We start from the raw sequence: 69452 nt of genomic DNA, 5'->3' as shown, positions 1-69452 counted from the left end.
GCTCAGTGGGTTAACAAACCAACATAGTGTCCTTGAGGATCACGTCTGATCCCTGGCCTCGCTCAGTGGATCAAGGATCTGGCTAGCCCAGGAACTTCCATATGCCACAGCCAAAAAGGATAAATAATAAAACCCTAGGATTTTACTATATCATTTTTCCTATATGAGAAGATAAAATATTTTATGCTCTACAAAAATCATCTTTTTTGTTTTATGCATTCTTGAGCAAACTAAAGGAAAATGACCTGACACCTCATAGAGACAGAAAATTTGTTAGGAGTACTGTTCTTTTCACTCATCCCATTCTGAAGTAAGTCTAGCTGGATCATCCATTGTTAGAAGTGGGATATATGTCTTTTAAAGTATAGTATTAGAGAAGCATCGATCCTTCCTTTAGGTGATTGGGAAATGGGTTCCACCAGCCACATGCCATGGCCAAACCCTGAGTTCTAGCTCTTTTCTGCAAACGCAAAATTATTTAGTTGGAAGGGCACCAGCTTCTCCTATAGCTTGACCTTGAGGCTGAAAAATAAGCCTTATCACTGAGACCATGCAAGGGGACAGAATACTGGCATTGTCACAAAATGACATCACCACATCTCTGGATGAGCAAGGACTGGGGCCAGATCTCGAAGCTGTATACATGTGACCTAGCTGCCACTGCAGTATCTGTTCTGATTGTATGTCACTCTGCTACAAAACTTAGTAGCTGAAAACAATAACTATTCATTTATCTCAGGAATCTATGCTGTGGGTAGAACTGGATAGAGATAAAGTCTTTGCTTTCCGATGTCTGGAATGTCATTTGGAATGACTTGAATAGCTCATACTAGAATAGCTGGAGGTTGGCTGGGCATCTCTTTTTCAGGGCATCTGCCTTTAAACTTTTCAGGTGTTCTCTTCAGCAAGATGGCCTCAGAGTAGTTCATGAGCAAGTGTTCCAAAAGCCCAAGGCTGATGCTGCTAGCTTCTCATGTTCTAGCCTTGGAAATTCCATAGCATCATTCCTGTTGTCTCCTATGGGAAAGCAAATCACTAAAGCCACTGGGATTCAGGAGGAAGATTGTCAATGGATTCACAGCCATGTTTAATCCATGACAGCTCGCTATCATCATTTATTCTCTCTCTTTCTTTATTTCTTTTTTTTTTTTTCTAGCAGCTGCACATGCAGTATATGGAAATTCTCAGGCTAGGAGACAAATCAGAGCGGCAACTAGAGCCTATACTGCCACAACATCTGCAACTTATGCCACAGCTTGCAGCAACACTGGACCCTTAACTCACTGAGCGAGGACAAAGATCGAACACACATCCTCACAGAAACTACATTGGGTTAACTTGCTGAGCCATAATGGGAATGCCATAATTTATTCTCTTAACTTCTCAACTCTATATACTTTTCATAGGAATATGAAAAAGCAACCGGGAGGGAACTGATTTGGACAAGTTAGCCCTTAATTCTAATTTCTCAATTCTCATCCAAAGGGTGTTTTCCATGATTTATACCTTACGATGTCAGTGATCCATGCCATTTTAACTAAAAATGACTGTAAGCCCAAACCCAGATATTGCACAGGGACATGGTTATATATATTTAGGGTAATATAAATATATGTTTTTTTCTATGTATACAAAAAGAAAAGTGTAGCAACACTTGAAGCCTCCAGTAAACCAGGGGCCAATCCATCTAAATATCATCCAAGAAAAATGTCAAAGGATAGGAATTCACCTGGACCTTCCTCAGGGCAGGAGACTCCTGATGCTGAGCTACATGCAACATAATGTGCACTAATTAAAATTGCTTTGATCTCCATTAAAAAAATCTGTTAGCATTATTTTAATATCCATTATTTTTAGAGGTGTAATTGCTCTGCATAAAATGAAATCAAAGATAACATAATGGTGGACTTGTCTGAATACGACATCATGTAGCTCTACTTTTTTTTTTTTCTTTTAGGGTCACACCCGGAGCATATGGAGATTCCCAAGCTAGGGGTCAAATCAGAGCTGTTGCTTCTGGCCTACACCACAGCCACAGTAACGCCAGATCAAAGTCACATCTGCTATCTACACCGCATGTCACAGCTATGCCAGATCCTTAACCCACTGAGCAAAGCCAGGATCAAACCTGTATCCTCATGGATGCTAGTCAGATTCATTTCCACTGAGCCATGGCAGGAATTCCATGCGGCTCTATTTTTCAGAGACACCCACACAAAAATTCTAGAGTGTCTATTTTATAGAGCAATGTTCCTCGCTCTTTTTCTGAATCAAGTTGAAAGTTTGTAAGGCAGTTTGAGCTGCAACTGTGGATGAGGAAACAGGTTGCTGAGGCCTAACAGATATGTAAGTTTTCTTTCCTCTATGATGTAGTGACTCAGAGTGTGGATGCTTGGGTCAGATAACCCCTCTGAGTATCCATTTATTCTACTAACTAGATCATCTCTCTACTGCACCTATGAAATGGGAACCAATAATATTATTGATCTTATAGCAGGTCTGTGAACATTAAATGGAATGATGTATTAGTCATAAGAGGTCACCTGTGGTATGAATTCATTTATATGAAATATCCAGAAAAGATAATAAATGGAAATAGATGGATTGGTGATTCCAAGGGGATGGGGCGAGAAGGGAATGGAAGATGCTTCTTTAATGGGTATGAAGTTTTATTTTGGGGGTGACGAAAGTGTTTTGCAACCAGATAGATGTGCTAATTATACAATGTGGTGAACCAATGAAATAACACTGTATTGTTCACTTGAAAATAATTAATTTCATGTTGTATGAAGTTCAACTCAATAAAAAATCTTGTTCTAAATTTAAATACACACACACATGGGGAGTTTCTAATGTCACTCCAGGCTGCCACCTATAATTACCTTTAAATACACATTGAGACTTCTTTTCTTTTTTCTATCCTTCCCTCCCTCCTTTCTTCTTTGTCCCTCTCTCTGTCTCAGCTTCTCTCTTTTTTAGTATTAGATTTAAGGGGGCATGAAAATGCAACTTTAAATCCAATATCACTAGAATTCTGTGAATTATATGTGGGGATCTGGATATAATGTTTATATTAATAAGCCAAAAGGAAGGCATGCACTTTAATTCTGTGTGTGTGTCTGTGTCTGTGTAATCACTCATAAACTTTAGTGTGAATGATTATTAAAGTTTGGGAGTATAATGTCATGCATTAGTTTATATAAATTTCATAATGAATCAATGAAGTAGATAAAGCATGTATGAATGTTACCATTTTATAGGAAAAAAACTTCAGCTTCTTCCTCATTAGAACACTTGAATATTTCTCTGAGCAGTGTCTATGTCATTGGATCATATTCCTTGGTTTCCGCAATTACATTTATTCTCTGTGTTGTGCCTTATCCCAAGGTTTTTGAGTTTTTAGACAACATACCCATTTTTAAGATTGTTTTATTTATAAAGGAAAGTATATTTTATCACAGCGAGAGCTGAGTCACCTACTGAACAGCTCTTAAGAGGAACTGAAGCTCTGATTACTTTCAGTCTCAAGAGAACAAAAAAGATGCAAATCATCCAACCTGTGGACAACTGAGATTCACATCTACAAGGTGTTACTGCTTGTGTCCCCAAAAGAAAAAGAAGCAACAGTAATAATTCTACTCTCAATGATAAGTCCTTTAAGAATCTTGAAAACCCGGTCTTCTCTGGATATTCTGCTTACTCGATTTGCTTAATTGTGAGTATGTTGAGGAAATAGTGATAGATGTTTCTTTAAATTTTTTTTTCAGTCTTTTTAGGGCTGAACCTGCAGAATATGGAAGTTGCCAGTCTAGGAGTTGAATTGGAGCTGTAGCAGCTGGCCTATGCAACAGCCATAGCAAAGTGTGATCAGAATACCATCTGCTACCTACACCACAGCTCACAGCAACACTGTATCCTTAACCCACTGAGCAAGGCGAGGGATTGAACCTGCATCCTCATGGATACTAGTAAGGCTTGTTACTGTTGAACCATGACAGGAGCTCCTGGTTTCTTTAAAATTTTGACATTTCCTGCTATCCCCACACTAAAAGCAGCTGTTACCAGCCATATGACTTCAGTCCTATTCCCAAATAGCCAGATAACAATTTCCTAACTTGTGTTTATCTTTCAAAAGCTTTCTTTCTCCTTTTGTGGAAAAAGGACACTGTTTATAATATCCATGTTCAATAGTTTTCATCTGTGTGTGTATGTTCATGGTATTTCATAGTCAGTTAAAGTCATTTGCACATGTGGGGAAAATTCGAGATATTTCATGGAAAAGGAATGTTGCAGAACTGCAACGTATTTGGCAAGGAAATGTACAAGGAAGATCATTTCTTCCCTAGCTTATTAATAGCAGTTTCTTATATGTGGAATCTAAAAAGGATACAAATGCACTTATTTGCAGAACAGAAGCAGACTTACAGATTTGGAAAAATTTAGGGTTATCAAAAGGGACAGATTGGTGGGAGTGGCCTGGGGGTTTGAGATTAGCACTTGCACTCTGTTTTAAATGGAATGACTGGCCAAAGGGGAGCAGCTATATAGCACAGAGAACTCTACCCAATATTCTGTAATAAACCATGCAGGAAAAGAATTTGAAAGAGAATAGATATGTGTACATGTATAAGTTAATCACTTTTTTGTACCACAGAAATTATCACACCATTGTAAATCAACTATACATCAATAAATTTACAAAAATATAAAATTACAAAAATATAGTTTCTGGAAATCTTGTAGATCTACATTTATATAATAGTTCCAATATAATATTTAAAGAATTATTTTCTGCTTTCCTTGAGCTCATTATTGCATGCCATCTGATACAAAGCCTGAGCATTATCTGGACACAGATAATGATTTCCATGGCTTAAGACTGCTTTTACTGCCATAGCTCCTACTTCTCCCCAATTCAACTCCAGTGTGCCCGAATAAAGTAGTCTACAAATAAATATGTATTATTTAAAACTAGACTACCTAAGCTATATAGTTGTGGGTTTTTCATTGTTAAACTGGTTGTTGTTGATAGAGTTTTTTTTTAGTTTTTTTTATGATTGTTGTTTAAGTTTGTGTGTGTGTGTGTGTGTGTTTGAAGTTTTTACTTCTTTTTGTCTTATAAACAGGTTTCATAATAATCATTTAGTTTAGGAGTTCCTGTTGTGGCTCAGCGGTAATGAAACCAACTAGTATCCATGAGGCTGCAGGTTCTACCCCTGGCCTCACTCAATGGGTTAAGGATCAGGCATTGCCCTGAACTGTGATGTAGGTTGCAGATGTGGCTTGGACCCAGCGTTGCTGTGGCATGGTGTAGATGGCAATTGCAGCTCCAATTTGCCCCCTATCCTGGGAAAATTTATATAGGTATGACCGTAAAAAGCAAAATAAATAAATAAATAAATCATTCAGTTTATATTACTTCAAGGTATAAGTATGTTTATATACTTAGAAATGTATGTATTTATGTATGTAGTTCATAGATAATGTAGTCAGTTATATATTTGTCTGTATATAATATTCTGTAATAGCTTTTACAATAACATAAATGATAAATGAAATATAATATTTCCACATAATATTTTATAATAATTTCAGTTATAAATATGATGAAAACATAGTCATATTTGGAGAGCGAATCTCCTTGAGAACATATAGTGAAATAATTCCATTTTGGTTTACCGCATAGTGAGACCATTTTTGGCAAATGATTGATTCTTTTGATAGGTATTTGCCTAGAATCCCTTTTTTATTATCATAATAAATGCTTTAACTTTGTGACTTCTCTTGCCAATAGTCTACTTGCTTTGTCCTTGATCCTTTAGGATAGCATGTTTAATGTTCTTTTGGAGTCATAAGCCAAAAACAAATTACTGTGAAAGAATTTCATATTTTTTAAAACAAATACCAAGTCCTGAATTTAGTGACAGAATGATTCTGTGTTATAGTCGCAATTCTAACAACAGGAGAGAAAATCATACCTTGATCCTTGGTAACACTTTTCTCTATTTATATTTTTCTCCTGTCATTCAATAGATAAAACTGCTGCTAGAACACTTACTGCTAATTCATTGGACTCACATATGTGGCTTTTATGTGTCCTGGTGTTGAGACATGTCATCAATATCATGCATATCAATATCATGTATCAAATCATTGTTACATCTTCCATGGGAAAATTAATGCTGGTTACACTGACATAGGAACTCCATTTTTCCTCTTTCTCTAAATGATAAATAGATAACTTACATAAACTCTGTGGTCTTCATTATTTTTATGATTTATTATGGATAGATGGAACGTATAACAGCTCAAAGGAAGAGCTATATTGGAACTCAACCATCATAATTCTAATATACTCCAAGAATGTGATGTTCCCTTTATACTAAGCAGGCTTGCAGAAGAAAAAGTTTGCCAATACAAAACATGTACATGTCCCTTCACCGGCAAAGTTTTTTTCATTAATTGAGTTTATTTCTGAATTATAAAACCCTGATTCTGTATTTTACATTCTGGGTTTATTGACAGAAAAAAAAAATGTTCACTATTTCCAACAATTGTTCCCAGAGGGAGTTAGACTTGGATTGATATTGCTTCCCAATTCCATTGATCTAAAGGGGGTATAGACAGGATCTAACTTAATATCTTGGTCTGTGGGTGATGCACCTCTGTACTAATAGAATGACTTTGGGTTTTGATTTACAAGATCCTGAGGATTGCATCCCAAGCTCACCCAAGTCCTGATTTCTGTAGTCCTCAAGTTCCATAAGAACACAACAAATATCCTTCCTGAGATGTTTAATGTCTAACATGGCACCTTGCATAAGAGGCATGTTTATTCTTTGAAGACACCAATTGTTGCAAACTTATTACAGTAGCAAGAGGAAACACTCTATATGAGTACCTACCATCTCTTTCTAGTCATCCTCTCCTTTACTTTTCTTCTAGTACTTACCAACATGTAAGCTCCCTGACATTATGACATTTTTCTTGTTCACTGCCTCACCTCTAGCAAATACAACATTTCTTGGTGTAGGTAGTAAGTAATACATATTTATTCAATGTTCAAAAGTATACATGAATGGATTAATTTATTGATATTGCACCACAAATATTGTTGAATTAGTATTATATCATGTAAAAAAATGAAACTTAGTGGCAGCCTACATACTGAAAGCAGGACATATGTGACCAATATAGACACTTTAAAGGCACACTGTTCTTCTTTACAGTGAATTTTGGGGTTTATTGTTTTAATGCTAATACAATCCAGAGATGAGAAGGTACATACAAAAATATGAAAGGAAGGAATTTTCAGGAGAAATTGCTCTGCGTTTGTTTGATTGGTTTAATACTAATAGTAAGTCAAAATTTGCTTTAGGGCTGAAGAACAGGTGCTCTGAAACTTAAGAAAAAGTTAACATAAAACAAGACACAGAGACAATTATCTTAATTAAAGGTGGGAATCAGGGACTGAAGGTCTCAGGGACCAAGAGTACTGCCTCAAGAAACCACACTGCTCTTTAGGATTATTTCAAGTGAGGAGGAGGTTGTAGGTGCAGGATATAGTTTTTTTATTATTATTATTTTAAAAGTTCTTTTATTACTTTAAAAGTCACATAGCTGGTAGATGGCTAAGCTTTTATTCTGACCTTTAGGCATTTAACAGTCATCAGCATTTGAGGAAGCTTGGCATCAGCTATCTATGCATAGCATCTAGAGAATCATCATTGTGCTTCCACAAATGGTATACCTATCTGCAGCAACCTGGTGTGTGTGCCTAGGTTTGCACCTTGGTTCTCCTTGCTGATGCATATCCGGCTAATGACCCCTCAGAAACCCCTTGGGACAATGAGGCAGATCTTCCTCTTACTCTTAAGAGGACATATCATGTGTGTAAACGGTGTGCCTATCTACACAGATCAAGCATGCTTGGACAACGCATTACGTCCTCATTCAGCTGACCACTTGAATAACTTATGCCTTTTGGTCTTTGTTCTTAAGCTTAAATTGTTTACCCACACTGTGACTGTTTTTTCGAGCAGGAATATGGGGTAAAGTAAAGCAGGACAAGATGGAAATTTTAGTATAGAAAATAGAAGCAAAGAGGCTAAGAAAATATTGTAGAAACATGTCTCCCGATATCCTGACTTACCTTTCCCAGAAGGCACAGCCACGGCATGATTGTCCAAGTGGGGAAACTGAGCATAAGGTGAGGTCAAAAAAAGAAAAAAAAAGTTCTGTTGTTTGAGATTTGTAAAGGAAGGGAGCTGAATATTATAAAAGATAATGTCATGAGTTACCTGTGTGTTAAAACACAGGAGGAGGTTAGCCAGAGAGGAAATCATTTCCATCACAGCGGGCCATAGATTGTAACCCATGTAAACAGACCCCTTGTACATGTAAGACTGAGTCAGGGGTTTGGCAGACAGCATTAGAATATCAGTTCTACCTATTAACAGTTTCATGATAGAAGAGAATCCCCTAATCACTTCAATGGTGTGGAAACTGAGAAGAAATGGATAAAATAATCTCTCATTCCAAAAATTTGAGTGACTATGATTATAAATGACATTATGGTACACTTCTGATGTTAATTTCTTTTTTCATCTAACTATGGGGTAAACCTGAATGTCCCCAGCTATTATTGACACCAGATTATGGTGATCATATACATATTTTTTTATCTTGTTATGCAGCTAAAGAGGTATCCAAAACCTGAATGCATGGCTGGCTGGAATCATACAGGTGTGAAGGAATTCCTTCTGGTAGGTTTAACTGAAAATCCTAATTGAAGATCCCTCTCTTTTTGCTTTTTACCCTTATTTATTTTATCACTCTGGTAGGTAATGGGGCATGATTATGTTGATCTGGCTAAATGCCCAACTTCATACACCCATGTACTTCTTCCTAAGCAACCTGTCTTTTTGTGATATCTGCTACACTACTGTCTTTGCTCCTAAAATGTTGGTCAATTTCCTTACAAAACACAAGTCCAGCACATTTTCTGGCTGTGTCCTACAGAGTTTCTTTTTTGCAGTATACATCACCACGGAAGTCATCTTCCTGTCTGTGATGGCTTATGACTGCTATGTAGCAATAGCTAGCACTTTGTTGTATTCAGTTATTATGACCCAAAAGGTTTGTATTCAGATGGTTCTGCATCTTACTTGGGAGGGCTCATTAACTCCCTGACACACACAATAGGTTTGCTCAAACTAGATTTCTGTGGTCCTAACACTGTGAATCATTATTATCTGTGACATTTCCTCTTCTGAGGCTTTCCTGTTCAGATGCCCATAACAATGAACTGCTGCTTTTGCTATTCTCTGGGATCATTGCAATGTTCACTTTATTATCATCATGGTCTCTTACATCTGCATCATCATTGCCATCCAGAGAATCCACTCAGCTGAGGGGAGGCTCAAGGCCTTCTCCACGTGTGCCTCCCATCTGACCACTGTGACTTTACTCTATGGGTCTATAACCTTCAGTTACATCCAGCCAAGCTCTCAGTATTCCCTGGAAAAGTTGAAGTCTCTGCTGTGTTTTATACTTTGGTGATCCCCATGCTCAACACTGATTTATGGTCTGAGAAATAAGGATGTGAAAGAGGCAGCGAAATGGTCTATATGGCGGAAGAGAACTTTAGCTTGACCCAGTCTTCTCTATGGCTTTGCAAACCTAACATTAACCTGAAAATAGACTTTCTGTAAACCTGTATCACAGATATGACCACAGAGTTTGACATGAAGATGGAAAATCACTCCATTTCACCCTTCATTGTTTTGTGACTTAATAGTTTCATTCTCAAAAGAGCTGATAAATACTTTTTCCTAAAAAAATCCCATGATAAACTCTGAAAGTGCTCACCATGGATTTTAAAGGATCTGACATTGACTCAAATCAAAAGAATAGCCCAGTAAAAGCATGTATCAACTGCAACATTATGTCAGAGAGAAATGGAAATGTTTCCTTAGCATGGTTTTTATCGATATACCATAATTTTTTGTTCTAAAAATCCAATCACTCAAGGAAAAAATCTATTATTCAATTATTTATTTATTTATCTATTTATTTTTGTCTTTTGACTTTTTAGAGCTGCACACATAGCAAATGGATGTTCCCAGGCTAGGGGTCTGATGGGAGCTACAGCTGCCAACCTATGCCACAGCAATGCTGGATCCTAGCTGCGTCTGCAACCTACACCACAGCTCAAAGCAATGCTGGATCCTCAACCCACTGAGAGAGGCAAGGGATCAAACCTGCAACCTGAAGGTTCCTAGTGGATTCGTTTCTGCTGCCATAATGTGAACTCCTATTATGTATTTAAATGGCATATTTTAATAATATCTTAGAAGAATGGCTATAGAAAATATATTTCTCATTAGTTATAGTTTGTTCATTCAATAATTATTTTTTTAGAGCTGCTTATGCATCATGTGGAAGTTCTCAGGCTATAGGGATTAAATCAGAGCTATAGCTGCTTGGCCTATGCCACAGCCACAGCATGCAGGATGGGACCCACCTCGGAACTTATGCTGCAGCCCTAGGCAACACCAGATCTGTAACCCATTGAGTGGGGCCAAGGATGGAACCTACATCCTCTTGGATACTAGTTGGATTCATCACTGCTGAGCCACATCTGGAACTCCTCAACACATTTTTATTGAGTATTTTATTGTACCAGTTACCTTGTTTTCCAAACCTAAATAGATTTAGGGTATGGGCAAAAGCTGTTAAGAGGATCAGGCAACAGAGGAATAGTAAAGAGGAAGGACAATTAAAATATAGGAAAATAAATGAATTTCACTCTAGCATGGAATTTTAAAGCAAAAATTGTCAAAAATAAATCTCTGAAGTTACTTAATGCCACTGTATAAAAGCCTTTTAATGTCAGTATAATATATTTTAGACTCTATCAATGGTTATAAATGCAACTATAAATGAAATGTAAATATACACTTCCACAATGTCACTGTTATTAACATTTTGGAAAATCAAAGAACATATTAAGAAAAAGTTACTCCAAGATTCAAGGGATAGTTCATGAAAATTATCCACAGACTTGAGAAATGATTAGGGTTAGGATTCTTTTTCTGTTTTCTTTCTTGTTTTTAGATTTGTCTTTTTTTTTTTTTTAGAAAAAAATAGTTATATGATTGGGAGTTTTGAGCCTGTGTCATTAGTCAGATAATTAGAAAAGAGAAAAAATAGATGTTATATATTCCCGTCATTAGAATTGCTAAAGGAAATTTCTAGGAATTGTATATAACCAAGAACAGTGAAAAGAGAGGAGAGGTTTCCTAGAATGTTCGGAAGCTAACAGAAAGCTGAGAACTGAATAAAGAGAGAAGAATTGAAGTAAGAGATGTTGCCAGAGAGGAAAAGGGGTCCAGAATATGACTGGTATATGCATGGGGTTTGAATACGAGTGAAGAAAAATGCACAGGAGGGAGTCAGACAAAAGAGAGACAGGATCCAACTCACGTCTTAACAAGCTCACTCTGGCTGAAGTATTGATGATAGACCAGAAAATGGCAAGAGTGGTAGGCAGAGCCCAACAGGAGGTTGCACAACAAGCCAGGAATTGATGGCATGTTAGGCCAGAGATGTTTCTCATGTTAGGGAAACATGAGAAAATCAAACACAGGATTTATTTTGATGTTCATACTGGCAAGAGGGTGAGGGAAAGAGAGGAGTCAAAGATGATGCCAAAATTATTTCAACAGGGAGTGAACAAAACATGGTAACACATTCAGAGACCTCTGATATATGTATTATCTTCAAGCACACAGTTTCCAAGGTTGAACTCAGATGAGAGCAAAAAAAGTCCCAAAACATATAAAAAGAGAGTGTGACTAATTCTATAACAGCAAACATGATACTTAAACTCCTTAACTCAATTTCTTTACTTGTAGAGAGATAATAAACATACCACTTCAAAGTTTCATAGCTAGATAGTAGACAAATGAGATAGATAATGATAGCTAACTAGCTAGCTCTATGTATATAAATTTAGATACAGAGTAGATGTAAATACAGTGTTTACTAATTTTAGCATCTGTTAAGAGAGAAATTCTATAAGAAAGGAAAAGTATATAAAGGTGCATGATTCTGTCAAGTTCCAGGATCTCAAACTTTAAATAACATGAGTCAAAATTCTGCAAAGCAAAACTATGTGATATAGCACATTGACTAGAGCTTACAGAGTATTATGAATATGCCACCGAATATTAGCTCTCAAAATTTGAGAAAGTATGAATACCTAGTATATCATTATTATGGTTAAATACACATGTGTATACATTTATTTTTCATTTACAAAACTATGTATGTTTTAAAAAGAAAGGGTTTACATGAGTGGGGGCTTTTGTACCTGTGACACTAGCTAGATAAATTAAGAGGAAAAAAATAGATTTTAAGTTCTGTATGTCATTAGAATTTTCTGTCTATATATAAATGAGATGAGAGAGAGACTGACAGTGATAAAGCAAGTGTAGCAATTCCAGTTGGTATATATAGGTAATTGGTACAATTGAGCGATTGTTTACTATATTTGCCAATTTGTATTATCCTTCAGACTCTTCTGTAAGGCTGACATGTTTCAAAATAAAAAAAGTTGTGAAAACATAGGGAAAGCTGATTATCAGATGAGAGACCACCTTTACTTCTGGATGGATGGATGTGATTCAAACAACATTTGTACAAAAGTCACAAGAAAAATAAGATAATTTGGAATTTGAACAGGTGTAACCTTAGACATGTGAGCTGATTTTTGTCTTACTGATTCAGGGCACACTTGAAAATTCAAATAAATATAAATTAAAAATAAAAAAGAGTCATCAAAATCATAAAATGTAGACAAGGGATGTTAGGAAATAAATAGACACCCTTATATTTTGTTTCTCTTCTTAATTTTAGTATAGTAATGAAATGTTTGAACCTACAGGACCATCAGGCTAAAACACACAATATTAGCAAGGGGTTAGCATACTGAAAAAACAAGACAACCACAAGCCAAAACCAAACATTGTATTCACAAAAAATGAAAAAAAAAATCTCAAGCAGATAATAACCAGAGACCATCCAACCAAAAAAAGAAAGGGAGAGTGGAGAACCATAGCATCAACTGGAACACAATATTCAAAATGACAATAAATCATCACCTATCAATTATCACCTTAAATGTCAATGGACTGAATACTCTGATCAAAAGACACAGAGGGGCTGAGTGGATAAAATGCCAAAAACTTTCAATATGCTGCCTACAAGATACTCACCTTAGGACAAAGGTTACATATAGATTGAAAGTGAAGGGGTGGGGAAAAATTTTGGCAGTAGACATGACAAGAAAAGCAGGAGTTGCAATACTCATATCAGACAAAATGACTTTAAAACAAAAGACATGAAGAAAGAAAGAAGGACACTACTTAATGATTAAGGGTCCACTCAAGGAGAGGATGTACTATCATCAACATATTGCCCCAAATACAGGACACCCATATACATACAACAAATATTACAGACATAAAGGGAGATTGATGGAATACAATCATAGCAGGAGACCTTAATACACCACTCACACCAATGGACAGATCCTCTAGATAGAAAACCCATAAAGCAACAGAGATCCTAAAGGAAACAATAGAAACGTTAGACTTAATTGATATCTTCAGGACACCACATCCAAAAAAAGCAGAATACACATTCTTCTCAAATGCTCATGGAACATTCTCAAGAATCGACCACATATTGGGACACAAAGCTATGCTCAACAAATTTAGGAGCATAGAAATTATTTCAAGTATGTTTGCTGACCACAACCCCATGAAACTAGAAATCAACCATGGGAAAAGAAATGAGGAAAAACCTACTACATGGAGACTAAACAACATGCTAATAAAAATCCAATGGGTCAATGAGGAAATCAAGAAGGAAATTTAAAAATACCTTGAAACAAATGATAATGAAGACACAACCTCTCACAATCTATGGGATGCTGTGAAAGCAGTGCTCAGAGGGAAATTTATAGCAATACAGTACTTTCTCAAAGAAGAAGAAAGATCCCAAGTTGACATCATAACCCTCCACCTAAATGAATTAGAAAAAGAAGAACAAAAAAGACCTAAAGTCAGAAGAAGGAAGGAAATTATAAAGATCAAAGAGGAAATCAATAAAATAGAGACTCAAAAAACAATAGAGAAAATTAATAAAACCAAGAGCTGGTTCTTTGAAAAGGTGAACAAAATTGACAACCCCCTGGCCACTCTCACTAAAAAGAGGAGAGAATGAACTCAAATAACCAAAATTATAAATGAAAAAGGAGAAATCACAACGGATACAGCAGAGAAATACAAAAAACCATAAGAGAATACATGAACAACTATACGGCAACAAGTTTGACAATCTGGAAAGAAATGGACAATTTTCTAGAATCTTACAGCCTGACAAAACAGAATCGAAAAGAAACAGACCCAAACTGAACAACCAATCACTAGAAATGAAATAGAAGAGGTTATAAAAACACCCTTACAAATAAAGTCCAGGACCAGATGGCTTCACAGGTGAATTCTATCAAACATATAAAGAGGAATTGGTGCCCATTCTCCTTAAACTCTTTCAAAAGTTTGAAGAAGAAGGAATACTCCCAAAGACATTCTATGATGCCACCATCATCCTAATTCCAAAACCAAAGATACTACCAAAAAGAAAACTATCGGCCAATATCTTCGATTAACATAGATGCAAAAATTCTCAACAAATCTTAGCCAACCAAATCCAACAACATATCAAAAAAATCATACACCATGACCAGGTAGGGTTCATCCCAGGAAGGATGGTTCAACATACAGAAATCAATCAATGTCATACACCACATTAACAAAAGAAAAGTCAAAAATCATATGATCATCTCAATAGATGCAGAAAAAGCATTTGACAACGTCCAACATCCATTCATGATCAAGTCCCTCACCAAAGTGGGTGTAGGGGAACTTTCCTGAACAGAATCAAAGCCATTTATGACAAACCCACACCAGATATAATACTCAATGTGGAAACCTGAAAGCCTTCTCACTCAAATCTGGAACAAGACAGGGATGCCCACTCTCACCACTGCTGTTCAACATAGTTTTGGAAGTCCTAGCCACAGCAATTAGACAAACAAAAGAAATAAAAGCATCCATATAGGAAGAGAAGAGATAAAACTGTCACTGTATGCAGATGACATGATTCAGCAAGCATTGCTGGGAAACATGGACAGCTGCATGCAAAGCAATGAAACTAGAACACGCCCTCACACCATGCACACAAATAAACTCAAAATGGCTGAAAGACTTAAATATAAGATAGGACACCGTCAAACTCTTAGAAGATAACATAGGCAAAATTCTCTGACATCAACATCATGAATATTTTCTCAGGTCAGTCTCCCAAAGCAATAGAAATTAGAGCAAAAATAAACCCATGGGACCTCATCAAACTGAAAAGCTTTTACACAGCAAAGGAAACCCAAAAGGAAAACAAAAAGACAACTTTCAGAATGGGAGAAAATAGTTTCAAATGACGCAACCAACAAGGGCTTAATCTCTAGAATATATAAACAACTTACACAAATCAACAGCAAAAAAACCAATCAAACAATGGGAAAAAGGGCAAAAGACCTGAATAGACATTTCCCAAAGAAGATATACAGATGGCCAGAAAACACATGAGAAAATGCTCAACATCACTGATCATAAGAGAAATGCAAATCAAAACTACCATGAGAGACCACCTCACACCAGTCAGAATAGCCATCATTAAGAAGTCTACAAATAACAAGTGCTGAAGGGGTTGTGGAGAAAAGACAATCTTCCTGCACTTTTGGTGGGAATGTAAACTGGTACAGCCACTCTGGAGAACAGTTTGGGGATACCTTAGAGATCTATACATAGAACTTCCATATGACCCTACAATCTCACTCTTGGTCATCTCTCTGGACAAAACTCTACTTAAAAGAGACACGTGCACCCGCATGTTCATTGCAGCCCTATTCACAATAGCCAGGACATGGAAACAACCCAAATGTCCATTGACAGGTGATTGAATTCCGAAGATGTGGTATATATACACAATGGAATACTACTCAGCCATAAAAAAGAATGACATAATGCCATTTGCAGCAACATGGTTGGAACTAGAGACTCGTATACTGAGTGAAATGAGTCAGGAAGACAAAGACAAATACCATATGATATCACTTATAACTGGAATCTAATATCCAGCACAAATGAACATCTCCTCAGAAAAGAAAATCATGGACTTGGAGAATAGACTTGTGGCTGCCTGATGGGAGGTGGAGGGAGTGGGAGGGATCGGAGCTTGGGGTTATCAGAAACAACTTAGAATAGATTTACAAGGAGATCCTGCTGAGTAGCATTGAGATCTATATCTAGATAGTCATATTGCAACAGAACAAAGGGTTGGGAAAAAAATGTATACATTGAAGAGTAACTTGACCCCCATGCTGTACAGCGGGAAAAGATAAATTTAAATAAATAAATAAATAAATAAATAAATATTTCTTACTCAAGTTATAAATTGATACGTCAGATTATCCAAATAGCTTTAGGCTAAAATCTAAAAAGTCACAAAAATTCACTTCGCAGATCTAACAAGACTTGTTTAATAAATTGTTGAGTTATTTCAAAAAGTTATTTTCTTGTATTTCCTGACATTTTTGATATTAAAGAGTAAGTAAGTGTTTAAAATAGGAGTTTTTCCATTCAGTACAGTAAAAAAAAGAAAAAGCATCCACTTGTTGGAATCTGATTTTCAAAAATATTTAAAGTGACAGTCATATAAACAGTATACAAAGATATGACAAAGTGTTTCTCCTGCAGAGTAATGAAATAAATACAGAACAAGATAACCTTTGTTTTATTAGGTTTTTAAAATATGGTGCTTAAAAAATTGTAAATGATCACTATATGCAAGTTCTGATTAAACTGATGGTCAGGGAGTATGCTCATGGAAATTAAAATTTGCTAAACTGCTCTAGAATGCCTCACACTAAATAACCTCAAAACATTACTTTTAGTTACTTACTAAAGCAATGAAATCCATGTGTATTCTGCATTACTTCAAAAAAATCATGAATAGTGTGAAAGTTGAACAGAGGAGGAAATAGTTGAATAAATATGGGTGTCTGAATATGGTAGATTACCATCAAGCTATTTATATTAAGGATATGTGACAAATACTAGCTGAATGACCTGTATAATCCCAATACCACACAAGATATTTTATATTTATTATCTTGTTTCATCTTCACAAACACATGAGGCAGGTATTACTACTGTCACTTTGCAGACAAGGACACTGAGGATCGAATAGATTAAGAAATGTTCACATGGCCATAAATCTAGTAAATTTCTGAACACAAATTCAGAATTACTTTTCCAAAATATAAATGTTTACTATCACATAATCTTCAACTGAAAACTTACAATGACAAAAACTAGAAAAATTAAAAGCATTAAAATATTAAATATTTGCTATATAGTCTGAAGTGGAAAATATAATCACAATGTATAAAATACATTGTCCATATCCTGGTTTCCAAATACCATCCTCTCATAAAAGATAGCAGAGCTCCTTGGAGCAGTGGTTTTTCCAGAGCTGAGTCTGGGAAAGATAAACCTGGAGCATATTGTGCTACCAGGATCTAGGAAGTAAAAACAGAACAAACAAAAAAAGGCAAGAGCTTGTCCTAAAGCAAAGCACACAGAAACAAATTCAATGATGGTTCCATTAGCAAAGCTAGAATGACTTGAGCAAGAAAATTAGTGGTACTGGTATTGGCTAACGACACCAAAAAACAAAATAATGATCAATGACTGTATATTGGTATAAATAAGAAAGAACTTATCTTTATAGAATAATTTCAATTAAAACATGGTAAAAGAATAAAGAAAATGGCAATTTACTGTGAAAACATCACCATAGAAATTGGTAGAGGCAATATATTGATGGATGCCAAAAATATAAATGAAATATTTACATAGTCTAAGTTTTCTTCCATGTATGTAATTTATATGTATGTATATTATATCTATATCTGTCTATCTATATCTATCTATCTATCTATCTATCTATCTATTATCTATCCATCTATCTAGGTGACAAGGCAAAACATCATAACCTGACAGTAAAGAAGTCTGGCAGACACTACATGAACTAAATGATCAAGTTTAAAATCACTAGTAGTTTCACTAATGAACATCATGTATACTCTTATTGTATGAAAAAGCATACATATCACAGTGTTGGTACTTTTTCCCATAATGAATAACTTCAAGTTAATTATGAAAAGACACCAGGCAACTTAATTTGAGAGACATTATGCAAAGTACTTGACCAAAAATCTTGAAAAATATCACAGTCTTGAAAGAAAAGGAAAGAAAATGGGACAGCCACAAATTGCAGAAAACTAAAGAGACAGGACCTTAATCGCAGCTTGATATTCTCAATTGGATCCTGGAACAACAACAACAAAAAGGACATTGTGGGAATAACTGGTGAAACAATAAAATCTGTAATTTAGTTAATATTAATGCATCAATGTAAACTAAATTTTGTTAAAAATTGTGCTTTAACCATGTAACATGTTAGCATCTATGTTGCTGGGTAGAGTGCGTATGGAAACTTTAAGTCTGAAAATATCTAAATAAAAAGTTAAGTGTAGATGATTAAAAACTACAACTCAAAATACATTTATAAGATATATGAATTGAGTTGAGCAAGCACTTATTACATGTCCATTGAGCCTATAACATGATCAACCATAGCCCCTCTACCAGTTATGTATTGGTAACTACAATACCTACTAACACAACAAATATAAGCATATTGGGAAAACAGACAAATTTTGAGTCTTGAAAGAGGCAATCAACTCAAAGTAATGTACATATAGAGACACTTATTCTCATCTTTGCAATCTCACACAAAGCACAGTATCTATCATTTAATAGCTGCTTAATAAAGGTATGTTAAGAATAAGTCAGATCAGGAGTTCCCGTCATGGCGCAGTGGTTAAAGAATCTGACTAGGAACCACGAGGTTGTGGGTTTGATCCCTGGCCTTGCTCAGTGGATTAAGGATCTGGCATTTCCATGAGTTGTGGTGTAGGTCGCAGACACAGCTCAGATCCCTCGTTGCTGTAGATGTGGCGTAAGCCAGCGTCTACAGCTCTGACTGGACCCCTAGCCTGGGAAACTCCATATGCCATGGGTGAGGCCCTAGAAAAGGAAAGAAGACAAAAAAAAAAAAAAAGAAGAAGTAAGATCAGAGTTTCCTGGTGGCCTTGCATTAGGGATCCAGCTTTTTCACTGCTGTGGCTAAGGTCACTGCTGTGGTATGGGTGGATCCTTGCCCTGGGAAATTCCACATACCACAAGTGTAGCCAAAAAACAAAGTAAGATAATGGATCGCAATTTGAAGTTGCAGGTATACAATCCAATTCTTTCAAAGTTTTGTTTTTTCAAGACATAGTATAGTGGAAAAAATGTAACCATTTTTTTGATATAATATGTGAATATGTTGATCACTAGTTAAGTGATATGGGCCTTCTGTGATAGATTTCATTCCCCTTTTTAAATATCTATTGTGAGATATATCTTTTTTTCTTCAATGAAGAATCTGTCTTCCTTCATCATTGTAATACAAAATCCTTTCTAAAAATGAGTAAAATAGGAGAATATAGCATCAGTAAAAAATTGACTTAATTAGACAAGTCTGTGAGATACATATAACTGAGCATTTGGAAATAGTCCATGGATATGAGGCATTTTGAAAATTTTACTTTTGTGAATCAATCTAAGACCTACCAACCCAGAATCTTTACAGGTGTGTGGCCTAGGGAGCGGCTTTTTTAAAAAAAGATTAATAATGTAATTAAAGTTTTTGAAGTACTGACAGATCAGCTGAGCACGAAACTGAGAACATGGACTTTAATTGTACTTAAGATTTTTTATTTTCCTAGATGGTGTACTTATCCTCAACCAATTATTTTGTGTATGGAACATTATACACAGTCAATTAAAAAATAACTGAATACCTGAATTAAAAATAAGTGTGTGTAATATATATATGTATGTGTGTGTGTGTGTATATATATATATATATATATATATATGTGATTTATTGACATAGGTGGAAACATAATTTCAGTGTATATTAACACCTTTAAATCAGATAGAAAAGCTCACTTCTCTTTGCTGGGAGAGTTTATCTTGGCTGTCAGGCAGGGGCAGTAGTTATCTGATATCTTCTAATACCATATATCTCACTTATATTTCATAATGTTTTAGAAGAGGTGTTATATATGGATGTGTGTTGGCATATAACATATAAATATCAAAATAAATAGAAAAATTTAAACTATGGTAATTGCAGTTTTTAGTATATCTATGGACACTGACATTGAAAAACACAAAAGTAAGAAGTATTTATTTCCAGGCATTTCCATTGGAGATGTCTCCCAGGCAAAATAAAAATAAACCTTTGGGTACAATTAAAATACAAATCAAGAGATCAAAAATGCTAATTAACCAATTCCTTTGTGATATGTGTTTATATGTTTAAAAAGAGATCCTGGTATAAAAAGACTGTACTTAACTCTAGCTTTCAGAAGACAATCCTTTGGCATGGGACAGTTTTAGAAATATATTATGAAAAAAATTAATCCTGAATACAAATCTAAATTTGAGCTTAAAAAAAGAAGGCACATAAAACAATTGCTTTGTCAATTTGGCTCTTATTTGTATTCTATCAATGGAAGGTAATATACATATTATCAAGAAATGTTATCAAAACCACCAACATTTTTTCATCAACTTCCTAATATTATTAGGTGTCCATTACATAGGAGATAGAGCTCGGTGTTAATAGCAGCAGCGATAACATCAGATTCAAGCTATTCTATTGAGAATCCATGGGATTCAAAATTGTTGAGGCAAACACAGCTATATGCCAAAAATACATGGTGAATTTTGCAAATATTGCACAATGTTTTCTTTTCTTGTTGCCTGACCATAAACCTGAAAATAGCTGGCAGAGAGCTGAAGGGGAAGGGAGTTTCCTCCTGAGGACTAAATCCCAGGTAAGTCTTATTTGTCATCTTCTTCATTATTGTGTGTGTGTGTGTGCATGTGTGTTTCTCACACTGAGAATTTTTTCCTTTCACAAAGGCCTGTATCTTCCAGTAAGCTTTAAGAAAAGTACCTTTAATGACAAGCAAGAGAAAAATGCTGCCATTGACTAAATACTAATTAAAGGAAAGAAGGGACAAATAGGAATACCTTGAATTTGAGATACTAAGTTATTAAATATACTTAACATTCCATCAAGTCACTTAACATTACATCAAGTCCTTTTGGGCTACTCCAGCAGAGTGCTAAATATCTGAAACAAACTTGCATTAACTTCATGCTAGTTTCAGTTCCGGATATTTATCACACACTTATGTCAATATAATGAAGCAAATTGTTCTCTAATTCTAGAGTAATCACCTTATATTTTTTTTTTTGTTTTAAATATACAAGTCATATTTATTGCACTGTTTGTATGCTTTTTATTATTGACTTGAAAAGTTCCATATTGGAATGAATTAGTTATCCCCTGAGGACGTAGGTAACCACATGCTTCATGTTGGAAACAAATGTGGTTTCTAAGTGCACATAGAAAACTATTTGGCTCTGGTATAGATAATTCCTCATTTGGTCATATCTCACCAATTGAAAGAAAGAATATGTGAAAAAAAAGTATAGAGAATTTTGCATTAACATAAAATAAGCATGCTGCTGCTTTCTTCCTTTTTATATGTTTTTATAAACTTTATAACTTTATAGCATGTGTTCATATAACATAAATGTGTATATCTATTTACAAAATTTAACAAAATTTATTGATTCCAAGAACTATTAAAATGTGTCCATTGAAGATCTTATTAAACTCTTAAAGCAATCTGTTAAAGTAGCTGTTAAAAGCTGAAATTTTAATTCTGTGGCACAAAGATATTCTTAAATTCAGAAATTACAGATCATGCTTTCCTAAATAACCCTTATATTTTCTAAGAATACGGTATAATTTATTCCAGGAGGCAAATTTCAAAGTCAACTAGGGTGGAGGCTGGTATACCTTAGAAGGAATCTCTTCAAAATCATTCCCAATAGATGCCTTTTTGAGTGCAACCAATTCCACACAACTGTGAAATTTGAAAAATTTTAATTCGTGTGTCAGATCTTTAAAGAGTAAAAATTATATATAAATTCTCAATTAACTTGAAATGTTAATATTCATATCCCATCGGTCACTCTCCCCTTGTGGGAGGCTGAGTCTGTGTTGATTATCAAGCCTTCAGACTTGCATCCTTCTCTAACTTCCATTACTTATTTGGCAGGTAAGTCAGAGCCTCAGTTGATAGAAATGACGGGGAACAATTTCACGGAGGTGACTTTCTTCATCCTCTCTGGATTTGCAAATCGCCCTGAGCTGCAAATCAGACTTTTTTGATGTTTCTTTTTATTTATCTATTCACTGTTTTGGGGAACCTTGGACTGATTGTATTAATTAAAATTGACTCTCAGCTTCACACACCCATGTATTTTTTCCTTAGCAATTTAGCATTCATTGACGTATTTTATTCCTCTACTGTAACACCCAAGGCACTGGTGAATTTCCTGTCAAAACAGAAAACCATCTCCTTCATTGGCTGCTTTGTCCAAATGTACTTTTTTGTGGGCTTGGTGTGTAGTGAGTGTTTTCTTCTGGGATCAATGGCCTATGACTGCTATGTTGCAATCCCTTACTGTATTCAGTAGTTATCACAGAAAGTATGTAACTGGCTGGGAGCAATGCCATATACAGTAGGCTTCACCAATTCTCTGATATCCATCTGTGTGATCAGCAGTTTGGCATTCTGCGATATTAGCATCAATCACTTTTTCTGTGACACCACAGCTCTTTTGGCCTTGTCCTGTGTGGATATATTCAGCACAGAAAGGGTGATCTTTGTTTTGGCTGGGTTCACCATTCTTAGTTCTCTCTTCATCATTATCACCACTTACATTGTCATCATCTCAGCCATCCTGAAGATCAGGTCTGCAGCAGGCAGACAGGCCTTTTCCACCTGTTCATCCCACCTTATGGGTGTGACCATCTTCTATGGGTCCCTGATTTTCACGTATTTGCAGCCTGATAACACATCATCCTTGACCCAGGCACAGATGGCATCTGTATTCTATACCATTGTCATTCCAATGCTGAATCCACTCATCTATAGTTTGAGGAACAAAGATGTAAAAAGTGCTCTCCTGAGAGTCATGCAAAGAAAACACTTTGCATGACAAATCTCTTCATGTTGCAATTAAAGGAAATCTGGCTGGTTTCAAGCATTCCATTTGCTCCAACATTTAGTAAAACACTAGAATATCTCCAAAAAGCCTAACACGAAATAACTAACAACAGAGTCTTAAAATGTGAGAGACAAATTATTATTTAATGTGTATACCAAATCATCATCTTAAGAGTTCATTTCAGTACAGTATTCAGACACACCCATGCACAAATAAGAAAGCAACTGACTGGTAATTGAATCTTTCACTGAACTTTCTTGAGTGAGCATGCTGTCCTAGTAATACATGTTAGACAATTATTTAATTGACTTTTCCTATTGTTTGATATTGTTTCCTCAACCATCAGCAGATTGAGAGGAGTGATAAACTAGTAGATGAAGAGATGTTGACTCTCAAATACCATTAACAAGAAATTATTGCTGAAAGTCAGAGAGCAAAAGAAAGTGCAGCATTACCAAAAGCAAATATAAGTCCAGCGTTGAACAGGTTGAGTTGTTGAAGTTATTTCAGTGGTGACCAATGATAACAAAAGACATTTCACCCTAAGAGTTATAATTTTGATCATTTATTTCTGAAACATGATTTTGATTACACAGAAAAGAGATGCACTCATGGAGTTCGGTCTCCATCAAAAAGAGCAGTTTAATTTCTTCATCACCTTGCTATGCCTCCCTAAGTTCAAAGACTTGAGAAACTTTTAAATGTGTGTGTCTCTGTGTCTGTTTGTGTAGATAAATGAAGTACTCGCAGTAGCATAATTCCTGAGGCATTTCAGAGGTATCTGTAGAGATTCTCATTTTTCTGAAAGAAGCAAAAAAACTTCACGAAGTCTCTGGTATTAAAAGGAGAACCTGAGTTTCCCTTTTATTTTTCCTTGAAAAGAGACTTAAATTAAATCTCATTTAATGAACTCTCCCAGGCAAGGTTACAAAATGAACTGTGGAAAAATAGTAACCCTCTGTACTGCTTTACTGAGGGTGAATCATTGAGTAGTAACAAAAGGAGTTGGGCCACAGCATTTAAAATATGTTTTGAAAGGAATTTGATTAGGTGCTTTTAAAAGAATATGCGTGATTATGATATTTATCTCTCTCTAACAGGTTTGTAAGCTCTCTGGCAGGAGAGTTTGCTTTGTTGTATTTTTGTTCTTTACTGCACATTGCGAATGTATCACATATACAATGTGTAATTAAATATTTCTTTGCTTCTTATTTGCTTGTGGAAGCACAGTGATGAGGTCAAAGATTCTACCTTAGTGATGTTGATTTCTTTCTTTGGTATTTGGAGACTTGTATGCATTTTGGCATTCAAAAACACATTAGTTGGGAGTTCCCTTCATGGCTCATTGTTAACAAATCTGACTTGGATCCATGAGGATGTGGGTTTGATCGCTGGCCTTGCTCAATGGGTTAAGGATCCTCTGTTGCTGTGGCTGTGGTGTAGGCTGGTGGCTACAGTTCCAATTTGTCCCCTAAACTTGGAACTTGCATATACCCTGGATGCGGACCTAAAAAAGCCAAAAAAAACAAAACAAAACAAACAAAGAAAACAGTAGTTTAAATGAAACTTCTATTTCTAGGATTCTTGCAAAATCCTCTCTTATTTATATATTAAAATGGCATAGTAATTAGATTTATTTTCAAATGATTTTTCCTTATGGTTAAGATATGAAAATGAGTATATATATAGATTTATACATTGTCATATATGATTTCAAATCCTTGGAATCAACTGGTTAAGACTCTAATATATCTTACATCACAAACAAACCACCTATGAAAACAATCAGCCTTCAGTCTTGGGAGTAAGTAGCTAAATATAATTCATGTGAAAGGATATGTGTATGCACACATACATATTTGGTTTCAACTTTTTAATTTTCTTCTCTGATCTACAAGTTTCTGATCCCTGCAAACTCATTTTTAAAGTAATATACTACATTATCAACCATTGTAAGTGACAACTTGAAACATACCCTGCATTATTCTAGGGATGTATTGAGGTTACTGTCTTATCCGTCATTTCCTTTGTTAAGTCCTCATGAATATTTTTCCTTCTAAGCACAGAGTTTAATTCAGATTGGTTGCTCTCAAGATTATTCCTCATCATCATGGAGAACTATTAAACTGATTATATTTCCTTTCTTTTTCTTTTGGTCTTTTCAGAGTTCGCACCTGTGGCATATGGAAGTTCCCAAGCTAGAGGTCTAATAGGAGCTGTAGCTACTGGCCTATACCACAGCCACAGCAATGCCAGATCTGAGCCATGTCTGCAACTACACCCACAGCTCATGGCAATGCCAGATCGTTAACCCACTGAGCAAGGCTAGGGATTGAACCCGCAACCTCAAGATTCCTAGTCAGATTCATTTCCACTGTGACATGACAAGAACTCCCCTTTCTTTCCTTTTATCCCAAGGATTTTCATTCATGCATTGCTCATTTTTTTTTATAATTGTCTGAAATATAATGACTATTGAACTTTATTTATATTTAACTTAGGTCTAATTATATGTATGATATTTATTTTCACTTGTGTTGACTATGTATACTTCTATAGATAATTGCAAGATTTTATAATTTTTAGTATCAATAAAATTATGTATCTAATTATTTTTATGTTTTAATGTTTCTTGTCTCAAAAAGCAAAAACATGCCATACTTTTCTCACTAATCATAAGTAGAAAAATAACTTATTTGTCCAATGTTATGACTAAATATCCATGTATATTTTTCAATATTCTCCTCATATTTATGCCTGTATAACTTCCATCATTCTCTCTTCTAGATGCTCTTTCTATACCTTCCCTCTAGAACCTGTAATACACATCTGTCTGGAATGGCCATTTATATCTTTGTATTTTCTCCAGTCTTTCCTTCTGCCAGACTCTCTCCAGACTCTTGCACTTGACCAGGCCAGATGATCAATTCATTAATGTTTGGAACAATGTCCCCAAAGTGATCATGTGGTCATAATGTGTAAAATGACCCAGATATTTTCTTTTTCTTTATGCTAAAAAAAGACACTCAGTTTAAAATGTTTGATTCATCGGTCTTCAAGATAAAAATGCTGAGTGTTTTTTCAGTTTGTTTAAACTGTGGTGCCCTTGAAATGTACCTGTTAACATTTGTGTTCCTTAAGTTTGTGTTCTATTTCACCAATTTAAGACATCTTTTCTATCAAAATAAAGACAAAATAAAAATTATGTTTCTTTTCTTTCCTTTTTTTTTTTTTTTTTTTTTGGTCATGCCCATGGCATGCAGTAGTTCCCAGGTCAGGGATCCAGGGATCAAATTCAAGCTCCCAGCAGCAATGCTAGTTTCTGCAATGACAATGCTGAATCCTTAACCAGCTGTACCATAGAACCCCTTAATTTCTTTTACTTCAAGAAGGATTGTAGAAATTCCTGAATAACCAAATTACTCAACGAAAGTAAAATGAAATTGACTTTTTTTGGTCTTTTTGCATTTTCTAGGGCCACTCCCATGTCATATGGAGGCTCCCAGGCTCAGGGTCTAATAGGAGGTGTAACTGAGGGCCTACGCCAGAGCCACAGCAATGCCAGATCCAAGCCGTGTTTGCGACCTACACCACAGCTTAGAGCAATGTTGGATCCTTAACCCACTGAGCAAGGCAAGGGATTGAACCCACAATTTCATGGTTCATAGTTAGATTTGTTAACCACTGAGCCGCGACGGGAACTCCAAAATTGACTTTTTAATAGCATGCAGTCAGACTCACTCTTTTGACCATACACAATGTTTAGAGGTCAGTTCAGAAATGAATTCAAAATAGTATCTGAATTGTACTGTAAAGTTAAGATTTTACATAGGATATTTGCATTTCAAAATATGGAAAAGAGGCATGGGCTGAGAATCTAAAAATAACTAAAGAAAATAAATAAGAAAGAAAAACACAATTTAGAAAAAATATAGAAATATTGGTGTTACAAAACATGAATATATTAGAGAAAAATATAACTAATTTTATATTTATTCCATATGAGAAATTCTTCTAAAAAGACAAAAAAATATCAGTGTGCGTCAAAATACAATCGCTGGTATATTACATTTTTCACACAATTTTTACCAAAATAAAGTGATGCAAAACATTGGGATAGAGTAACTAATTTTATAGAATGTTGTTTTTACTCTTCCATTTGCCTGATTCTCATCTCCTCCAGATAGTTTTTGTATTTTCTACTTAACTTCTTTCAATGTGACCGTATCACTGACACCACTAATGAAATTTCCCTGAGGAAAAAAAAAAAAATTAATGTTATGGCCATGCACACAGCACATTGAAGTTTGAATAGGAGCCACAGATACACCAACACTGGATCCTTTAACCATTGCACTGCGCCAGGAATCCAATCTGCACTTCTGTAATGACCAGAGCCACTGCACCCTGCACTTGGTATCTTAAGGCAATCCACCACAGTAGGAACTCCAAAATTTGTTTTTTAAAAGAAGAGGTCCAATCATCCCCATGCATCCTCGGCTCTTTGTTTTTCTCCAAAACTCTTATCACCATAGACAAGCAAATACTCCGTTATTGTTTCCCCTGCCACAACTCCCACAACTTAAAAAAACACTGTTACTGCCTAGTACTCTCTGCCCCTTAGGTTGCATGGCCCATCCACTGCATGGGGCCTCTGCACTGATGTTCCCCTGTCTCGATGACTCCCTTCCCAGGTACCTGCATGACTAACTCTTCCTTTGTCCACATCTTTGCTCAAATTCCAGCTTTGTATTTAAGCTTCCCTTGACCATACTATTTCTGATTGCTCTCTCATGCCCCTACCCCAGAACTTCCTTCCTCCAAGATATCTCACATTTTATTTTTGGTAGCACTTTTCTTCTTATAACATGTTATATGACTATTTTTTTTGTATTTTTCTTGTTTCACCCAGCTGTGAACTTATAATCTATGATGTTAAAATTGATCAGGTCAGACATACATATCAACATTTGACTTTTTCTTTCGCAGCATCTGTGAGTCAATTATACTAGTGGATTAATCTATAAATTTAAATCCAAAATTAATTGAATTTCAATTAATTAATCCATGAATTAATTGATAAATTGATTAATCCATAAATTTCACTGTTACCAAATTTAACTTAAAGGAGTCACATTTTCTGACTGCATTGAAGTACAATATAAAATTGATATTTAAAGAATAAAAATATATCTTTCAGATTGAACTTAAATTTTTTAAAATCTTGAATTATTCTTACAACAGGAAATTTAAAAATTTAATTTTAGATTATCTATTCAATATGCCACAATAAGAATAATTAATATCACTACATATATATAAAATTTAAAACAACCCTCAGATGAATAATGTATATATTAAATTCCTATATTAATCAAACAGGTAACAAAAAGTAAATAAAAAACGGATATTACTGTGCTAGAGAAAAAAACAATGAATTCAACCTAAAGGGGAAAAGAATTGTTATGCCAAACTTTGCCTCTTCAGCTTAAGGATTATCTTGAGCTGGTTATTTTTAAGAAAGAGCAGACATAGGAGATGTTCTCAAAACTGAGTAGAAGTTACCTTTTTTTAAGAGATATTTACATTTAAAATAGAAGTCTTCAGGAGTTCTCATCATGGCATAGAGGAAACGAATCCGACTAAGAACCATGAGGTTGCAGGTTTGATCCCTGGCCTTGCTCAGTGGGTTAAGGGTCTGGCATTGCCATGAGCTGTGGTGTAGGTTCCAGACTCAACTGGGATCCTGAGTTGCTGTGGCTGTGGTGTAGCCTGGCAGCTGTAGCTCTGATTCAACCCCTAGTCTGGGAACCTCCATATGCTGGGGGTATGGCCCTATAAAGCAAAAAAAAAATTAAAAAAAAGGAAATCATTTTTAAAAGACCTCTCTCTCTGTATCAATAAGAAGATAACTAAATATCTAGAAACTCTTTTCAGTGAAGAGGCTTGGAATTGAGCCAGCATTAACAAACATACCATTGTTTACTATTTTGTCCTTCCTCCCATCCCACCCCCCAATCCTCTTTGTCTTTAGCTTTATATGGTATCTAAGGTGATGGCTTGGGACATTTAAAGGAGCCACTCAGTATTCCTGGGTGTTACCCATGTAAACAGTGGTATAAATGTTATTAAATTTATGCTTCTTTTTCTCCTATTAATCTTTCCTGCATTGGAGTGGGTGGATCTCAGTCAAAAACCAAGAAGAATAGAAGGAAAATTATTTGTTGTTCTCCATAATCCTAGTGAAGTAGGGGAAGAATGATAAAATGTAGATAAAAATTAATGGATTAGAAGACCAAAAAAATAGCATTTAGCCAAAAAAGAAGATGTTTTTCATGAGTTAAAGAAGAAAGTAACTAGAATAAGTCAAGAAAGAAAGAAAAACATATATATGTATATATATATGCATAGTTATATATATAAATACATATACATATATAGATACACATAGTTAGGGTATAACAGCATGTAATAATTAAATTAAAAGATATTTAACATCTCTGATCACATTTTGGTTTCCTCCATGACACAGTAAATGGTATAAGTATAGCTTAAAATCAGATTTCCTTCATGGTTCAGTGGGTTAAAGATCTGGGGTTTTCACTGTGTAGCTTGAGAGTTTCAATCCCTGGACCAGGACATTTGCATGCTATGTTCATTAGAAACAAATGCAAAGAACAACATGAAAACAATTCAAAACTGTTGAAACATTTTGATACATTTTTCTCAATTATTTTTATTCATAAATTTTATTTGTATGCCTCTAGATTTTTGTAATTTTTTGTACTGTATATTCAGTATCCATCCTCAATTCATATCTAATATTTCATAATATACTCTGAGCAATGTTATATTAGCCTTTCATAGAACCCATAATTGGTAGATTTTTTGTTACTTCATGACAATTAAATTCATGGTTGTGTATATTAAAAGGGACTCTTACAGAAAAGTCCCCTCATACTCCAGAATTTCAGGAGATAACATGTTGGTGTGGATTAAGAAGCACAGGGAAAAAAAATGAATGCACTAAAACTTAAAAAGAACTACTCTCATAGAAAAAAAAATATATATTACAGAAATGCGCTATTTAAATAGTCTTCATGTCTTATTTATGAACAAAATTTGAGGTTGACCTATGGCTTAAAAGACAATATAGGAAGACTAGTGTTTTTGCACCAATTTTGACTCCTGGTAAGTATTATTTTCAAAATTAAAAGATTTTCCTTAGGATCAAATACAACTGGGACATTATCAGAAGAAAATATATACAGACACTATATTGACATTACCCTAATTAATGCCAGGGCTTGTGGAACTAGAAATACAGAGTTTAGGTAATCAGGGTATGAAAGCAATACACATATTTTAGAAATATATTTTGGAAGAAATTTGATTTGAATGGTCAAATCAGCAAATCATAACTTTTGCATACTTCTTGGACTCCTTTGTCAGTGTGCTTTGCATGAGCAGATTGGATTTCTGTGATTCCAATGTAATCCATCACTTTTTCTGTGACTTATCCCCAATCTTAGCCTTGTCCTGCACTGACACCCAAATAACAGAAATAGTCATATTCATTTTAGCTGGATCCACACTAGTGGTGTCTCTTACCACGATAGTAGTGTCCTATGTGTCTATCCTGTCTACTATCCTGAAAATTACTTCCACGTCAGGACAGCAAAAAGCCTTCTCTACCTGTGCCTCCCACCTCCTGGGTGTCACCATCTTTTATGGCACTATGATATTTACTTATTTAAAGCCAAGTAAGTCCTACTCCTTGGGAAGGGATCAAGTGGCTTCTGTTTTTTATGCTATTGTCATCCCCATGCTGAATCCACTCATTTACAGTCTTAGAAACAAAGAAGTAAAAAATGCTTTCATTAGAGTCATGCAGAAAACAGTGGGCTCCAGGCAATTGAAATGACAGTGATGCTCAATTTCTGATTTTATCTTTTTTTTTCTTTGTCTTCCTATGGTGTATTTCCTTGGTCTCTTTCCAGAAACAAATGGGTATATATTTTACTTTTTTTTTTTTTTTTTTTTTTTTTTTTTTTTTTTTTACCATTGAACCATCCTTACCTTAGCCAAATATAATTTTTCATTTCTGGGAATATGACTTTAGAAATCCATGTAGGGGGTAAAACTCAGGAGTAGAGAATTTGAGTGCACAAATGCACTGTGTAGTTAGAAACTGTGAAATGTATTAAATCTTTGGTTTAAATTTACATGTTTTTAAGGGCAATGGCCTCATAAAATGAAAAATATGATTGTCATTTTTTAAACTATAGCGTACAAATTCCCATGTATCCTCCGAATTCATAGAATTGTATTATAGAAAAGAGCTTTGTTTGCGGAATAATGATAATAGTTTTAGATGCCTTTTAATTTATTTTATGGAGACATGATAGAACTGAGTGATTATGAAAACTTGCTTTGGAACAAATCATTCCAGGACTTAGATTCTAGATCTGCTACACTTTTACCTGTATAACCCCTAAAAAATCACCATAACATTAAACCGCAAGTTTTCTCAACTGTGGAAGAGATATAATAATTTCAGATCCATAAATTTATTGTAAATATTAGATCAGACAATGACTGTAAGGCATTTAGGGTAGTACTAATCAATGCTGGTCATTATCATTAGAATACTCACATTCCTGCATTATGCACCTTGTACTTTTCTTAAAGAATATTCACTTGTGTTATATAAATTACTTTTGGTTGATTTAAAGGATAAGCACACAAATAGCTAAGGAAAAACTCAGCCCTTCACACTTTGGATTTAGAATGTTATATATTAACATTAGAGAGAATTTGGAAAATAGTGAAAAAATTAAGGTAATAGAAGTGCCCTAACAATTATTAACAGCTTTGTATGTGGCCAAGATAGATAGTTATATGTATATGGGTACATAATGTATACCTGAGCCTTATTTCTGTCCTTTCTTATGTATTTCTTTGCAACTTTCTGTGTACAGTTAACATGTTTACCCTTCAATTATTCCTTTGTCATTGAAACCTAAGGTGAATGTCTTCTTGTCACATGGGCAAAATCAAGCTTCTAATTTTGTAATGCTTTAGACCTGAAATGTTTGTAAATTCGTCACATTAAAAATTTGCATGCAGTGCTCTATCTTTGGTGACTACCTTATCTTTCTGTTATGTGTCAACAAGCTTCCTTAAATTGCTTCTTTGTTGAACTTCTATAATTCAAAAATAATTCAAATTAAATTTGAATTCAAAAATTCAGAAATATTTCCTTTCTCTTGATTTCTAAAGGTTTGTCATGCTCATTACAGAAATTCTTGAGTTAAATACTATATGCATTTATTTTAAATTTTTTAACAGAGACAACTTGTAAAGCTGTGAATTTATATTTTATTCAGATTTTGTGGTAAATTGTAAACCTTAGTCACTTAGAGTGCTATATTTACCTTTATTTAATTTTTTTCTATATAGCCTTGATTTGCAGTTTTAGCTTTCTCTGTTATTTGAAGGGATATTTAAGAACATAGTTTCCCTTTTTCCTACTATTTAATTTTTTCCTGTTTAAACTCTTGAAATTAGATTGTTTTTATTCAAGCAATAATGATTACATCATTTTTATTTTTTGACATTTTATTGCTTTCTTTATAAAGCTACGTTTGATTATTTTTCTCTAAATATTTTTAAATGTTTAGGAGTTACCATAGTGGTGCAGCAGAAATTAATCTGATTAGGATCCATTAGGTTGCAGGTTGGTTCCCTGGCCTCTCTCAGTGGGTTAAGGATCTGGCTGTTGCCTTGAGCTGTGTTTTAAGTTGTGGATGTGTTTTGGATCCTGCGTTGCTGTGACTGTGGCAGAGGCCAGCAGCTGTAACTCCGATTTGACTCCTAGGCTGGGAACCTCAATATGCAGCAGGTGCCACCCTACAAAGAAAAAAAAAATTAACTGTTTAAAATAAAGTGCAGTAGTTCCCTTCCTGGCACAGTGGAAATGAATCTATCTAAGAACCATGAGATTGGGGGTTCGATTCCTGGCCTCGTTCAGTGGGTTAAAGATCCAGCGCTGCCCTGAGCTGTCTGTCATGTAGGTCACAGATGCGGCTCAGATCTGGTGTTGCTGTGGCTGTGGTGTAGGCCCATGGCTACAGCTCCCACTTTACCCCTAGCCTGGGAACCTCCATATACCCCAGTGCAGCCCCAAAAAGACAAAAAAATAAAATAAAATAAAATAAAATAGTACAAAAGTGAAATTCTTTTAGAGTTAAATTTTTAAACATTTTTCTCTAATTCAAGACTGTCAATTAATATATTCAAATCTTTTAAAAGTGCATGATTTTTTTCTTCTTAGTGAATTTAAAAATTCCCTTATCATATATGAACACCATTTAAAATGTTTGACTTATTTTTGCTTTGATATCCATGTTGTTAAACTATACATTTACAGCTATTGCTATTTGTTTTTGTTTGCAGTTGTTTAATAATATGTTTTTGTGCCTCCTCTCTCATTTTGTCATGTTATATATTGGTAGGCTCTTTTCATTTTTCTTGACTTTTTTATAAACTGTGTTTCACCTTGCTTTCAGTTATTTCTATTTCTATAATTAGGAAAACACAGGGCTTGAAAATAATCTTAGCAATGCCTCTAAACCTAACTCCATTCTTACCTCATTTTTTTCTGCCTAAATATGTTAAATACCTTTCCAAACACTCAGTCACATAAGCCAAATACATTAAAGTAACCTGATGTTCATCCTCTTTTTATTTATCTAAATATTTTTTGGATTAGGGGAATCCATGAATTTGTCCTTCTATGCCAAATACCTAAAAATAAGTTTCCTCCTTTTTATTAATCATCATTGCTGCTTTCTCTATTCCCATCCCCACATTCTCCAATCCTAAAAAAATAAGTAGATTTCTGATTCTGCCTTTGCAGCCTGCCTAGTTTCCCTTTACTACACCTCAACTTTTATCCTAAAACAAAGGCTGTGGTCATAATTCTTTTCTTAGTGCCACCAATTTCATCTTCTTTTAATAAGAAGCACAAATTCCTTGGACTACTTATGCTTACCTTTAGATTTTACCTCTACTTAAATTGCCACTTCATTCCTCCATCCCATGCTTTTGATTTCCTATGTAGTAAATGATTTATTTTCTTCAGTTTACCAGCATGTAAATGCCTTTCTCCCTGCTCTTGTGAATACCTTCCATGAGGTTTGAATTGTTTCTCTCTGATGCAGTGATCATCTCAAAATCCAAGAGCAAAATTTCTATCCCCTAAAGATTTTCTTCATAACTTCCTTGAAAAAAATGGATGTTTTCCTTCATTGTTGTATCGTTGCTCACTGCATTGTACAAACAGATTATACATATTCATATTCACATATAACTCCTCTTCTGGACTGTATGTTCCTGTAAGGAAAAGACCTTATCACAGTCAAGTTCATCATTCCAAGATTACTGGGAAAGTGATTATCACACAATAGGTGATACATAATAGGTGCTCAATACTTCCTTGTTTAATAAATTGATGGTTAGTTATATCAAAAGATTGTTTTCTTACATGAATCTACTGGCATTTTTTATATGAGAGAGTAAATACCTGTTTTCAAATAATTCAAACATCTGGAGTTTTTCTAATTAGTCCAGATAAAAACAAACAAAGAACAGAGCCACATATTGGAGTCGGATTTTCAGTAGTATTTATTTATTAATATACATATATTTTGCCTTTTTAGGGCAGGACTCGTGGGATATGGAGGTTCCCAGGCTGGGGGTCAAATCAGAGCTGTAGTTACTGGCTTACATCACAGCCACAGCAACAAGGGATCCAAGCTGAATCTGTGACATATACCACAGGTCCTGGCAATGCTGAATGCTTAATCCACTGAGCAAGGCCAGGGATTGAACCTGCGGCCTTCATGGATGCTAGTTGGGTTTGTTAACCACTGAGCCATTACTGGAACTCCTTCACCAATATTTAAACTTATGGTCTTAAAAACAATAAACAAAGATATGAAGAAGTGTCCTTCATGCATAGTAATGAAGTAAACCTCTAACAAGGTAATCTTTGATTAGTTGAGCTCTATTAAATATGGAGCTTGGTCAGATGTAAATGGTCAGTGCAGGCACAGTTATATCAAAATTGATGTGCAAGGACAGAGCTCATGGAAATTAAAATTTGTTAGACTGTTTTAGAACGCCTCACACAAATAACATAGCAAAATGTACAGTTTAAGCCCCCAAATATGACACCTAGTTATTTATCTAAAGGAAACAAACTGGATGTATGGATATAATGGATTACTATAAATCCATTTGTATTTACAATATTGGGCATATATTGACTGAATAAGTATTAATATCATGCAAGTTATTTTATGTGTATTGTTAAATTCACCTTTGCAAACCCTTGACGTACGTATTACTAGCATCATTTTGCAAAGACATTGCAAATCAAATAATTAAGAAATCTTGGTTCAAATTCTAACCTTTTTTTTTTAAGCCTGTCTTGACCATATCCTTCTTTTTTTCCCTTTGGTTGTACCTGCAGTATAAGGAAGTTCCTGGGCCAGGGATCAAACCCACACCACAGCAGTGACCCAAGTCACTGCAGTGACAACTTCAGATCCTTAAACGAGCTGCACCACAAGAAAATTCCAAGCATGTTATTTCTGATGTCTTTTTCATGCTCCTAACCTTGAACCCTTCTTCTAAGCTGTTTTATCTTTTATTTTTTTATAGGATTTTAACCTTCTAACGTGTTCTAGTACTATTTTTTTTTCTGCTTTTCCCCATTTAGAGTTTACACTCTATAATACTACAATTACTAAGGCCAGATTTGAAAATCAACATTTGACTCTTTCTCAGGATCTATATGTTGTTTACACTAGTTGGTCATAATTAATCCATAAATTTCTATAAGTTTGCAACATTTAACTTAAAGAGGTCACATTTTCTGACTGCAGTGCAATACATTTTAAATTGCTCTTTAAAGTATGATATATATAGGGGTTCCCATCATGGTTCAGTGAAAATGAATCTGACTAGGAAGCATGAGGTTGCAGGTTTCATCCCTGGCCTCATTCAGTGGATTAAGGATCTAGCATTGCCGTGAGCTGTGGTGTGAGTCACAGACACAGCTCCGATCTGGCATTGCTGTGGCTCTGGCATAGGCTGGCGGCTACAGCTCTGATTAGACCCCTATCCTGGGAACCTCCACATGCCATGGGTGCAGCCATAGAAAAGACATAAAGACAACAAAAAAGAGAATAATATATACATAAAATATCAAGATAATATATGTATCTATAAGCTTAAAATTTAAAAAGTTTAAAGAAAAATTGAATTATTCTTAGACAATACAATTTAAATGCTCTTTAAAGTATAATATATACATAAACTATTAATATATATCTTTAAGCTTAAAAATTAAAAAGTTTTTTAAAAATCTTGAGTTGGTCAATAATAAATTTAAAAATTTAGCTTTAGATTATCTATTTAATAGGCCACAATAATAAAAATATCACTACATATAAGTTAAAATTGAGGTAAAACATAAATGAAGAAGGCAAGTACTAAATCCCGGTATTATTATACAGGTAAAAAAAATACATAAAATAAGCAGGTACTACTTGGTGCTCAGAGAAAAAACAATGAATTCAATTTTAAGTGGAGCGGCATTTGCTATGCCAAAATATACCTCTTCTTCATAAAGATTATCTTGATCTGGTTACATTTAATAAGCAGTAGACATACAAAAGCTCTGAAAACTGAGTACAAGTTACCATTTTCTAAATGACATTTACATTTAAAAGGGAATCTCCACTTGTAAAAATGTCTCTCCCTCTGTACCAGGAAGAGGAAGATGACTGAATGTGTAGAACTTCTTATCAGTGAAAAAGTCATGGACCTGAATCTTTATTACCAAATATGCACTTTTCACTATTCTTTTCCTGGCTCCCCTATCCACCCCACCTTCCCCACAAAAATTGCTTTTACCTTTACCTGGAGATAGTATTTAAAAGGGTGGAGTGAACAATTTTGGGGAAATTACTCAGTTTTCCTGTATACCTCCCATGTAAACAAGGGTATATATCTTACTGAATTTCTGTTTGTTTTTCTCTTGTTATTCTCTTTTATTACAGGGATGGCTTTCAGCCAATAAACCTAAAAAGGTCAAGAGAAAACTATTTGTTGCTCCCTACAAACCTGGTAAAGTAGGGGCAAATGATAAAACCTAGATAACAGTTAATGCATAAGAAAACAAAGAATAATAATCATTTAATAGCATTCATTCCCCAACAAAAAAAAGAATCATTCTTTCATGAGATGAAAAAGAAATTGGTAACACAGTGGGTTAAAGATCTGGTGGTGTTACTTCTGTGCCTAGGCTGTAGCTGTGGCACAGGTTTCAACTTTGGCCGTGGAAGTTGCATGCCTTTTTTGTGGCCAAAAAAAAAAAAAAAAAAAAGCTAAAAAAAATGAAGAAAATAGAAAATAACTGCAATAATCCAGAGAGAAGGATAAAATTATATATATATATATATATATATACACACACACACACACACATATATATGTGTGTGTGTGTGTCTGTATAATGCATATGTGTATATATGTTTAGAATGTATGGTAAGATACTCTATGAGGATTCAATCTAAAGATGTTTAAAATCTCTGCTCAGTCTTTGGCTTCTGCCAATGTTATTGAATCAAAGTTCCTGTGCTCAATGCACAGCAAGGCCAAACAAACCAGAAGGTTGGTGTTTGGATCTGAGAAAGGTTTATTGCAGGGGCAAGTAAGGAGAATGAGGTGACTCATGCTCAAAAGACCAAACTCCCTAGTGGTTTTGGGGGAAAAATTTTATAGGAAAAAAAGGGATCTCCTTTATCCACTTCAACAGATTGCTCAAATTTGGGAGTATGAGCAGAATTTCCTGTAAGGCTCACTTTTAAATTTACATGAACATTTATTTTATTATCATAAATTAATGAAAAATTCACAATAATATTTTAATCTGATTCACAAGATATCCCTCTTAAAAGTCTCCCTTTGCCTCCTATCTTAGATGAATATTCTCAATAAAATCCTTACTGTCAGAGGAACACTTCTAGAGGGAAGTTAGCTATGGGTATCAGTCAATGCATGATACATGAATTTATGAGTTTTATAAGAGGCTAGGATAACATTGTTTATAAAATACTATGAGATTATAGCTATGAGATGAAGATGGATCATGAAAAAACAATATGCTAATAATTATGTAAATCTAGAGGCATACATGTAAATATTTTATAAACAAAAATAATTTAGAGAAGTGTATCAACTGCTTCAACAGTTTTGAATTATCTTCATATTCTTTGCATTTTGTCATATTCTGATTTTGTTTCTAATGAACACATATACTCCTATATATTATCGCACATTTAAACATAAAAGTTTTGGAGTTTCCATAGCCATGCAGTTGAAATGAATCTGACTACTATCCATGAGGATGTGTTTTCGATCACTGGCTTCCTTCAGCGGGTTAAGGATCTGGCATTGCCATGACCTACTGTGTAGGTCGTAGAGGTGGCTTGGATCTGGCATTTTTGTGTCTGTGGTGTGGGCCAGCAGCTACAGCTTCAAACTCTTAATCAGGGAACTTCCATGTGTCTCTGGTGTTGCCCTGAAAAGCAAAAAAAAAAAAAAAAATCTTTTTATTCACTGAAGATTTCAGTCATAGGGTAATTAAGTATTTCCCTAGAAAGAGTGTCTCTACCAGCCCAGGTATCAACTTAGACATAAAAAAGGAGAAAGACAAGTAGTCTCTCAAAACCTAGCAGTGGTACACTGAGTTCTTGAACTTTTGTCCTTGGAAATATTCCAAGTAAACTTCGTTGGAAACTGGTCCACAGGGAGGACCAAATGTTGCATCATCATCAATCCCGATTATATGAGCTCCCAGGAATTAACTGAATGAGTGGCAAGACATACGCTTCTCGGCATACATACATAATTGATCCCTGGTATTTATTTAAGACATAGCTTCTTGGCAAATTTTACCATTGATCAAAACACAATTTCTAGGTTGATATTTTTTCCCCTCATGAAAAAAAGTAAATGTACTAAATCTTAAAAGGAACTTGCAGAAAAGAAAAATATTACAGAGATTTTCTGCTTAAACAGTCTTCATGTCTAATCTGTGACCAGAATTTCAGGTTAACTTATGGCTGAAAAGACAGTATAGGAAGACAGTGTTTTAGACCAATTTTGACTCCTGGTAAGTATTATTTTCTAAATTAGAAAGTTTTCCTTAGAATCAAATAAAAGGGGGACATCATCAAAAGAATATATGTACAGATACTATTTGGACATTACCCTAGGTAATGCCAGAGATTTGTGGAAGTAGAAATACAAAGTTGAGGTAAACAGGATATGAAAGGCAATATACATATGTTAGAAATATATTTTGAAAGAACTTTGATTTTGAATGGTCAAATTAGGAAATCATATCTTGGAAGCTAATATTAACATGTGGTCTATCTTTTTAATGTACCCTATAATGACCAATTAGGTTTCAAATTTATTTATCATACATATTAAGTAATATTGGAAATGAAAGAGAGCACATGGTATATTAAAACTATTATTCTGTCATCATTTATTACATATCTAGCATTTTATTTCCTCAGGATTGCTGAATTTAATTATAAATAGAAACATAGTTATCATAAGCATGCTCTTTGGAGTCGACCTATCTTGGAAAAATAACAGAGGCAACATATAATAGTTCTGACTCTGTATAAGTTATCTAAATTCTCTAAGACCTTTTTCTCATCTGAAATATGTGGTTAATAGCATTACCTATGGTATGATAAATAGTCCGTGGAAACTTAAGGCTTTAATAAAGGGAAGCATTCAGAACAGTGTCATACATATTTTATATATCTGATATATTAGCTTATATCTATATGCCCAATTTATAACTATTTCTATATTTGGCAATCACATTAAGATTTTACTCTGTGAATTCTGTAAATCATTCTTATTATCACTTTCTAGACACACTAAACTAATAAATATCTGTCTTGACTTTCATATAAATACAAACAGTTTTGAAGTCATCCCTGCGAAGCATCAACTTTGATTTCTCAACAGTTTAGGGCAGGCGAACACTATGGGTACAAGGAATGACACACATGTGTCTGACTTCATCCTTATGGGATTGACAGATTCAGAAGCAATACAGAGGATCCTGTTTATGCTTTTTGTCCTGATCTACCTGATGACTGTGCTGGGCAATGCAGGGATGATATTGATAATCCACCTGGATCTCCAGCTTCACACTCCCATGTACTTTTTCCTCAGCCACCTGTCATTCCTTGACCTCAGTTACTCAACTGTCATCACACCTCAAACCTTAGGGAACTTACTGACATCCACCAAGTACATTTCCTACATGAACTGCTTCACTCAGATGTATTTCTTTGTCTTCTTGGCTGGTGCTGAATGTTGTCTTCTCTCCTCCATGGCCTTTGATCGCCGTGTAGCTATCTGCAATCCTCTGCATTACCCAGTTGTAATGTCCACAAGAAGCTGCTGTTCCCTAGTTTTTGGATCTTATTTCACTGGCTTCTTGGACTCCTTTGTCAATGTGTTTTGCATGAGCAGATTGGATTTCTGTGATTCCAATGTAATCCATCACTTTTTCTGTGACTTATCCCCAATCTTAGCCTTGTCCTGCACTGACACCCAAATAACAGAAATAGTCATATTCATTTTAGCTGGATCCACACTAGTGGTGTCTCTTACCACGATAGTAGTGTCCTATGTGTCTATCCTGTCTACTATCCTGAAAATTACTCCCACGTCAGGACAGCAAAAAGCCTTCTCTACCTGTGCCTCCCACCTCCTGGGTGTCACCATCTTTTATGGCACTATGATATTTACTTATTTAAAGCCAAGTAAGTCCTACTCCTTGGGAAGGGATCAAGTGGCTTCTGTTTTTTATGCTATTGTCATCCCCATGCTGAATCCACTCATTTACAGTCTTAGAAACAAAGAAGTAAAAAATGCTTTCATTAGAGTCATGCAGAAAACAGTGGGCTCCAGGCAATTGAAATGACAGTGATGCTCAATTTCTGATTTTATCTTTTTTTTTCTTTGTCTTCCTATGGTGTATTTCCTTGGTCTCTTTCCAGAAACAGTTATCATTTATGTGTTTGTTTTCTGTTGAACCTTCACTTCTGCACCAAATGTGATCTTTTCATTTCTGGGAATATTCCTTTAGAAATCCATGTAAGAGGTATAGCTCAGTGGCTGAGCTTTTGGCTGCAGAAATCCATAATATATTTGGAAACTATGAAATATATTAATGCTATAGTCTAAATTTACATGTTTTTAATGGCAACTGATTGGCAAAATGAAAAATTACAGTTATCATTTTTTAAACTATATTGTGCAAATTCCCATGTATCCTCCAAATACAGAGAAATTTATTATGGAAAAAAGCTTCCTTTGAGGAGTAATGATTACATTTCTAAGAATTATTTCATTTATTTTATGGAGACACACTATAGCTGGGTGATTAGGAACACTTGATTTGGAACCAAACAGTCCAGACTTTACCCTTTTCACTGTAGAACCCTTGAAAACTCCCTGAAACTTTTAGCCTCAGGATTCCTCAACTGTGGAAGATAAATAATGATTCCAGGTCCATTATACTTATTGTAAAGATTACATCGGATAATGACTGTAAGGCATTTAAGGCATTACTAAGAAGTGCTGGTCCTTATCATTAGAACACTGGCATTCCTGCATTATTTTTAATGTTCCATGACTTTTTCTTAAAGAATATTCCCTTGTGTTTTGTAAAGTACTTTTGTTTGATTTAAGGGATAAACACACACACATCTGAGGAACAACTCAGCATTTCCTAGTTTTGGAGTTAGAGTGCTATATATTAGCATTGGAGAAAATTTGGAAATTTTTGAAAAATTTAAGTTAATAGAAATGCCATAACATTTATCATTAGCTTTGTATGTTGTCTAGATTTATAGTTACATGTATATGCATACACATTATATAAATTAGCGATCTTTCTGTTATTTCCTATGTACTTTTTTGTAGCTTTCTACATAAACTTACACATTTAACCTTTTTTAATTCCTTTTTAATTGATACCTAAGGTAAATATGCTCTTGTTATATGGTAAAAACTCAAGACTCATTTTGCAATGCTTTGGACTTGAAATGTTTGTAAATTCATCATGTTAAAAATCTGCATGCAGTGTTCTCTCTTTGGTGGCTACTGTAACTTTCTGTGATTTGTGAACAAGTCTTCAGTAAACTGCTGCTTTGTTGAAATTATGCATATTTTTAAGAAATCATTGCCTTTCTCCTGCATTCTATGGGTTTTTATAATCATTAAAATAAATATTTGAATTAAATGCTTGACTCACTAGTCCTAATTTTTTTTAACAGAGGCAAGTTATAAAGCTACAAATTTATAATGAATTCAGATTTTGCAGCAACTCATACATTTTAGTCAGATTGAGTGCTAAAATTTCCTGTATTATAATTTTTTTCCCCAGGCCTGAGGCATGTGAAAGCTCCTGGGCCAGGGATCAAGCTGGTCCCATAGCAGCCACTTGAACAGCTATGAAGAGGCTGCATCCTAAACCCATGGCACCACAAGGGAACTCCCCAAATATTTTCTTCTATATTATATGAAATTCCAGTTTTAATTTTCTCTGTTATTTATTTATTTATTTATCTATTTTGGTATTTTTTTAAGGCCGCATCCACGGGGTAGAATCAGAGATGTAGCTGCAACCTACCCCACAGCCACAGCAATGCAGGATCCTTAACCCACTGAGGGAGGCCAGGGATCAAAGCTGTGTGCTCAGGGATACTAGTTGTGTTCATTAACCACTGAGACATGACGGGAACTCATTCTCTGCTATTTAAATGCTGTATAAAAACAAATGTTTCCTATTCCCCACTATTTGATACTTTTTGTTTAAGCTTTTGTAACTAGTTTTGTTTAACCAATAATAATTATAAATTTTTGTTTTTTTTGAAATTTGTATTTTTTTCTTTGTAAAATTACATGTGATTACTTTCCTTAAAACTTCTTAAATATTTAAAATAAAGTGCAGAATTATGAATTCTCTTTTAGGAGTTAAATGTTTAAAAATCTTTCTCTAATTCAAAACTGTCAATTAACTTATTCAAATCTTTTAAATACAAATTATTTTTCCTCTAAATAGTTTATTTAAAAATTCCCATATTATACATGAATGACATTTAAAATTATTATTATGACTTATTTTTTCTCAATATTCATGTTATTTATACTATATTTATAACCTATTGCTATTGGGTTTGTCTTAGAATAATTTAATAATATGCTTTTTTATCTCCTCTCATTTTTTATCTTCTCTCATCTTGCATAAGCATTATGTCATTTTATACATTTATAGGCTCTTTTCAGTTTTCACTTTTTAATTTTTTTTTTACTTTTTTAAGGGAGAATTCCTTTTTAGGGCCACACCGGTAACATATGGAGGTTCCCAGGCTAGAGGTCCAATAGGAGCTACAGCTCCTGGCCACAGCAACACAGGACCTGAGCCACGTCTGCAACCTATGCCACAGATCATGGCAACTCCAGATCCTTAGCCCACTGAGCGAGACCAGGGATGGAACTGCAACCTCATGTTTCCTAGTTGGATTTGTTTCCGCTGCGCCATAATGGGAATTCCTCTTTTCATTTTTCTGCTGTATTTTATGAACTATGTTTTTACCTTGCTTTCAGTTATTTCTGCTTCTATGATTAGAAATGTTTCCTGTGTGTTTGTATGGGCAAATATTGTCAACAGATTCTATGATTTTGTGGAAAACTTAAGTTGATAAAATTGTAATTATAATTAATTTAAACTAAAATCTAATTAAATTGATTACCCTACCCTCTTTACAATACACTTTAGAAACCATGTATATAATGTCATTTACACGTGTAATATGATCAATTGGCAATATGAAAGATTTAAAATATTTCTATTTGCCGTGAACATTCCTTGTTATTTTATTTTATGGAGCATGTACTCTGAATAAATTCAAAATAGAATATGCTTTTTATTGTGCCATGCCAAAATGCTATTTAGTAAAACTATGATAGAAAATAAGACAAAACTGGAGCATGCTAAAAACAGAAGTGGTTAAGCTTACCACCAAATAAGTCTTAGATATAATGGCAGTATCATGGTTTGCTACTCACTTACCACATGCCAGACAATATTCAAAAAGCTTTGGATATTTAATCAACAAATTTTATCTTCACAAGATAACCTGCATGTAGGCACCAGCAATATTTACAGGCAAAGACTTAAAAATGATCCTGAAATTTTCTTTTTATCTCAAACATCTCAATTCCAATCTATCAGCATAATATGTAGATTCAAAACACAGGATGAAGTTGGAATCTATTTGTCAACATTTTTTCCTGCTACCACCTCGACCTAAGGAACCATTATTTCAGTCTTAGAATTATCGTTGCAGCTTCCTGGCTTGTCTCTGATTGGCCTTATCCCTATAGAATCCAAATGGTAACTGAAGAGCCAGAGCAGTAGTGTTACACAGTGACTTGGATTATCATGTGCTTCACAAATAGCACAAGACTTCTCATCACACTAAGAGCGAAAATGAAAACTTTTACAAGAGCTCAGTGGTCCAAAGTGATCTTGTCCCCACGGCTTATTTCAGTGAACTCACTCGTTATTCTCTCAATCATACTGACTTTGTTTTGAGCTCATGCCGTCTTTACTCTTCTGGACACATTAGTCTGTATATTGCCTGGAATTTTGCTACTCTCATTTCTTCATTTTGAATCTTCCTTTTCATAGACAACTGATTTTTTTTTCCCTTACTCTATTCTTGGTAAAGACATCTTTACCAATGTATTTAAAATTGTACCTCTTTCCTTTCCCCTTTCATGCTTCATTTTTTCCCATAACAGTTATCTCCATCTCCGTCTTTTTGACATATTTTTCTAATGCATTTTGTTTCTTCTCTGCCACCCCCCAAACTATCATATAAGATTAATAAGTGCAGGATTTTTGCTTACTTTGTTCAACATTGTAGCTGCAGCATCTAGATCCATGCCTCAAAAAGTGTTTCTGAATGCTGAAATTTTACAGGTGTTGAAATTGGTGCACAGACAGATTAAACAACTGGTTCACCAACACGCCACTGGTCAAAAAAAGCAGCACATATTTGATAGTCTAATTCTAGTGTTCATATTCTTCATAATTACCTTATGATAGGACATTTTCTACAAGGTTGTACCACAGTTATCAGAATTGGAAAAAAAAGAGTTTTTTTTGTTATATTAAATAAAGAATTATATAAAATACCAGCAGCTTTTGAAAAGTGTATGTTGCTCACAGACATGCTCTAGAAATAGTGATACCAGACAGTGTGATCTTGATAATTTTAGCTGAATCTTCTCAAACATACAGGCACAGTCTTATTCAAAGAAGGAATAATTCTGCAAAAGAAATAACAGTTTCTCTGATGACAGTATTGTTCTTCAGAGAGAACTGTCATAGCCAAGGTACAGGTAATCATGGTGTAACAGTGGGATTCAGAAGCAAGTGACTCAGCGAAGAAGAAAGTATCCTTGGTTCTAAACTGGAAGACGTCAGTTGACTAAGGTGTGTGAATTGCTTTTCTTCACAAAGTAGTACAAGAAACTGTTTCTTTTATGGTTTTGGGCTGTTATTTCCCAAATGTCATCTTCTTCTGCATTGTTGAGAAGGTTGGTTCTTTTTTAAAATGTTTGGTAGAATTCTGTCAGACCATCTGGGCCTTGGTCTACTCTTCAGTGTCTACTTAAGATAATTGAAAGCAGAAGTTCACTTAAACACTGGCATGAAAATATTCATAAGCATGATGAATGATAGCCAAAGAGTAGATATAACACAAGTGGCCATAAAATGACAAATGAATAAACAAAATGTTGTGTGTCCATGCAATGGAGTATAGTGTGGCAGTGAAGAAGAAATTATGTACTTATGCATGCTTTGGTGAGTGAACTTTTAAACCTTTATTATAAGGAAATAAGTTAGTCACAAATCACATGATACTACATTTTATGATTCATATGAAATGCCCAGAACAGGCAAATTTATAGAGACAGAAAGTTGATAGTGGTTTCTAACTTTGGGGATGAGAGAATGGGGAATTATTGCTAGCTTCTGCAAAGTATCTTTTAGGAATGGTGAATATACATAATCTTTTACATACATTATGCATCATGAATTATATATCTTGAGTATATAATACATTACAGGTGATATTTATGGTATATAAATTATTTCTTAAGAAAGTTCCTATATTAAAAATACCTCTAAATATTATTTACATTAGATAAGGGAAAAAAGGTCATGTGGACAATTTTTTAAAGTGAATAAATACCATAAAAATACAGTAAAGAAAATAGGAGAAATACATAAAAGAAAACATATCCCTGTGCCACAGAATGTGACTGTATATAGAGATAAGATTGTTGTGAAAGTAATGATGTTAAAGTGAGAGCTTCAGGGTGGTCTTAATCTAATAGGACTGGTATATTTATAACTAAATGATATTATGACACAGATACACAGAGAGACAAGAATGAGTGAAGACATATAGGAGAGACTGCCATTTCCAAACCAAGGACAACCTCCGGAGAAGAAATCAACCCTGGGTATACTGTGATCTCAGACTTCTAGGTGCTAGTAGAGTGAGAAAAAATTGCCACTAGTTTGTGGTACTTTGTTGCGGCAGCACTGACACTTGATTACAATCACTATCAGCATATATGTATGTATATGTACATATGCGTGCTTATATATGCATATGTATCTGAGAGGGATTTAGTAAGAAGCAAATGGATGACATGTATTTTTTGCATGAGTGGAAATTGCATAGGTGGAGGTATGATTTTGATCTTTATTTAAAAATTTCTAAAAAGAATAGAAATATACGAACAATGTTTTATATTAAAGTTTAATTTTTTTTTCGGTCTTTCTGCCTTTCCTAGTGTCGCTCCCACGGCATGTGGAAGTTCCGAGGCTAGGGGTCTAATTGGTACTGTAGCCACCAGCCTACACCAGAGCCACAGCAATGCGGGTTCTGAGCCGAGTCTGCAACCTACACCACAGCTCATAGAAATGCCAGATCCTTAACCCACTGAGCAAAGCCAGGGATTGAACCCTCAACCTCATGGTTCCTAGTCGGATTCGTTAACCAACTAGCTATGATGGGAACTCCAAAGTTTAATATTTTTATCATAACTTCCTTGTATAGCAACAATGAGCAACACTCTTTGTTTCTTTCAATTTAACGGTTAGTGTGAAAATACACTTTATTGACACACCCATTTTCCCCACTCTCTTCATTGCCTCTTTGACATCTTTGTTCCTTAAACTGTAGATAATGGGATTCAGCATGGGAATCACAATGCTGTAAAATATTGACACCATCATGTCATGGTCCAAGGCATAGCTGGAACTTGGTCTCACATACGTGAAGAGGATGGTTCCATGGTAAACTGACACTCCAGTTAGGTGAGAACCACACGTAGAGAAGATTTTTCTTCTCCCCTCAGCAGAATGCATCCTCATAATTGCCAGTAGAATGAAGGCATAGGAGATCAGGACAATCAGGATAGTGACAAGCTCAATAGAGCCCATGCAGTAGAAAAGGAGAAGCTGGCTTGTATAAGTGTCAGAGCAAGAAATAGCCAGGAGAGGAGGGATGTCACAAAAGACATGTCTAATTTCATTGGTTACACAGAAAGATAGGCTAAATATGGCCACTGTGTGCACAGAAGCATTCAAAAGGCCACCAACATAGGATGCAATGACGAGTGTCACATAGACTCTGGGTGACATAGTCACTGAATACAGGAGGGGGTTGTAGATGGCTACAATGGCGATCATATGCCATTGCAGCCAAGAGAAAGCATTCGGTGGTCCCAAAAGTAACAAAGAGAAACATCTGGGTTGCACACCCAACGGATGATATGACTTTATTTTTGGATGTAAATTCTACTAACATGTTAGGGGTAATTGCTGAAGAAATACTGGCATCCACACATGATAACACACCCAGAAAATAGTACATCGGGTAGTGCAGCTTAGAATCCCTAGTGACCAACATAGCTAGTCCTAAATTTCCCACCAGAGTAAACATGTGTATTGCTAGAAACAGGCAGAATAAGAAGAGCTGTAGTTCAAGTTTCTCTGTGAAGCCCTTTAGAACAAATGTAGTAACTTTAGTGACATTCTTCATGTTGATATCTCATAGAACAGACTTGAAGGATATTCATAAACTTATAATTCATATTGTTATGACAAAAATGAGCAATACTGTGATTTAGGAAAAGTGAAATATGGTCTCATATGTATTTGTTGGAAATGTATAACTTCTCAGCAGCAGTTCCAGAGCAGTGACAAGATGGTGGGTCAAAAGTTGGTGCCGTTCACTATGGAATCAAATGGAAGATTTGACTTTTCACTCAACTGGTTCATGTCATTTCTAAAAACCAAGTCAAAAGATTAATTTACTACTGAATTCTATTAGCTATTTTCCTATTAGGTCACATTAAACACAAGGTGAACAGCTAAAAAGATTCCTCATGCAATTATCATATTATCTCAAAAATAGAATACATATTAAATTTTAAAATGTGCTAAAAATTGAATACTTAAAATAACTTTAAATCTAGAATGTACTAAATAAGGTTTTATTTAATAGATTAATTATTTACCAAAAGGTGGTATTTTGAGCTAATCTCTCTAAAATTTTCCAATTCCATTCGATTATTCTGTAAAAAATGAATCGTTTTTTTAGATAAGCCATGATTGAATATAAAATTATATGATAATTCCTGTTTAATTGAATGTGTTTTTTAAATTCTTAGCATTATATTGTCCTTTTTAAATAAATATTTGGTCTTTCGTATTGTTTTGGAAACCTAAATTCTTGACAATCTCTATATTTATTTACACTCTCAAAACTCTATGTTGCAAATGGGAGAATTATTTCAAAAATAAGACATATGCTCTTGTGCTAGTAGTAATATGTTTGGTTGTATATTGATTTTTTTATTCAATGAAATAACAACTGGGTAATTATTGTCTAGAAGTAACAACCTCACAAAGATCATTAATTAAAAACATAACAAAAAACAATATTTGCATAAGACATAATACTTAATAGCTAAGAGTAAAAAAATTACAAGAAATGAAATTTAGAATATATAGAAAAATAAAATTTTCTTATATTCCCCTGGTTAATCAACTAGGAGTGAAAGTGTTACCTGGACATGAATCCAAATTTCTATCATTTATCCATATTATTACATTAGTTGGAGGATGGATTTTATTCAAGTTACTTACCTTATTTTATATATATACCTATATACAATTTGAGTCAGTCTTGGGGGCACCTAATCTGTTGTAAATAATATTCTGTACATTATTTAAATTCATGACGAAAGTTAAGCTCTAATTTCAGTATGTTAACATGAACCCCACCAATGAGTGAAAAAAACCACTTGGATTAGAAATAGTGATGGAAGGCCAAGAAAGTCTGTACCAACAATCTCCTGGAAAAAACAAAATCAGGATGACATAGAAGAATTGTCAATATCAGGAAAAAACATTTTCATAGAATTATTGGAAAGGCATAGAAAATAAATACTTGGGAGTTCCCATAGTGGCTCAGCAGTAATTAACCCCACTAGTACCCGTCAGGACATAGGTTCAATCCCTGGCCTCCCTCAGTGTCTCAAGGATCCTGCATTGCAGTGAGCTGTGGCTGTGGCTTAGCCCTGCAGCTAAAGCTCTGATTTGACACCTAGCCTGGGAATGTGCATATGCCATGCATGTGTCCCTAAAAAACAAAGCAAAGCAAAAATAAAAAAGAGAAAGAAATAAAAAGAAAAAGATAAGAAACTCTCATGTGAGACATCAAAGAAGGAAGATTTACCTTGAAGCATATGTATCTAAGTATTATAAATAAAAATTACAACAAAACAAATTAGAGCATTCAAACCACTAATTCTAATTAACTGAATATTTTTGAACTGCTCCAGTACAATACAATGTTTTAAATGCACCAGTTCATTTAAGAAAGATCTTAGCACATTGATTAGAAAACCCCTAAATACATTTTTTTTTTAATTTTAAAAACATCATGAGGAAAGAGGACATGACTATTATCCAAAGGAAGTTTCAGAAAAGAGTTCATGTCGATAAGGTAAAGAACAGAAATATAAGAAATAAAAAACAAACTTGGATGAACATAATGAAAGCCATCAATGTTTTGATGCATTTAGGAGCCACAGGCAAAGTTCAACTGTGATTATAATTCTTGCCATCAGTTCAATGATATACCTGGGATGAGGAAAATTACATAGGATTTGGAATTTGAAAGCATTTGCTTCTCACCTGCTCCATAATTAAGCCATATATGATATTAGGCTTTCCCTCCAAGCTTACTCCTTTTTCAAATAGCAATAAATTTAAATGACAAAACAGATACAATAGTGCACAGCCAGATAGATTAATTAAATCCATAAAAGAATGAGCATTGACAGCAATTTCCTTTAAATATGTAAACTTTTGTTATAAACCTAAGATACCTGTACAATTGAACTTTTGTCATCACATGTATTTATTTTCTAGTAATAGCAAATATTGGGTGACCATGAACATGTTATCACTAAATCATTAAAAGACATAGCTGAACAGAGCCTTAAACTAGATATTTTGTTCTTTCATGTATTATATTTATTTTGTCATTGTTAATGTGGACTTAATCTATCAGATTAACTCCAATTAATTATATTTTGAACACAATTTTTCTGAATCAGAGAATAAAAGGATTTTGTGAATTCTATCATCTGTCAATAACAAAACAAAACAGGCACACAAATAACCACAATCCCATTTGCCATTTGCAGTGGCCTTAATTTCACTTTTGGTAAATAGGATAATAAAAATTGACAATGTTAAACAATTTAGTTAAATTTAAAATTGTCATTTCTGTTAGGCGAATATGATTAAGTCAATATTAATATGTGTTAATACCAAAATAACAGCTATTTGGAGTATACCTAAGTCAATGTTAGAGTATGTCAAAAGGGCTCAGAGTTGTAAAGAGAAAACAGCTATTATGCCTAAAGAATTTAATAATATATGAACAATATTTACAATTAATGTGAAGTCACTCTCAAACATAGAACTTTAATAAGTAAAAACACTGCACATATCTTGGGCTCTGCATTGAAACAATCTACAAAGAAGGTATGAAATAATAACAGCCATTTATTGAGCTGTAAGAGTGGACTTTTGCATGTGTAAGTTTATTTCACCTTTATAGCAGTGCTCACAGCTAATAATTGCCAGAGCCAAATCCATTCCCAGAGCTTTTCACCATTTTCCCTGTCTCTTATTATATCATGGCTTCATTCTAGGACTTTCCCCTCACCCTCCCACACCCATTGAAATAAAACAAAACATGATCTTTGATCTATTTGGCTATTTTTCAAGCCATTAAGACCAGAGAAATATTATTAAATAAGTAGTAATGTAAAGTGGCTTCTGTTTTATGTAGGTAGTAAAATAAGCATAGAATAAATATTGATTATTTTCCACATGTCAAAATATAAGCCTCAAGAGAGTTGAATGGGTCCAATGTTTTCTTGGCCTCTGTTGATAAATTTCCTGATTATTTTGCTTTGAACAGGTCTATCTTCTTCCTGAAGGAAAATATAAACTTACAGTCTATTGAGAGCATTATCATTAGCTCTATAAACATAACTTCAATATTGTCTATTTTGTTTTTATTTCAGGAAGTATCACTTTCAATTTTTAGGCAGATACTGCATAAGTCAGATGGTGATGAATGCATTCAATTGATCAGTGCAATAGTTAACAACCATTGGGCTAATTACTAGGGATTTTATAACATACTTGACTCTGATAGTTTAGGTCCTACCTCCTAAAATATTCAGAAAATGACCTGAACATATTTCCTAAAATATTTGGAAAATTACCTCTTACCTGTGGAACAACAAATGCAGGCTTAAGTACATTGTGAATATGGTTCATTTAGATTGCTTATATCCATTTACTTAACTGTTGTTAAAACCCACAGGGAATGCCCCAAAGGGAATACTCCCCAATTATCTTCCTGCTCAAAATAGTGACATGGTAATTTAACAATAAAAATAAATAAATTATTTTGGAATAATGTACTACAGGTTGAGGTGTATAAAATGAATAAAGTTTGAGATAAGAAATCTCAAGCTGAGACATATTCTTATACCATACCTCTGTAACTGGTAAGCAGTAATTTTTTTGATAACCAGTATCCTCACTCTGGCAATATATGTTCTTTCATATCACAACAAGTCTATATGGTAAGCTACAAAAATGTAAAACCACAGGAGTTCCTGTCGTGGTTCAGCAGGTTAAAAACCCAGCATAATTTCAGCGAGGATGTGGGTTTGATCCCTGGCCTTGTTCATTGGGTTAAGGGTACAGCGTTGCTGTGGCTGTGGTGGAGCCAGCAGCTGCAGCTCAGATTTAATCCCTAGTCTGGAACTTCCATACGCCTCAAGTGTGTCTCTAAAAAAAAAAAAATACAGTGTATCTCTTGTAGAATCTAACAGATAAGTTTACAGTCAATCATATTCATTACACATTTGCTCTGTTCAAATTACAATGTGCTGTGGTTTCAATGAATAAAGCAAACATTTTGAGCTCATCAGAATATTACTATTTAAGGTAATAAGAAAAGTAAAAAAAAAAATCATGGAAATGTGGAGGAGACATCAAAAGTTTAAAGCCCTACAGTACTTTATAAGCCATGTAATTTGTGAATCCTGAATATTCACTTATAGTTCACTTAAAGTAAATAAAAAAGATCTACTATACACACATACAATAAGTACACATACACATACAATAAGTACACACACACATCTAGAAGAAAGAGAGGGGAATTTAACATTTATGGACAATGGAGATCCAGTAGAATTCATATCTTTCTTCAATATTCCACATGCTCTCAACTCTTACCCAGGCTCAGAGTGTTACAAAGGGACTGTGGAAGACTAATACAGTTTTAAGGGTCATCGAGGATTTCATAAATAAGCAGCACATATTCCATCTGAAAAGGACAGGGTTTTACCTAGAGAAAGACAGTGCTGAGAAGAGTGCCAATTGAATGGGGTGAAGACAGTAGGAAGGAAAGTTTCAACAGGGAGGGGCTTCTGGAAGATTCAGGACTCAGAAAGTACTGTTAAAGCAACATACATGCTGCTTGGTTCATTTGACTTGGAAACAAAACAAAAACAAAAACAAAAACAAACAAACAAAAAAGCAACATACAATGTCTAAAACCCAAGGTCCGTGTTTGGAAAGCAAAATCTGTTCAGCCATGAGAAACACTAGGTAGATGGTACTTTTGAAATAAACTTAGCTCTGAGAATTAAAGTAGCTATGCAATAATATTCTAAGGCCATCAAAACACAAACAAAAAATGCAAGAGTGAATTCTTAAGCATGAACCTAGAAAAGCTACCTTGATGTTATCTCCAACTTCCTGTGTCCCTCCTCTGATAGTCAAAATGCCCATTCTATTCAGACACTGAGAGAACAAAGGGATTGCTATTGAACTTCATACAAGGATATTTGATTTGCAAAACGTGGGGAAAAATTTACATCCCAATGTTACTAAAATCAGAACATAAAATAAGGCTGTAAAACAATATAGAAGCAATATGTGGATTTAAAATAATATAAAGCGATTTTTAAAATGACTAAGCACTGGAGAGTTCCCTTCATGGCTCAGCAAAAACGAATCTAACTAGTATCCATGAGGACACAGTTTTGTCCCCTGGCCTTGCTCAGTGGGTTAAGGATCTGGTGTTGCCGTGAGCTGTGGTGTAGGTTGCAGATGTGGCTTGGATCTGACATTGCTGTAGTTGTGACGTAGGCCAGCAGCTACAGTTCTAATTTAACCCCTAGCCTGGCAACCTCCATATGCTGCAGGCATGGCCCTAAAAAAAGAAAAAAAAAAAAAGACTAAACTTCAAGGAAATCGAAATGAGATAGACACCAGGAGGATGGCAGAAGATGATTCAGAGTATTCAGTATAGTCATTCAAAAAACAGAAGGTAAAAATTTAGAAATCAAGTATAATGTGTTAAAATGCAACAGTGCCTAGTCACTATAGAATGCATATTTAATGAAAGAGAAGACAGAGATATACAAAAAATACTGATTCCAAGTGAAGAAAAAATTAAATTGATATAAACTGCCATAACTAAATGTACTAAATTACAATTTTCAAAACAATTAAAACATGGCTCATAAAGGGTAATATTAACACATAGCAATAATTTATAGCCATCTCATTAATGGGCCTTTCATAAAAATCATAGGCTTAAATAAAGAGCATTGAAATAAGAGGCTTTCATAGAGTTTATTAGAAAAGTAACAACAAAATTATTTCAATTATTTTTTAATTTTATTAAAGAGAATATGGAGAAAAAAGTCCACCCGTGCATAGAATAAGTGTCAGTTTGAAGAATTTTTTCAAAGTGAACATTACTGTACAAATGAGACCAAGTTTAAGTAGAACTTTGGAACACATTATAATTCTCTCCTTTTGTCTTTGAGTTCCAATCTCCCCTGCAAAGATAACCCTATTCTGTAGCAAAGATTAACCTTAACAATTCTTTTTTTTAAAGCCAAAGCTACTGAGTTTTAATATTAATACAGCTTTCATATTAATATTAACTGCTACCAGTTATATGGATTTTAACAGACACATACAATTGTGTAACCATATTCATGAAATAGAATATTTCTATCATCCTTAAAAAAGTTCCGTCTTAACCAATTTATAGTCAGTTATCTCCCTCCCCTCACCTCAGAATTTTCAGGTGTATTCTGCATTACTGCAATTTCATCTTGTCCACAATGTGATAAAGGTAGAATCACATTTATACATCCTTTTAATTTGACTTCTTTCACTTAAAAAGATCCATCCTTGTACTCAGGTAATACGAGCCCTTGTTCCTATTAGTTGCTGAAATTTATATTCCATCCTAAAGAGGTACCACAGTTGCCTTATCCATGCAACAATTAATGGACATTTGGAATAAAGTATTTCTAGTTTTAGAATGTGGTGACTAGAACTGCTCTAAGCATTGGCATACAGATCTCTTTGTAGAAATGTTTTCTTTGCTCTTGGGTAAATAACACAGTGAGATTACTGGGTGGGCTGCACAACTTTGCTTTCCTACCTGCAGTGGATGAGAGCTTCAGTTGCTCTGCATCATTGTGAGTACTTTCTATTATCATTTAATGCTATATTTTAAAAATTCTAGCTGTTCTATTAGATGCTATGGAATCACATTGCAGTTTTAAATTCTGTTTCCCTGATCACAAATGGTGTTGAAAGTTATTTTTTATCAGCTTATTTGCTATCTGTATATCTTCTCTGGGGAAGAGTCTGTTCAATTTTATGCTCAATTTTATTGCTTATCTTTCATTTTCATATTGTTGAGTTTTTAAAGTACTGTGCTCTGGATTCAAACAGTTTTTCAAATAGCGGTTTAGCAAACATTTTGCATAAATCTGTGGTTTCCTCATTTTCTCAAAAGTGTCTTACAATGCAAATTTTAAATGTGATGAAATATAATTTATCATTTCCCCCTCGGTTTCATGAACTTCATGTTTTATACAAAAGTTTCTGACTAACCCACAGCTGCAAAACTGTTGTCCTATTTTTTTCTCTAGAAATATTATTATATTAAGGTCTAAGTTTCCTGCAAGGATTTTCCTGAACAACTTTGTCAAAGATCAATTGACTATATTAGGTGAATCTATCACTGACTCTTTTCTGTTCCATTGACCTGGATATTTATCTTTTCACTAACACCACACTCGCTTGATTGTTTTAATTTTGTGGCAATTCTTGAAATCAGATCATGTGCATATTACTTTATTCTTCTTTTTCAAAATTGCTCAGACCCCCTTAGATTCTTTGTCTTTTTTATAAATCATAAATCACCATGAAAATTTTTGCAGAAATGCTTGCATTGCATATATAGATCATTTGGGATTACATTTAATGGATATATCCCTTTTCACAAATGAGCTGTGTATCAATATTATCTTTATTTCTTCCTTCTTTCTTTTCTTTCTCTTTCTTTCTTTCTTTCTTCTTTCTTTCTTTCTTTCTTTCTTCCTTCCTTCCTTCCTTCCTTCCTTCCTTCCTTCCTTCCTTCCTTCCTTCCTTCCTTCCTTTCTTTCTTTCTTTCTTTCTTTCTTTCTTTCTTTCTTTCTTTCTTTCTTTCTTTCTTCTTTCTTTCTTTCTTTCTTTCTTTCTTTCTTTCTTTCAAAATGAGATTCCATGGCCAACATTCCCTGTCTTCTAATTTAGAATCACTGGGTGTGAAGCTGAAGTATCTATGTATTCTTCACAAGTTTTTAAAGAATCCCTTTAAGTATATACCCTAGTACTAGTCTATGGATAAGTCTAAAGGGTCTTTAAGACATGATGGTACACAGAAAAATGCTAACCTTTATCTCTACCAGGTATCTAATATTCTAATGTCTTGTTACATAGAATATTACAATCATCTGTATAATGTCCCATTGCTATTGTCAGTACTTTTCTGTTCATCTATGTGTATATTATTTGCTCCATTAATTACAGAATGTTTTAAAATGTCTTTACTACCATTTAGCAGTGTAGCGCCTTTACAGTTAAATGAGTATAGATATGTTTATTAAATGATTATGAATCCTTCATAGCTTATCATTTTGTATTATTTCCTTATGTATATCTTTATAGATGTTTGAAGGAGGTAAACAGGTAATATCCCCAGGAAAAAGAAACTGAATTTCAGAGAATTTAAACCATCAATACATTGGCACATGCTTTTTAGTATCAGAGCTAGAACTGTGTCCCATATCATATTTTTTCTGTCTTTTTAGGGCTGTACTCACAGCATGTGAAGTTTCCCAAGCTAGGTGTCTAATTGGAGCTATAGCTGCTGGCCTACACCACAGCCACAGCAACGCAGGATCCTTAATCCACTGAGCGAGGCAAGGGATCGAATCCCCAGTCTCATGGTTCCCAGTCAGATTTGTTTCCCCTGAGCCATAACAGGAACTCCTGTCCCATATCATTAAATTTCTTTTCCACTCTAATGCATATACTTTTTCCACTGAAAATCATTTTATACTGGAGGCCAAAGTGAATTCACGTAATAATTTTTATCATGAAGTTCCTTGCTTCAGAAACATTATCTTGTTTATCATGGAAAAAAAAATCCTCTGTTTCTTTTTGGTCCCAGGAGGGAATTAGTGTGTTCTCTCCTTGGGCCGTCCTTGTACATTTCAGGAACTTGAGAACCTGGTATAAAACTCCAAAGGTTTAGTATCCATAGCACAGCTTAATTAAATGAGCAGTTCATTTCCACAGGTAAGATAAAATGTTATTCATTACTTACAAAATATATCAGAAGTTACAGCCATGAATCTCAACCTAGATTATGTGTTTTAGTCTGTAAATCAAGATAAAAAATTTTAGTTTACTCAGCATTTAATAAAAATTAAATGAGAAAACTCCAGGGAACATAACAGGGAACATAGGAAAGACTCTTTACATGTTTAGGTCAATAGGTTTGGAAGTTAGACATTTTATTTAATTTCTTTGTTGGAAGATAATTTAAGTCAGAATAAAAGCGGTGAAAATAAACAGTTGAATTTCAAATTTAGAAAAGCTATTAAATGGAGAGAAAATGAACTATCAAACAGCCACTGGGTATATGACCTTTAGGGATAATAATTTTTTTTTTTTTCTCATGGAAGGATGTAAATGAATTTTTAATTTATTTTACTAGCTTGATAATTGATCTAGAAGCTATTCCAAGGTTTTATTTGTTTGTTTGCTTTTGTTTTGTTTCATATAATGGTCTGCTTAAGCTGGCAGTTTTATAAAAGAATGAAAATACATGAGGGTGTTGTGTTGTTTCTAGGGGATAACGTTCCCCAAACAATGCTGTATCACAATGAGTGTGCAATAGGGTCAAGTGGAAGTTGCTTCTAGTTTATATTTTAGACTTTAATCCAGGCTCTGCTAGTAGCTGTGTCTCCTAGAACAAGTTATAGATCAGGTGATTCTTAGTTTTCTTATCTAGAAAAAGATAGTGAATTAGTTTGAGGTTTTCTGTGTATATCACATAAGATAATGTACACAAAATTTCTCATACCTAGTGGCTACTTAATGGTAGCTGCTATCACAGCTTTCTGTCTTAGGCTTAGTGTTGGTGGCACTCTTCTTGTGGATGTATCATGCTTTGTTTCCTGACTGTATGAGGGTTGAGGAACTGATTTGATTGTAGTTTTTCAGAATGATCATGTTTTGCTAAAAATCTGAGATCTCTGTTTTGATCTTTCTAGCCTCTGTTTCCTAAAGTGAAAAAGTAAGGCACAAACACAATCAGCTCCTTAATTACTGACAGAAATGCTTGCTTAAAGAGTTGTCTTCAAATGAGTAAATTAACCTCATATTTTTAGCTATTATCCTTCAGGTTCCTTGAGTTAAGTAGGTAATTGTTTAATGGGACATACTTTGGATTAAAATATACCTTCATTCATAAATCACCATCTTGCACTATAGATAAATCAGAGAAATTAAGGAAATTATCAAGGGTGAAATTTCCAGAGGAATTTAGACAAACACACTATTATTTTACTGTCATCCCAAAGTCAGAATGCCAGGACAAAGCTGTATTTTTAAGGTACTTGATACCGTAGAATATTGAGGTTCAGTGGGTTTAATCTCATGAGAAAGGTATTTTAATACAATTTAATATAATGTAACAACAATGATTAAAACAAGAAAAACTTTGGTTTGGTGCTCATTTGTTGTTCAATGATTTGATGAAAAACTGTTTTTTAATTCTTATTAATATTTTGTAGGTAATAAAATTTGGAAGTCATATTTCACATGTATTCATCCTTCACATAAATGAAAACAATTTAATTTTACAAAACATATTTAATGCGATTCATAAATAAGCACTCTGCAATCACACTATATTCATGTAGCTGATTAAGACATGCACAAAATTTTGGTCTATCTTGGTTATTCTTTAGTTTGAAGCCTAAGGTTACCTTTGAAAGGTCATACTAGATGCTAAATCTGATATTTTAATATAAGGTATTAGAGCCAAAATTCATGTTCTTTATCTTCTACAATTGTGCTATCTCAGACACATCAGTTAAATAAAGGTTAGAATTGTAGTGAGGCTAAAAATTCGGCCTGTATGTTGTAAACACATGTTTTTTGATGAATACCTTTAGTAGATTACTCATTTATATATTTTTAAAAACTCATTTGTATATTTTTACTTGTTTGCCCTGTGCTTATTCCTAGCTGCCTAATTTCTTCTTAGTTCCTGATACTCTTTCATAAATAACCCTTTTTTTTTTGTTATGTAACCCATCACTTGAAAACAAGAATGAGAAATGGACAAAGAGAGTGAGAAACATTTTATAAATGATTTGACTATTTTAGGACACCAAAATAATACTTTGATACTAATTTGTATTATTACTTGATGATTTTATATTATTGTATTTAAACAGAACTAGAAATTATATTTGTGTTTATGTGTGTTAATGTGTGAGTTGTTTTTAAGTATACAGAAGTCAAAATTTATATTTATTATTTTTTTACTCTAGAATTCTCTAAGAATTAAATGATAATTTTTTTTTACATTTGATACTCCCACTTTTAAAAAAGTATGTATTCTTTGTATTAAAAAAAATCATCCACATGGATCTGGGAAGATTTTTCTGGGAAAACAAATACAAGTAGCTGCTTTCTTTTTCTTCTAAGAATAGTTTTAAGCTGATTTTCTGATTCCTTCTTGATGTATGTAAAATCTCAATTTGATAAAAACATAATGTTTCATGTCATGAATGTAAACTACTTATACTCCTTTAAATACATTTTGGTCTTTGACATACCATAGGGAAAATTAATTCACAGTGCTGAAATCTTGCTCCTAAATATGGTAGGTGCAATATTTATTATTTTCTCAATGATGAAGACTTTCAGTCCAGGTGCAGGAGACTCCTCAGTTTCTTTCTCTTTTTTCATCCACACTCATGGCACATCAATGTTTCCTGACCAGGGATTAAATCTGAGCTGCAAGGGCAACCTAAGCTGTAGCTGTGTGACAATGCCAGAGACTTAACCCACTGCACCTTAACCAGGCTAGGGGTTGAATCAGAGCTACAGCTGCCAGCCTGACCACAGCTACAGCAACACGGGATCTGTGCTGTGATGAGACCTACACCATAGCTCATGGCAACCCTGAATCCTTAACATACTAATGCCAGGAAATGAAGTTACAATGTCATAAATACTAGTCAGGTTCATAACTCGCTGAGCCACAAAGGGAACTACTCATTCTGAATCTTTGAACCACTTCTAGGGTATGCTTAAAATGGTTTATCTTTATCTTTGGATATAAAACTTGGGAAGAAGCCATTGTGGAAAACACTGAATGTTGAAATAATTTGTGGGTGGCTCAGGCCTCTATCCAACAAACAATAAACTCAAAACCAGATATTCAAGGAAGCACAGTAAAACTAATAACAAAAGAAAGCATGTGAATTGTATTTAAAAGAAAGTTTCCTCAATTGGGAAATCAAAGATACCCTGAATAATTAACAAAGATCAGTGACATCATTTCCTATGCTCAGATGCTTTGGGAATAACCAAGACATTACATTCAAGTTCCCAGGGTACTGTCTCCAAGGGGAGAGCCACTCATAAATTCCTCTGACTGCAGTCAGGCTAGGAATCACATGGGGGAACACGAAGGCATCCCTTGTTTTAGGTGAGTAGATGGCACTGATTAGCATAATGACTAGGAGCGCTCCAGTGACAATTTTCAACCTCTGTCTTCAATTTAAAATTATAGTTATGAATTTTAGTTGCTGATGCCAAAATGAACACACTATACCATTAATGTGATTTATCTTTTCATAACTATAATTCTGGAGAAAGCACATATTTTTACCACTGGTATTGTATACTTTGAAGGGAGTAACAACCTCGTTTCTATATGTTATGAATTAAATGCAGGGATTCTAGCTCATAACCATTCTGAAGCTGGAATAAGTATTTCTTAAAAGCTCCACCCAAGTTCTTGGCTAAGCAAAGATGCTGATAGTTAGGGAAGAGTTATTGATACTGTGTCTATGTCTTAGATTGTAACAGTTTCTAGTAGGGCTTTCAGTTATTCAGGAACATGAACTTACTATTAACTCTTTACATCATGCATTCATAGTTTTATTTGTGATGTAGATATCCGTGGCCTCTTTTTGTTATTTGTAAAAGGACTGTTTTTCAGAGTGTAAATTTCCCCAAGACAAGACTTAGTCAAGGATCATATAAGATTTATGTCATATATAATGTTTTTTGGTAGATGATTTTACCAAATATATGTATGTACCTACTTGCTTTTTGGTACATGATACTTATTTGGTAAGTGATTCTAGGAAGCAAAAGTGTGGGAAAAGGGTGTGTGAGATTGAGAATGGAGAAACCTAATAAAGGGTGCAAAAAAAAAGGAGTCAATTCCTATTGTATTTTTTTTCACTTTTTAAAGTTTAATTGAAGCATAGTCAATTTACAAGGTAGTGATCGTTTCTGCTGTACAACAAAGCAATTTCATCAAACATATACACATCCATTCTGTTTTAGATTCTTTTCCCGTATGGATTATCACAGAATATTGAGTAGAGTTTCTCTGTGCTATACAGCAGGTCCCCATTGGCCAGTCATCCCATATACCACAGTGTACATATGCCTATTCCAAACTCCCAGTCACCCTTCCTAGTCCCCTACAGCAGTGACAACACCAGTTCCTTAATCTGCTAGGCTACCAAGAAACTCACAATTATATATTTTAAATAAAAAACATTTTGAAAGATATCAATATCCCCACACTGATCATATATTTTTAATGATATTTTGCTGACAATCCATAAAAGGGCTTTATAGACCTTGTAATGACAACCAGGACATCACAAAAAAATAAATAAAATGACTATTATAAATCTCAGGTTGCAAAGGTTTCTAAATTTGACTACAGGTTCAACAATGGAGGTGAGTCTTGTTTTAAATGGTTCTATGTACAATTATTGGATTTATCTTACACAAAATGGCTTTGAATACTAAACTTTTAACAGATGAGATCTCCTGAAACCCACCATCTCTCCCAATGGTTCTTCCCACAGTTATTGTCCTTAATGGCTTGGATGGACAAGTGGAATCAAACTGTGCTGAGTGAATTCATCCTCATGGGAATCACAGACCTTCGTGAGCTGCAGGCTCCCTTCTTTGGGCTGTTCCTCAGCATCTATGCCATATCGGTGGTGAGCAACTTGGGCATGATCATCCTCACCAAGGTGGACTCAGGTCTGCAGACACCCATGTACTTCTTTCTCAGACACCTGGCTTTCATTGATCTTGGTTATTCAACAGCGGTGGGACCCAAAATGTTGGTAAACTTTATAGCTGATCGAAATACAATCTCGTATCATTGGTGTGCTATACAGCTGACTTTCTTCATCTTGTTCATCATCAGTGAACTTTTCATTCTGTCGGCAATGGCCTATGACCGCTACGTGGCCATCTGTCACCCTTTGCGCTACACAGCAGTTATGTCACAAAGAGTCTGCTGGGTGCTGGTAGCAGTCCCCTATCTTTACAGTGTCTTTCCTTCTCTAATAACCACCATAAAGATATTCATTTCATCCTTTTGTGGCTATAACATCATCCGTCATTTCTACTGTGACAGTCTCCCCTTGTTAGCTTTGCTGTGCTCAAGCACGCTGGAAATCGAGCTGTTCATACAGATCTGTTCAGTGTTTAATTTGGTTTCATCTCTTCTGATCGTGCTTGTATCCTACATATTGATCCTTAAGGCCATCCTCAGGATGAATACCGCCCAGGGAAGGCACAAGGCTTTCTCCACCTGTGGATCTCACCTGACAGTTGTCGTTGTATTATATGCAACTCTATCCTTTATGTACATGCAGCCCAAGTCCAGTCACTCCTTTGACACTGATAAAATGGCCTCTGTGTTTTACACGTTGGTAATCCCCATGCTGAATCCCATGATCTACAGCTTGAGGAACAAAGAAGTAAAAGGTGCTTTGCATAGGATATGGAAAAATCTGCACAAACACCCAATACGAAATTAAATTTGAATGTGTATACAATACATTCAACTATAGAGAATGGTTTGTTATATGTGATTAACTATTAGAAAGCTGTCGTGTCAAAACATGAAAAATAGAGACTTTTGTTTTTGTCTTTTAGATGTGCAGGTAGTGATGATCCCTTTTAATAATCAAATTAGTATTAAAATTTATGTGGAAATGCAAATGATCTAGAATAGCCAGGAGCAATATGTTAGTAGAAGAAAGATTCCAGAGGATTTCTAATAGCAGATACCAGTTCCTTAAATAAGACTAAATTATGTTCACAATTGTGTCACCAGTGCATATATGGACAGAGATACCAATAAAATAAATGAAAATAAATTCAATAGACTCACCCATATAAATTCACTTGACTTAAACCAATAGCTCCATTGCAATATAAGAAGGAAAAAAGAGTTTTTTTCAGTAAATTGACCTAGTTCAATTAGGTTTCCTATGAAAAACCATAGTCATTTGCTTGCTTCCTATGTAAAAATTAAATGAGATGTATAAACAGAAATGTGCAAGCTAAAATCACAAAGTTCCTTGAAGAAAGTAAAATAATATTTTTATCATTTGGGACAAGCAAAGATTTCTAACACAGGGTATGGAAAGTGATAATACCAAAAGATAGATCATATCACTCTTTCCAAAATTAAATATTTTTTTAATCAAAATATGCAGTTCAAGGGGTTCCCATTGTGGCACAGTGAAAAAGAATCCAACTAGGAACCATGAGGTTGAGGGTTCAATCTCTGGCCTTGCTCACTGGGTTAAGGGTCTGGCATTGTCATGAGCTGTGGTGTAGGTTGCAGGCACGGCTCGGATCTTGCATTGCTGTGGCTGTGGTATAGGCTGACAGCTCCAATTATATCCCTAGACTGGAAACCTCCATATGCCATGGATATGGCCCTAAAAAACAAACAAAACAAAACAAAACAAAATACACCATATGAGAGTGAAAAAGGAAATCCCAAGACAATGTATTTGAAACACATGCACCCCACAAACAAAGCACTGCTATGAGTAGTTTGTAAAAAAATGAATGCAGAAAACATTAAATGTCTAACTTCTAAAATCAGTATGATCCAGGAAGTCAACTTATTAAGGAGAAAAAAGGGCAAGGTATCTGAAGAAACACTTCACAGAAGAATGTGTCAAACCATCCAAACAATACATGAATATGTTTCAAAAAATTATTATTAGCTAAGTGCAATTTAAGATTATAATCTCATATCACTATACACCCATCAGGATCACTAAAACTCAAAAATTTCTTTGAACAATTTAAAATTGCATATGAACATAAATAAACTAATATTTTTCATTGCTTGATGGAGTGTTGCTATAAAATCTTTAGAAAAATAAAGATCAGTAAATACTAAATTTTAGTTGTGTATTCTCTGTGGTGTAGCAAGTCCATTTCTAAGTGGTTAGGTCTGCTGGAAGATAAGTATTAGCTTATCTTGGCAGATGTTTTTATTATAGATGTTAGGTAAAAACAGCCCAGATATTATGGGTCAATATATAATGACACATTCAGTGTTCAAATGTCTTCTACGTAACAATGCAAGAAGGAATAAGGGGAAGTGAGGGACCGGGGGGGACAGTTGAGGACTAGGAGGAGTGGGAGAAAGATAAATAGATACTATATTAAGCGAAAGATAGCAGACTCTCTTGAAGATTACCAATATACACAAATATGAAGAATACTGAACTCTACTCATAAGACACCAACTTTGTATGTTAAATATTTTTTGTTTTCATAATATGTGATACACTTAAAGGAGATATGTAAGCAAGAATGTCAGATTGATTTCACACTTAGAATTCAAGTAATGCAATTAATATCATTATAAAATAAAAAATAAAGCAGGTTAATGAGAAAATTCAATACTCATTTGTAGTAAACTGGCTAGCAGATCAGAAAAGCAAAAAAAAAGTTTATAATGATACTCAACAAAATTTCTACATATAGGGATAGGGTGAATAGGAAGAACACAGAAATTTTAGGGTAGTGAGAATACACTATATGACTAATGATGGATATATATCATTACATTTTTTTAAATCTACATAAAATATCTAATGTAATACTGAAACACTGTAATCTGCTCCTCTGAAATTGATCTCAGGACTAGAAGAGCCAGTCTCACTATTTATAGTCAGTATATATAAAACACAGTCATTGGTTCACTATAATAAGGAAATTAAGGTACAAAACCAAGAAATCCCAAAGAGCCATTTAAAAAAAAAAATCAATGACTGTTATAATTAACAAAAGAAAGATCTCTACATAATGTATTAACAATAATAGATGCATTTAGCAAAGTTACTGGATACAAAAATTTAGAAAAATCAACTTTATTTCTACATCCTACTCACAAAGATTTGAAAATAAAATTGAAGGTTTTTTAACACTTACAAAACCATAAAGAAGAAACCTAATTTAGTCTAATTTAGGAATAAATATAGCAACAAAATTGAAACCCTCAGAAATCACACTTTAACACTTTTTTTTGGCCATTCTCCCACATATGGAATTATCCTGGAATTGAACCCCCATCACAGCAGAGACATAAAATCCTTAAACTGTTAAGCCAATGGGGAATGGTAAAAAAAATTTGACATACATTAAATAAGTACATATATGAAAACTGATACCAAAGTTGTCCATGAAGTGGAAGACATTACTGCAACAAAATATAAAATCTTCAGATTGATCCATAGGTTCAATATTATGCCAACACATATCCTCCCTCCTTTTCCTCCCTCCTTTCTTTCCTTCCCTCCTTCTTTCCTCCCCTCCTCCCTCCCTTCCTTCCCTCCCTTCCTTTGTCTTCCTTTTAGAACTGTGAAGGCTTATTGTAAAATTGATTCAGAAAGTAAAGCACCAAATATATCAAAGAGAATCTTGAAGAAAGAGAAGACATTTACAAAAGTTGCATGTGACATGGCCAGATATTACGGCCTACTATAAAGGTTTTGTAATGAAGAAAACATTTTTGTGAGGAAAGACCAATCAATAAAATAAGTAAATCCAGAAACAGATCCACACATCTACTGTTACCTGACTTATGGCATTTTCCAAAACAGAAGGAAATATTTTTTCAATAAATGTTATTAGGAAAGTTGCATGTTAATTTTGAGAAAAACATAAAAGAATTGGATGTCTACACAAGATCCTGTAAAGAATCAATTCTACCTAGATTAAAGACCCAAATGTGAACTGCAAACAACAAACATTTTAGAGGACAACATGGTGGGAAATCTTTCTGATATTGGAATATGCACATTTTTTTAACCAGAACACACAAAGCAATAACTATATGAGATTTTTTAAAGATTAATTAGACTATTTTAAGTAATAGAGTAGAATAAAAGGGAATGAATAATCTAGAACTACACATTACAACTTATTTAGTATATTAAGTAAAATAACCCAGATACACCCAAAAATAACATATAGTATTTCCTTTATAACAAATAATAAAAATAGGTGAAAATAATTTATGTTATTAAAAGTCAGAATATTATATTTGTGTGTGTGTTTGCATGAGTGTATGAATGTGTGTATAAATGTAAGGGGACAGGGAGGATTAAGATGGCAGAATAGAAGGACTGGAACTCAACCTCTCTCCTACAAAAAACAAAATTCACAACTAAAGGCTGAGCAATCTCCACCCAAATGGACTGGAAACCTTAAAAAAGATATCCTACTCCAGAAGAAAAAGAGGAGGCCACATCAAGAGGTAGGAGGGGCGATTTCATGATATAAACAACCCCATACCTCCTGGGTGGGAAGCTCCACAGACTGAAAACTAACTGGTTCACAGAGACTCACCTACAGAAGTGATAGTTCTGAGCCCCACATCAAACCCTCACCTGCAGGGATCTGGTACTAGGACAAAGATCCCCTGGAGCATCTGGCAGTGACGGCCAGTGGGGCTTGTGCGCAGGAGCTCCACAGGACTGGGGGAAATGGAGACCCCATTCTTAAAAGGCACACATGGACTTTCAAGTGCACTGGATCCCAGGGCAGAGCAAGGTCTCCATAGGAATCTGGGTCAAAGCTGACTGCAGTTCTTGAAGGTCATCCTGTGAAAACAGGGGTGAATGTGGCTTGTCTTGAGGGATGGACATTGAAAGCAAAGCTCTCGGGAATATTCAACAGCTGCCTTCCTCTGGAGGTGGCCATTTTGGGATAATCTGGCCCCATCCTTCAGTCAGCCTGAGAAGCCCCAGGGCAAACAACAATCCAGGTAGGATCACAGACCCACCCCTCAGTAAACAGGCTGCCTAAAGACCCCTCAGGCACCCAGCTGCCTCTAATCCCATCCATAGACAAAGCCCCACCCACCAGAGGGATTAGAATCTGCTCCACCTACCAGTGGGAAAGCATCAACCCCTCCCATGAGAAAGCCTACAGCAAGCCCCCATACAGACTTCAGCCACAAGGGGGGCAGATGCCAGAAGTAAGAGAGGCTACAACTCTATTATCTGTAAAAAAAGGTCACCACACAAAAAACCTATAAAAATGAAAGGACAGAGAACTATAACTCGGATGAGGGAGAAAGGAAAAACCCCAGAAAATCAGCTAAGTGATGAGGAGATTCTCAGCATCCAGGAAAAAATCTTTAGATTGTTGATGCTAAAGATGATGCAAGACATTGGAAATAAACTGGAGGCAAAGATGGATAACTTACAGGAAACACTGAGCAAAGAGATACAAGATATAAAACTTAAGAAGAGATGCAAAATACAATAACTGAAATAAAAAATTCACTAGAAGCAGCTAACAGCAGAATACAGGAGGAAGAAAATGAATAAGTGAGTTGGAGGACAGATTAGTGGAAATTATGGATGGAGAACAGAAAAGAGAAAGAAGATTGACAACAAATGAAGAGAGTCTCTGAGAACCCTGGGGCAACATTAAGCCCACCAACATCTGTATTACAGTTGTGCCAGGAGGAGAAGAGAGAGAGAAGAGGGCAGAAAAAATATTCCAAGAGATAATAGCCAATAACTTCCCTAACATGGGAAAGAAACTACTCACTCAAATCCAGGAAGCACAACTAGTACCATATAAAATAAACCCAAGGAGGAATACACTGAGACATATTAATCAAAATGACCAAAATTAAAGACGAAGAAAATCTTGTCTTTACAGCAAATACTAAAGGAACTTCTCTAGGCAGAAAAGAAAAGACAGCAGCAGGAAACAAAAATTCCACAAATGACAAGGCTCACCAGTAAAGGTATATATACAGTAAAGATAGGTAATCGTCCATGCACAATTATACCACCAAAATCAGAAATCATGAGAAGAGGTGGGTACCAAAGCAGCACACTGGAGATGAACTTGAAATTAGGAGAACAACTTAAAACAATCTCATATACATATAGATTCATATCAAAACTTCAGAATAACTGCAGACCAAAAATCTACAATTGATACACAAACTAGGAATCTCTGGAAAAGAAATATATCTCATAGTAAATAAGTGTATAATCCTCCATGAAAGGGGTTATTTGACATCATTCTTGGAATGCTGAAGTCTTCTTACATCTGATTCTGATTTCCTCTCCATCAAACAATTTATGATAATTATAGTTAAATAATGCAACTGTATGATTAAATAATACAGTTATACAGTTGTATTATTAATAACCATTTCTCTCCATGGTACAATGTAAGGTCTATAATGTCTTGTTTATCAC

General features: G+C 34.6%; 3 protein-coding genes and 1 pseudogene across 3 annotated transcripts; 3 read left to right on the top strand and 1 right to left on the bottom strand.

The window, feature by feature from the left end:
- The first annotated feature begins 22467 nt into the window (after positions 1–22467).
- Positions 22468–31320, top strand: LOC125121117 (olfactory receptor 8I2-like; annotated as a pseudogene).
- A 9222-nt stretch (positions 31321–40542) lies between these two features.
- Positions 40543–41490, top strand: LOC125121115 (olfactory receptor 8H1-like). The gene has a single exon (XM_047769409.1). It carries the CDS (start codon positions 40543–40545, stop codon positions 41488–41490), a length of 948 nt encoding a protein of 315 aa, XP_047625365.1.
- A 6259-nt stretch (positions 41491–47749) lies between these two features.
- On the bottom strand, positions 47750–48797 carry LOC125121114 (olfactory receptor 5T2-like). Its single transcript, XM_047769408.1, is given in 3 exon segments — positions 47750–47799; positions 47802–48339; positions 48341–48797. Coding segments are annotated over 3 exon segments (951 nt in total). The 5' UTR covers positions 48704–48797.
- A 13977-nt stretch (positions 48798–62774) lies between these two features.
- LOC125120717 (olfactory receptor 8K3-like) lies at positions 62775–63731 on the top strand. Its single transcript, XM_047769174.1, has one exon. It carries the CDS (start codon positions 62775–62777, stop codon positions 63729–63731), a length of 957 nt encoding a protein of 318 aa, XP_047625130.1.
- Positions 63732–69452: the final 5721 nt, after the last annotated feature.

This window comes from Phacochoerus africanus, chromosome 2, assembly GCF_016906955.1.
Source record: "Phacochoerus africanus isolate WHEZ1 chromosome 2, ROS_Pafr_v1, whole genome shotgun sequence".
Lineage (NCBI taxonomy): Eukaryota > Metazoa > Chordata > Mammalia > Artiodactyla > Suidae > Phacochoerus > Phacochoerus africanus.
The sequence above is the reverse complement of the archived record's forward strand: the minus strand, read 5'-3'. Positions and strand labels throughout refer to the sequence as shown.

Coding starts and splice junctions, on each gene's coding strand:
- LOC125121115 (XM_047769409.1), top strand. CDS start 40,543: ATGGGTACAAGGAATGACACACATGTGTCTGACTTCATCCTTATGGGA.
- LOC125120717 (XM_047769174.1), top strand. CDS start 62,775: ATGGCTTGGATGGACAAGTGGAATCAAACTGTGCTGAGTGAATTCATC.